Below are 70,137 nucleotides of genomic sequence, written 5' to 3' on the forward strand. Positions count from 1 at the left end.
ATCATCATTATTATTATTTCCTTGCACTGCCAGCAGGGGGTGCTAAATGCTGCGCTTCCATCTGCAGCAAGGCACATTAATAAAGCGTCACTCCTCTGAATGGGGGAGAAACAGGGTTCGCACCCAGCAGTCTGGGGGGCCAGGAAGTAGCTGTTAAGGGGGTGAGTTGCATTTCCCCCTGACCCTTTGGAGCTGCTGCACAGGAGTAAAATCATAGGAGCTCAGAGGTGGAAGGGAAAAGGGGGTTTAATAATAATACTTAATAATAAATCTACCCCACACAGACATGCTACTGTTTAAGAGCATCCCTGACATGTGGTGGACATCCTGCCTTTCCTTGGAAACCTCAAATGAAGGGAAGGCACACACACACGTACCCCGCAAGGTGGAGGTTTGTTCAGGACCCCCAGATCAGCCATTGGGGACCAGCAGCTGTCCCCGTTGCATCAGGGAGGGGGCAACAGAAGAAAACACAGGCCTCAAACATCTCTGCGCCTTAATGACCTGCAAAGCAGTGGGGGCTGGGGCAGTCGGGAGCCCAGATGTTCGGGTTGCACAAAGCGACCTCCATGTGTAAATACAGCTGACTGAGAAGCTGCCATCTGCTGTCAATCAGGCAAGATGGTGACGGAAGCTGTCAACATGCCATCATCTTCCTGACATCTGATGGGGCCAGTTGTAAATCCTGCCTGATTTCCAGGGATTCTGCCTCTAGCTTGGCTGAGACCTCGGAGGGGGAGGAGAGGGAGCCCGGACTCCTGGGTTCCTTCTTCCTCACACTCTCCCCTGGCACTGGCGGGGGGGGGGGGGTTGGCAAATCTCCTGGGTGCCTTCTATGCGGAAATGGCAGGGCCACTCAAGCCTGCATTGAAACCTCGCTTTCTGAGTGGGGAGGTTAGAGGGGGAACACTCTTCGCATGCTCAAAAGCACACCTGCGACTCAAAAGCACACTAAATGCAAATTCTGAGGCCAGGGTGAGGACTAACGTGTTCCAGGATCCTTTTTCAGAGAGAACTGTTCTTGTTTTTAACAGGAGGGCTACAGTGTCCAGAAAGTCCCAGATTCAATCCCCAAACCCTGACTTGAAGAGCTGCTGCCAGTCAGTGTAGACAACACTGAGTTGTCTTCACTGCCTTATGCTGAGAACAAAAGTCTCACTCGGCATAAGGCAGCTTCCTAGGTGCTTAGGTTAAAAAATGTAGCCATGGTAGCTGCAGTTTGAAGAGAAAGAGGGGCTTTTTAATTCTTCCCCTTAGGGAAGGTGGAGGACTCTCCTTAAACAGAGGTTGGACGGCCATCTGTCAGGGATTATTTAGTTGTGATTCTTGCAGTGCAGGGGGGTTGGGCTAGATGACCCTTGGGGGGTCTGTTCCAATGCTACACTTCTATGATACTGTAGTATTTTTTCTGCTGAAAATCACACACAGAGAGAGAGCTGCTTTTACAGACACGCAGAGGGAAATATCCAGATAAAAAAGACAGGCTCTCATGAGACCTAAAAGGGTCAGGTGAGCATCCTTCTGGGGCGGGGGGGGGGGGGGCGGGGGGGAGTCCTCAGAGCCAGGCTTGGCCTCTTCCCTCTCTCTCCTCCTGCCCCCTCCCTTCTGCCCTCAGGTAAGAGATGTCTGTGCAGCCCCAGCTGTGATCTCAGGAAGCCAATTTTAACCCAGTTGTCTGGGCTGCTTCCCTTCTGCACATTGCCATGGTATGTGTGCTTCCTTTCTGCAGTGCAATTTTTTTGGGTTGGGGGGATCTTCTGCATGTCTCAGCAAAACAAAAATAAAAAACATCCCCATTTGCCTCCTCCCCAAACAAAATAAACATGCATCCATCTTCCTGGGGGGGGGGGGGCGTCCCTCAGTCAGGAGTAGGCCAAAAGAAGAGAATAAAATAAAATAAAAAAGGGAGCAGGATTTATTATGTAAATAAATTTTCTATTTATTCTGGTGCTTTGCATAGAATTCCACCAGCATTAGGTATTCATGGAGACGGGGAAAAACTGCAGCAAGGGGGGGGGGGGGCAGTGCTGGGGAGGGTAATCTGTGACCAAACAGCAGCATTTAGAGAAATCTATCAGACTGCTTGGGGGGGGGTTTGATCCTTGAAAATGCAGTCATCAGCCCACCCAAAAATACTCTGAGGTGAGGGGGGAATTAAAAGCAGACAACCAGGAAGCCATTAGCATGCAAATCAACTCATAGTGAGGGGGTGTTCAGATCTGTCTCCAGCATGAAGTTGAATGGATGCTAGACTGTGGCACCACCAACCAATGTGAGGCAGTACGGTGAAGTGGTTGGAGCATTATTTATTATTGTTAAATTTGTTGCCTGCCCTTCACCAGGAGGTCCCAAGGCAGCTTACAACTATATGAAATTCCAAATTAAACACAGTTTAAACCAACTGCAGCCCCAGGAATGAAGTGGGTCCTGAAAACATACGTCTCAGGGGTCAAAGGCCGGGGTAAAGAAGGACAGCTTCAGCATTTGCTTGTATAGTGAAAGTGCCAGACACACTTCTGTGGGGAAGAAGAAGAAGAGTTTGGATTTGATATCCCGCTTTATCACTACCCGAAGGAGTCTCAAAGCAGCTAACATTCTCCTTTCCCTTCCTGTCCCACAACAAACACTCTGTGAGGTGAGTGGGGCTGAGAGACTTCAGAGAAGTGTTGACAAGCCCAAGGTCACCCAACAGCTGCATGTGGAGGAGCGGGGAAGTGAACCCGGTTCACCAGGTTACGAGTCCACCGCTCTTAACCACTACACCACACTGGGATAGGAGTCAGTTCTGGCCTATGGAAGACCTAAGTTCTAATCCCCACTAGGGCATAAAGCTCATGGTGACCTGCCTCACAGGGTTGTTGTGAAGATTAAAACATCGAGAAGGTGCAGGGCTCTACACAGTGGGGGGGGGGCAAGTGAAGGAGCTGCCAATTTCATTTTCTTGTTGCAAACCTCTTTGAGGTCTGCAATCAAGTGGTATATAAATTTTATCAAATGGAATGATATTTTTTTCCTGGGGCGGGAAGGGTTGCCAGGGCAAAGTGCCCCTTCGTAGTTTCCTTCATTCACTGCAGGGATAATTTTGTGACCTGAGCAGTCAGGTTCCCTCGCCATTTAAAACTTCATCATGCAGCGTCACCTGAGGCATTGGGGGAAATGAAAGCAGTGGCCAAGCGCCATGGGCCAGAAAATAAAAACATCCCTTCACAGGAGGGCCCGGAGGTGGCCTGCTGACGCAGTGGGGCCCTGGCAGCGGCCCACGAAGGTTGGGTGCCAGCCTCAGCCCTGGAGGAAGAGGCCAGAGTTAGAGATGCCACTGTCTCTACCTGAGAGTGCAGGGCTGGGACATAGCTGGAGCTGGGGTCTGCCATCTGTCACCCACCCACCCCTCAGCCTTCAGCCAGATCATAATTACATTTAAAGCCCACCTTTTTCTCCAAGGACCCTCCAGGTGGCATACATGGTTCTCCCCCTGCTCATTTAATTGCCAGAACAAGAACCCTGCGAGGTAGGCTAGGCTGAGAGGCAGTGACTGGCCCAGCCTCATGGCTGAGTGGCGATTCAAACCCTGCTCTCCCAGGTCATAGTCCAACACACTCACCCTTGGGCTTGAGCCCCAAGACTCCCGCTTACTCTCCCACCAGCTGACATGACCCTGAGCTTGGCAAAGGACGGTGCTCAGCCCCACAGCCAAGGTTCCGCAAGGCCCCTGGTGCACTGGGATAAGTGGCAAATGGCGTCCATGCCTTCGTCTGCGCCAGGCCTGTGGAATGATGCGGCTGAACGAGCACTTGGCCTAATAAAGAGTGTGAAATGCAGCTCCCTGGTCTTGGCGGCTGCTCCTTGGCAGAGGGGACGGCTCTGGGATGAAGGCGCTTGGAGCACGAGGAGGTGCCATTCTGCGATTGAGCAGCAGGGGCCAAGGCCGGGCGCCAGGACTCGTGAGGCGCCTGGCTGAGGATCAATGCTGAGCGGGATCTGAGGCGTGGTGGCGAGAGACAAAGGAAGGTAGGACCGGGTAGCACGCAGCTCGCAAGAATGGGTGCCCACAGAAAGACTCGGTGCCCAGCAGAGTGCCAATGTGGCATAATGGTTGGAGAGCTGGATTGGACTAAGAACAAGCCAGTGGCCCATCTCATGCCCTCCAACATCTTGTGTCACCAAGCCGGGATAAGCAACTTCCCACTGTGCTCCTACGCAAGTCACATAACCTGCACAAGATCATGGGGCCCCAAAAATGCACTTTTTCAGGGCTGTGTTCGCACAGCGCCCGAAGATGTGTGTTTTGGGGCACCGAGCAAGATTGTGTCCCCGAAAAAGCTCTTTTTTCAAGGGGAGAAGCAGTTTTTTCAGGGCAAGATCTTGGCATGAAATCACGCGAGATCACCCTTGTGGGTGGCAGGTTCTGTAATCAATCCAGATGGAAAGTGGCCTGTTGAGGAAGAGCAGGAATAATTCTGGACTGAGGGAAATGACATTTTTGTGCTACAAATGAGTCAGACCAAAAGCCCATCTGTCCCAAGACAGAATCATAGAATCACATACCCTCCAACATTTCTCTGATGAAAATAGGGACATCCCATTCTGTAATGATTATTTTATTTATTTATACCCCACACATCTTACTGGGTTGCCCCAGTCACTCTAGGCAGCTTCCAACATATATAAAAAAACGTAATAAACTATTAAACTTTTTTGTTTAAACTTCCCTATGAACTGCCTTCAGACAGCTTGAGGGTCAGATAACTCCATGCCTAAGGAAAAGTGGGACATTTCAGGATCAAATCAGAAATCGGGACGGCTTCTCTAAATCAGGGATGTCCCTGGAAAAAAGGGACCCTTGGAGGGTCTGGAATCATAGAACTGTAGAGTTGGAAGGGACCCTGAGTGCCATCTAGTCCAACCCCATGGTCCCCACTCTTCCCCCAACCCAGTGCTCTCCAGATGTTTTGGACTACAGCTGGCCAGGGCTGTTGGGAGTTGCGGTCCAAAACAGCTGGATGATGGTTGAGGAAGTAGGCTGTCTCCAGGGTGGCTTTTTTTACGGTGGTTCGAATCCCCGCTACGGGGTGAGCTTCCATTGCTCGGTCCCTGCTCCTGCCAACCTAGCAGTTCAAATGCACATCAAAGTGCAAGTAGATAAATAGGTACCGCTCCGGCGGGAAGGTAAACGGCGTTTCCGTGCACTGAAACGGCTTAGTCATGCTGGCCACATGACCCGGAAGCTGTACGCCGGCTCCCTCGGCCAATAAAGCGCGATGAGCACCGCAACCCCAGTCAGTCACGACTGGACCTAATGGTCAGGGGTCCCTTTACCTTTACCTTTGCAGACTCCAAAGGCCCTCAGCTTTCACTAAGAACCAAACCAAGTACGGTAAGTTTCTAGACCTCAGGACTGAGCAGGAAGCTTTTCAAGTAGGCCGTGTCTTCTGGAGACTCAGCTTTCGTGAGCTGTCAGAGCGTCTGAGTGCACCCCACCCCACTCCTTTGCAAATAACAATTCTCCAGGCAGCGATGTCTGTTTGCTTCTCTTGCCATGTAGTGATTGAATGTGATTCTTCAAGGGGGGGGGAGAGGCATCTGTGGGAGGTGGGGGGCTTGTTTGCAAAGGAGAGTTCAGAGACCTGGTAGAAAATTAACTGGTGACATGCTGTGTCGGGTGTGCCCCCCCCTCCCCGCCTCAAACGCCATCTTCTTCTTCCTTGTGCCTCAGTTTCCCCTTCAGCAGGAATGGGGCTTGAATCTGAAGGAAGGGAACCATTTGATCTTCTTCTGTTTCCATTGCAGAGGGATCCTCTTGGCTGGGGGAGCAATAATGTGTCTCAAGGCATTTTCGAGATTCCCCTTTGATGCCTGCTTCCCCACTCCCTCCCTTCCCCCTCTTGAGCTTCAGAAGTAAAAGATCTGCCAAGCTGTCAACAGTGTTTAAACAACACCCTCATGCAACAGATCCGAGGGGAGGTTTATAATTAAATGGCTGACAGGCACTCGGCAGCCTCCGTCATGAAGTTGGGGTGGGGGGAGGAAGGCAGGCATGGCAGAGGGGCTGTTCGTAATCCACCGCCATGGAGATGCCACAGCCATGCCCAATCCAAGAGCTGCCAGCCTGTACCTGTCGTGGCAGTTGGGCAAAAAGCATACACCTGCTACGCTACTTCAAGATCTATTCAGATGAGCAGCTGCAGCAGTGGCTGATTTTTCAGTGTGGCAGCAGTTTGTGGGAGCTCTGCATCGGGTCACTGCCAAACGACCTGTGTCAAAGGGAGGGGGACCAGCTCTGAGGCAGGACACCTGCTTAGAGTGCAGAAGGCCTCAAGCGCCATCCTGGAGGGCATCGTAAGGTTGGATAGTTGCAGGCGACAGGAAATGACCCTTCTCTCCACTGCAAAGGCACTGCCAATCGATCAGAGCCAGCCCTACCATTGGACCGAGTGGGGAAACTGCCTTAGGCCGCTGGTTCTGCACATCTTTAATGGACAACAGGTTGTTAGTGAGGGCAAGCTGAGGGATTTTCTGCTGCAGGTGCTAAACAATTGGACCCGCCCTGGGCGCTCTCGCTTGCTCGCTCGCTTAAGGACACATGGGGCTGCCTTATACCGAGTCAAGCCATTGCTCCTCCTAGCTCAGTATTGTCTACACTGACTGGCAGCAGCTCTCTGGGATTTCAGGCTCAGGGGCCTTTCCCAGGCCTGCCTGGAGATTCTGCCAGAGATTGAGCCTGGGACCTTCTGGGGGCATTTGCTGTTCCACCTCAGGCGGCAAAATGCCTTGGGCCGGACTAGACAAGAAGCCCACCAGGAGAGCCCGACTGCATCCAGATGAGGCATTTTTATTTATGTATTGTTTGTTTATTTATTCCCACCCGCAGAACCGGGGCTCGAGGTGGCTCAGAAAAATAAAAATACAATAGAAGATAAAACAGCTAAAAAACGCATTAAAATGTTATAGTTGAAAAGCGATCGAATTAAAGCAGCGTCAAAACATGTATCGGGGTCCCTTGCAACTCCCCAATTCTATGGTTCCATTGGGAGGGCGTTAGTGAGGGGAGGGGGCTGCCTCTCGGGTTTTCCTTCTTGCGCAGCCAAGAGAGAGTTGTGGGGAATTCAACTGAACCAAACGGCTTCTCTCTCACTGCAGCACTCCAGCATTTGACCCACTTTCTCTCTTGACGGGACTTGGATGCATTTTTACCTTCAGTCAGAACGGAAGTGGAAGTAGTTGAGGCCCTGACTTGGATCCTGGAGCCACTGAGGCTTTGACTGCATCTTTCTCTCCTGGTCTCCCAAGACGGCCCTCATCTTGCAAAGCCCCCCAGCCCCCCCCCCCTCTCCTTGAATAGGGGAGATTTCAGCTCAGAAGAACTTCCTGGGCTCTCCACAAAGGGCACTCTGAACCCGCTGCATAATCTTGCCTTGTGGGCTGAAGGACTGTCAGGCAGCGGCTTAGCCTCTCAGAACAGACCCTCCAAGCGCCCCTATTTTCCACGGACAGTCCTGGATTTACAGAAGCCGTCCTGGTTTCTCATTTGATCCCAGAAAAATAGGATGCCCCTATTTTCATCAGAGAAATGCTAGAGGGTGTGGAGTTATCCGACCACTGAGCCATCTGAAGGCAGCCTTGTATATGTTTTATTATGTTTTTATATACGTTGGAAGCTGCCCAGAGTGGCTGGGGCACCCCAGTCAGATTGGTGGGGTATAAATAGTAAAGTTGTTGTTGTTGTTGTTGTTGTTGTTGTTGTTGAATAGGTAAAGGTAAAGGTACCCCTGCCCGTACGGGCCAGTCTTGACAGACTCTAGGGTTGTGCGCCCATCTCACTCAAGAGGCCGGGGGCCAGCGCTGTCCGGAGACACTTCCGGGTCACGTGGCCAGCGTGACATCGCTGCTCTGGCGAGCCAGAGCCGCACACGGAAACGCCGTTTACCTTCCCGCTAGTAAGCGGTCCCTATTTATCTACTTGCACCCGGGGGTGCTTTCGAACTGCTAGGTTGGCAGGCGCTGGGACCGAACAACGGGAGCGCACCCCGCCGCGGGGATTCGAACCGCCGACCTTTCGATCGGCAAGCCCTAGGCGCTGAGGCTGTTACCCACAGCGCCACCCGCGTCCTGTTGTTGAATAGGATGTCCCTATTTTCATCAGAGAAATGTTGGAGGGCATGTCAAAAGCAGCTGTGGGGAGAAGCCTTGAAGTGGACAAAAAAAAGTCTAAGATTATCGCCTTACCTGCCAGTTCTTACCAGCAAATTCTGGACTTGGAAGAGGGGAGCCTCTGAAGCCAGAGGTACCATCAAGGCAGGACTTTCAGGCAAAGGTTGGGGATCAGAAGAATGAGCAGGAGGCCTCCCCAAACGCAGCAAGGGCAGCACAGCGCTGGGTTCACCACATTTTAAGGTCACTGAAGCAATACACAGGTCACTCTCTAAAGAGCTCCACCCACCCTGCACCCAGAGAGTAAGACCATCAAGTCTAGAGCCAGAACTTCAGGGGGTTGGGCTAGATGACCCTCGGGCCCCTTCCAACTCTATAGCTCTGATTCCCTCACCGCACCACTGCCTGAAGCCTTTTAGATCCACCTTGAAATGATGGGCTGGGTGAAATGGAAATGAAATAATATTTCACAGGCAGGTCTTGTTTCTTTGTAAAAGCATAGAATTGCCACCGCCCCCCTCATGTGGAAGCCTGGGAGCCTTAGGGGGTGGGGGGCTGGCTCAGAAGTCCCTCCCAAGATGATGATGATTACAATTTATTATCCACCCTTCAGCCCAAGGTCCTTATAGTTAAAGCACATCATCAGTATTAAAACACAATATAAAAAACAGTTTCAAGCAACTTACAAAAAGAAGCTGAGTCCTAAAAAATATATACACCTCAGGTGTCAGCACCCAGGATAAAGAGGTGGGTCTTCTGCATTTGCCAGAAATGGGAATAATGTGGGAATGAAGACACTGGTTTGTGGTGGCTGAGGGGACAAGCACTCACTTTGCATGTCAGTTTAGGGGGTGAAACTTAATTTTTGAAAATTTCTTCAGTGAGGAGTCTTAAAAATATGCTTTTGGATGCGAGGAATTCAAACCTGCCATTATTTTTGTGACTGGACAATGTTTAGCTTGGTAAGTCTACGTTTGATGAATAAGCACATAAAACTGCTTATACGGAAAACCAAATAATTTTAGTTTTAACTTCTGACAATGTTGGTCAATGCTAAATAATAAAAATGAAAAATAATATATAATCTATAACATAACTGCAAGTACTTGGCAATCATGTTTAATTATTTCCATGCAGTTTTTACCAACATCTTACCTACCAAATAAAACTGAATTACCGAACGGACCTCCGGAACGAATTAAGTTTGTAACTAGAGGTACCACTGTATATCAATTTAATCAAAATATATTTTGGATTCCCAAGTCATGTTACAGCTTTTTAGCAGCCCTCCTTTTTGGAATTTGAAAGTTGAAAAATTCAACACGCCACAATTCACTCCCAGGCAGCATCTCTAGAACAGGGAGCAGGTGATGGATAAGGAGTCGGCCTGAGACCCTGGAGAGGTGCTGTTGCCAGTCAGAGTAGACAGTACTGAGCTTAGGGAGAACAATGAGACTGGCCTGAACTAAGGCAGCTTCTAACACCGCTGCGGAGGAGGGGCCAGTGCTCAGCAGCAGAGCACCTGAAAGCACCTCCTGGTGGCAGATGTGGGGAAAGGCAGAGACCCTAGAGCAGGCTTTGCCAACCTGGTTCCGCTCAGAGGTTGTTGGACTACAACTCCCAGCAGCCCCAGCAAGGCTGGGGTTTAGCCCATAAACAGTTCCAGCAGCAGTCCTCTAGCGCCATCTGATGGGGAAGAAGCGCTTCTGGTGATGCAGGCACAACACCCCACAGTGTGCTTCACCGGAGCCTCTAAATCCCAAAGCGTTTTGCCTCTTCCATCCAAAGCAAGACATGTCCAGCAAGCAGTTTGGGGTCCACGGCGTCGTCAGAGCTGCAAGAAGCACATCCGGACAAGCTGCCCAGTGAAGCTGAGTGTTGATGCAGGAAGCTGCCTTATACTAAGAGTCCACCTGGCTCACTATTGTATTATGGGCTGGCAGCAGCTCTTCAGGAGATCCCCAGACCTACCTGGAGATGCCATTGAACCTGGGACCTTCTGCACGCAAAAGCAGACACTCTGCCACTGAGCTACCGCCCTGGACGGTCCGGGAATCAGCATGTTTTTACATGAGTGGAATGTGTGCTTTTATTTAAAATGCATCTCTGGGTTATTTGTGGAGCATAGGAATTCGTTCATTTCCCCCCTCCCCAAACATATAGTCCAGCCCACCACATGGTCTGAGGGACGGTGGACCGGCCCACGGCTGAAAAAGGTTGCTGACCCCTGGTTTAGACAAATTCGTGGAGGAGAAAGCTATCACTGGCTGCTGGTCAGGGCGGCTGTGTTCTGTTTGCAGTGATGGAGAAAGGATGCTTTTGAATGCCTTTTGCTGGGATTTTTAATTGGGGAGAGAGCACTCTCAGGTTCTGCTTGTGGACTTCTCATCAGCTTCTGGGTGGCCACTGCAAAAATAGGAGGCAGGACTTGGACGGTCCAGCAGGGCTCTTCTTCAGTTCTTTGCTTCATAAAGGTAAAGGTAAAGGTACCCCTGCCCGTACGGGCCAGTCTTGACAGACTCTAGGGTTGTGCGCTCATCTCACTCTATAGGCCGGGAGCCAGCGCTGTCCGGAGACACTTCCGGGTCACGTGGCCAGCGTGACATCGCTGCTCTGGCAAGCCAGAGCCGCACACGGAACGCCGTTTACCTTCCCGCTAGTAAGCGGTCCCTATTTATCTACTTGCACCCGGGGGTGCTTTCGAACTGCTAGGTTGGCAGGCACTGGGACCGAGCAACGGGTGCTCACCCCGCCGCGGGGATTCGAACCGCCAACCTTTCGATCGGCAAGCCCTAGGCGCTGAGGCTTTTAACCACAGCGCCACCCGCGTCCCTTCTTTGCTTCATAGTTGAGAGTAAAGGCGAGAGGTGGTTCTGCCTGGTACGGAGAAAGTGGAAAAGGGGGTGTTTTCTCCCTCAGTCAAAGAGACATTGATCGAATCTTGGAAGATTTGAAACAAAACAAGTCCTTGTTCACACAGCATACAGCTAAACTGTGGGATTCTTTCCAAAATGTTCTGATCCGAAAAAGATTTGCACAGCTGTTACAGAGAGATCATGGAGCAAATTTGTTTCCTGCTGCTCCAGATGCTACCAAGGGGTCCAAATTATGAAAAAAGGGATTGAGGTGAAACATATAGTAAGCGCTTCCTGGTGGTCTGAGCAGTTTGAACCATGGAATGAGTGGGACCTCCTCCATGAGAGACTTATAAGCCAAGGTTGGGCTGACAGTGGTGGTTTCCCCACATTGTTGGGGGCTTGAACTAGGTGATCTTTAGTGTCAGCACAGCTGCCCCGGTTGCTGATCTGTTACCGGGCAAAGTTCAAAATGTTACTACAGTGGTACCTCGGGTTAAGTACTTAATTCGTTCCAGAGGTCCGTACTTAACCTGAAACTGTTCTTAACCTGAAGCACCACCACTTTAGCTAATGGGGCCTCCTGCTGCTGCTGCGCCGCCAGAGCACAATTTCTGTTCTCATCCTGAAGCAAAGTTCTTAACCCGAAGCACTATTTCCGGGTTAGCGGAGTCTGTAACCTGAAGCGTATGTAACCTGAAGCGTATGTAACCCGAGGTACCACTGTATTAGTATACAAAGCCCCGAACAGCTTGGGATCAGTTTACTTGTGGGATGACCTTACTCCATATGTGCCCACTTGACCACCTAACATTCATTCAACACCTTCAAGAAAACAATATTTTAGTGTGGCAGCGCCTACACTTTGGAACTCCCTGCCTATGGACATCAGACAGGTGTCTTCACTGTACTCATTTTGATATCTGCTTAAAACACTACATCTAGGAGTCAACATGTAGTTTTACTTTATTGTACATTTTAATTATTGGGTTTGTTCCCCACCCCTTTTAAAATCTGGCTTTTATTGACAATTTTTACATCTGTTTTATTTTTTGCGAACTACCCTGAGGTTCTGTCTACAGTATATACTTTTTGTGAAATTAATGCTGGGCAGTACTCTGCACAGTGCTGGGGTAATACCGTATTGGCCTGAATATAAGCTGCACCTTTAAAATTGGAGGGGGGGGGGAAATACCGAAATATAAGCCGCTCCATTCCTCGCTGCTCCTGGCTGCATACTGGGCGAGGGGGAGTCGCACGTGCCGCTCTGCCGCGTTCCGGGCACTGGTTGCCCCACGCTCCTGGCTGCACACCGTAAGGTCACAAATATAAGCAGCACTTTAACTTTTCATGGTCGGAATTTGGGGGGGGAAGTGAGGCTTATATTCAGGCCAATATGGTACACTTCACAAGAGCAGCCACACAAAAACCTCAAACCAACTGCAGCCTTAAAAAAATTAATAATTTAAGGCTGCAATCTTATGCACACTTAAAATTGTAGGATTTTAGAGTAGGAAAGAACCCAGTGTTAACTGGTTCACCTCCTACAAGTACCAGTGAGTTTACTGCTGAGTAGAGAATTGCAGTGTAAGTTTGCTCCCAGCCTGAGAAACTAGGTGAGGGGCAGACTAAAGGCAAATTGCACACCAGGGGGTGTTTTTGGGTGGTTCCTGGGTGTTTTTCTTTTGCCCTCCAAATGATTGGTGCCTCCTGGCAAAGAAGAAATTTGTTGGGAGGTTTGTGTAGTGGGGAGGTGCTGTTCAAAATTGGATCTCCTGGGCTCTGGTAATCCTTCTCTGTTGTAAGCAGGTAGGCACAGACAGAGAGGCGAAGGTGAAATTATTTCCTTCTTTTCAAAGTCTGGCCTTGGAGCCGCATCAATAGGAGTAAAGGTTAATCTGGTTTAAGGACATTTTAAAAAACAAAAACGTGTTTAGCACAGAGATGCTTTCTCATTTCATTTTGAACGTCTGTCCGTTGTGCTTTCCAGGGCACCGCCAAAGGCCTGTGTAAACAGAAAAACTAATTTCTCACCCAGACACCCTCCTCACAGAAATCTTGAGAGATTGGCAAATGCCTGTGTGTAAGAGCCGAGGAAATGAAAGGCACCCCAAACACACACACACTCCTTGCTCTCTTGCAGGGAAGCTTTCCTTCAGTACTGAACAGTGCCCGAGGGAATCAGCAGCAACTCTCCAGTAGTAGTGGAAATGAAAGCAGAACCTTTTTTTTGAATCTTCATGCCCACAGTGAAGGCATCTGTGCCCCTGCATTCTTGTACCTAATACCCAAGACATGCGGCACAGCGATGCCATAAGGCCAAACTGAATGAGGTCACAGGGTTCCCAACTTTCAAAAGTTAAAAAAACAACAAAACACCTGACACAGGAGATTAAACTCATAACTGAGCAAACTATTGCTCAAACACCAGAACTAATGCTACTTTCACTCTTTGCCGTGGGAGGGGGCAAGAGACATTTGTGGTGTGAAATAGTACAAAACTTTGGCATAGGCAGGATTCAAGCCCAAGAGCCCTCTCCTGTTCTGCGGGTTCCAGAAACTGGTTGTTCAGAAGCATTGCTGCCTCCCACTGCAGAGGAGGCAGAACAGAGCCATCATGCCTAGTAGTGGCCATGAATTTGTCCAATCCTCTTTTGAAGCAATCCGAGTTGGTGGCCATTGCCGCTTCCTGTGGGGGTGAGTTCCAGAGGTTAACTATGCGCTGTGTGAAGAAACGCATACCTGTCCTGAATCTTCCAGCATTCAGCTTCACTGAATGCTCACAAGTTCTAGCGTTACGAGAAAAACCTTTCCCTGCCATGCATAATGTTATAAAACTTCTATTAACTCATCGTTTACTTGCCTTTTCTCTACACGGTGAAGTTCCAAACGCTGCAACCATGTAAGAGAATTGCTCCATCTCCCTTGATCATTTTGGGTGCCCTTTTTCTGAACCTTTTCCAACCCTACAACATTCACGGTGAGGCGACTCATATGTACTTGGTTTACATTTAGTCTGCATTTCCTCTGACTACAGGGAGTCCATGAAGTAAAAACAACCCGCTGTATCCATTAACAGTCCCCCTTGATGTGGAAGCACATTTGGAGTGGGGGGCAGTTTGTCACATGCGTACCTGTTCCAGCAGGTGTCCCCTATAATTGCACCCCTGTTTCCATGCACTCCTCACCTGAGCGCAACTGGGGTGTTTGGTTTCCAGCAGCTGAATTGATGTGAGTCTTGTCTGCTTTCACTGATTGCCGCACACCGAAGGCACCCTGGGATTTCCGAGCAGCCCATCTCTCAAGATCTCAGCCTGTGCGGGGGATTACCTCGGAGACTGTAATTGGGACCTTAAATACGAGCGTCCTACAGCTTGGCTCTCAGAATCAATCATACATGGAACAACAAAGGAAAATGCCAAAGAAAAATCTCTGCACTTAAAGAACACCTCACAGAGGACATCCAGCACATCGCATCGATTGCACCATCCACTGGGCTTCCACCCTACCTAGATAAAACCTCCGTCATCAAGGCATCAATAAACAAAGGACAGGCATGTTCCATTTGTGGTAGACTTCCACCCAGCATCTCCTAACTTTCACCTGGCAGTCGAAGAAAGCGATCAATTGTTACCTTTAGCAAGACACTCCATGGCTGGATCTACACTGAGCTGTTTAATGCTATTAGAACAGGGGTCCCCAAACTAAGGACCGCGGGCCAGATAAGGCCCGAGGGACTCGTTTATCCGACCCGTGGCAACCCCCGCTGCCCGCTGCTGCCACCCGCTCTTACCAGCCCTGCGCGGCTGCCCACTTCCGGGTCGGAGCAGCACTGGAAATAGCTTGTGCGCATGCGCAAGTGTTATTTGCGCATGTGCATTATTTCCGGTGCACATCCAGGTCGGAGGAGGCCCATGCGCACAAGCTATTTCCGGTGCTCCTCCGACCCAGAAGTGCGCCGGAAATATCATGTGCGCACGCGTATGGGCATGCACTCCTCCGGCCCGCCGCATGATTGCCGCTGCAGACACCAGCCTGAGGTGTGGTAAGTTTGCTGACCCCTGTATTAGAACAATATTAGATATATTGTTCTAAAACATCACAGGACATACAGTACTTGTATTTTTTTTTAAATCACTTCTTACCTCTGTTTTTTTCTATTGAAACGGCTGTCTCCCTACTGCTGGTTTCTGGCTGCTTCGCAGAGCCCTCTGGTGTCACATTTTAATAACATTCTGAACATTAAAAGCAGCTTGTCATATGTCCATCTATGTTACGAAAACCTTTAATTACCCTTAAAAACCAAATTTGCTGTCAGCAAGCCTCCTGCTACAGCATTTCACCATGCAAGCTATATCCAAAAAGTTGTATCCAATACATAGTTAAAACTACAACTGACATAAGCATGTTTTAGAAACCACACACCTGAAAATTTGACCAAAGGAGAGCAGAAACCAGTTGCTAAGCATCTCAGTTCTGAGAACCAGAGTCTTTCAAACTCATTGATCAGTGTTGTGGAGATGGCAACTGATCTTACAAGGTTAGCAGAGATTTCTGGATACACACACCTGTTAACACAGGTGCTCCCCAGTTTGCAGATGATACCCAGCTCTACCTCTCATTTAAATCTGAACCAGTGAAGGCAGTGAATGTCTGTGTGAATTTCTGGAGGTGGTTGGAGGATGGCTGGCTAACAGTTTGAGGTTGAATCTTGACAAGACAGAAATACTGCTTCTGAGGGATGGGGGGTGGGTGGGTCAGCACACCTTGTTGTTGGGAGCCAATTTTATCATGCCCATTAAAAAACACCATCTTTTAATTTGTACTAAGAAACAATTTTCGGAGATGTGTTGTTGTTTTCAAGTAGCAAAATAATTCCTAAATGAGTGTTATAGCACTGTAACACTACTTAAAAGTTATTTTGCAAAAACACAGCCCTGCTGCCTTTCCAGTCACCGCCATTTTAACACTGTGGATTTTCACTGCCTCATTAAATGCTTCTGATCTACACTTTCAGTACAAAAGCAAATGTTCACACTTTCCCCCTCTCCCCACATCATTTCAGGAGTGGTAATTGGGCAATCAAACTTAAAACAAGTGCATTACTGCTAATTAAATAATTGAATTTTCTAAAAAAAGGGTTGCTGAGGTTTTTTGTTTTTAACGGCTGCTGCTCAGGTAAACTGGATTGTCTCCTTCCTAGCCCTGCTAAGCTGCCTGAGTCAGAGTCAGGCCCTTGGTCCATCTAGCTCAGTACTGTCTGCACTGACTGGCAGCTGCTTTCTGGGATTTCATCAGGGTCTCTCTCAGCCCTGTCTGAAGATGATAGCAGGGTTTGAACCTGGAGGCTTCTGCATGCAAGGCAGAGATGCTCTGCCTCTGAGCCAACATGCCTCCTTATCATGTCCACCGGTAAGGAAGGAAGAAACATGGCAAGGATGTACCCCAAGAAAAAGTATGGAGTAGCCCCCAATAGTGTGGGAAATCAACTGCAATTCAACTTGTGAAATGATTTGTAGCTGTAGCTGTAGCTGCCCATCTGAATGTAGCCTTAAAAACTTATTTTCCTGTAAAGAAGATTGGCTTCTTTTCCACAGGCTTTTTGCTCTGCTCAGCACTTCCTAAGCTTTCAAATACCTCTGGTGATGCAGCAACAAGGTGCCTGGTGGGATTTGAGAATGATTTGAGGAGGTGCATTGTGTTCGAATTTATGGCATCGGACCTTTGCCCTCAGTCCAGTAGCCCTCATTGTCCTTCCGCTCCCACTGAGCTTCCTCCTGGTTTGAATAGGAAGCTGGAGGCGGCAGATAATCACTAGCTGCATCCACACCCTCCTTCCCACTCCGCATCCAGGTTTGGGAAGAGGGGCACACGTGGCGTCAGCCCAAACCCTTACCCATCCTGTGGTTTCCTATGAAATGCTGTCCAAAATCCTACAGAGCCACTGCCAGTCAATATAAACAGACCAAACAGAGGCAACCCCAGGCTACCTGACCACCAAGTCTTGTTGCCCACTATTGGTGAGATGGGTTGTTTTTCCATCTTAATTTAGAGTGGTTGTTTGTTTGTTTGTTTGTTTGTTTGTTTGTTCACATCTATCCAAATGTTATGGCAAAGCTGGGTCCTCTTTTCCAGTGATAAAGGAATTCCTGTGTTTTAGCAAGGCAGAATGGGCCACTCTGGGATATTTTATTTGTTTATTACATTGCATTTATATCCTGCCGGTTTCTCCAAGGAGCTCAAGGTGGCATACATGGTTCTCCTCTTCCTCAACAACAACCACCCTGCGAGGTAGGTTAGGCCGAGAGGCAGTGACTGGCCCAAGGTCAGCATCCAGTGAGCTTAGTGGCCGAGTGGGGATTTGAACCCTTGTCTCCCAAGTCCTAGTCTGAACCTCTACACCATACTGGATAAGGCTGCTGGCTACATGATTGCTGCCATCTTAAAAAAAAAAAAATCCAGGTAGGTAGAGCGCCCATTAATAACCTAGTGCTACAGATTTGAGGGGGCAGTGGGTTGGCAAGGTTGAGACTGAGCCCCCACCCTCGTGTGTTTTTCTCCCTGAAATGTACGGTACATAGAGTTGAAGGAGGAAGTGAGGAAGAGTGGCTCTCCTTCCCACTTCCCCTTTCAGCTCTATGTGCTTTTCAAGGTTCAAGAGTGGTGCTACAGGCTCCTACGTTGAGGGAGTTGAGGATGCTAAGCCAGGAGGAGACTGAGAGATGGTATGAGAACCATCTCGACTATCTAAAGGACTGTCCCATGGAAGATGGGGCAAGACTGTTTTATGCCGCTCCAGAGGGTAGGGTCCGAACCAATGGATTCAAAACGACAAGAAAGGAGATTCCATCTAAACATCGGGAAGAACTTTCTGACTGGAAGAGCCGTCCGAAAACGGGACAGACTCCCTCAGAAGGTGGTGGACTTTCCTTCCCTGGAGGTTTTTAAACAGAGGTTGGATGGCCTTCTTTAGCTGCGATTCGTGCATTGCGGGGGGGGGTGGACTAGATGCCCCTCGGGGGTCCCTTCCAACTCTACCATTCTATGACTCCGACTGCACCCACTTCCTCTCTCTCTGTTTTTCCAGAGGAGGGGGAATAGCAGTGAGCAGAGGGAGCGGTGCCCACAGCACTTGATAAAATGTGCCAGATGTGCCCAGGAGTCTAAACTGCTGTATGGTTTGCCCAGAGGTGGTCAATGTCTTTGAGCTTTCTTTGGGACCACGACCCACCCAGCCTGCTAGGTGCCACCTCTGCCCCGAGTCTCTGGGCTGCAAGATGCTGGTGCGAAAGCCCTGAATAAGTTGAGGAAGGGCAGCAATGCCAGCCCCTCCTGAGGATACAATGGGGGTTCAGCAGAAAAGCTTCAAGAGAGTCTCGTAGCTCAGGAAGGTGATGGCGTTGACTGGGAAAGCGCGGAGGCTGTTCAGGGCCAGCCCTTTTAGGAACACCCGCGGGCCCTCCTGCCGGGCACTGGAGAGGATGCAGTCCAGGACGCCCCGATACGCCACTCGCTTCACCCCGTCCATTTGCAAACGGGCCTTCACCACATCCATCGGGGTCGCCAAAGCCCAGGAAACCGTCCCGGCGCAGCCACCGGCAAGCAGAACCGTGGCAGAGCCTGCAAGGGGTGGGGTGGGGGGAGGCAGGCAAAGAGCACAGCATGGGTTGGGGGGCCTCTCTTGTGGAGGAGCAAGAAGGAGGGAGGGATAATGCCCCCTAAAACAGGGAGGGCAGCAGATGTCAGGCCGGAAGGATCTATTTTGTTTTGTATGAAAATCCCAAGATCCACTGTGTGGAGCCTGGCGGTCAAGATAACGGACTTGCAATGAAGGGATCTGGAGAGCCCAGCAGTTTGTGTGGAGTCCTGGAGCTGAACTGAGCTCACAGTCCTCACACACATAAGACAAACCTGCTAGCCCCTCTAGTCCACAGTGGGCCAAATACCCCTGAGAATCTAGGAATCTAGATAGACTCTGGACCTGGAGGTTCCATAAGAACATAAGAAAAGCCTGGATGCTGGGTCCATCTAGTCCAGCGTCCTGTTCTCAAAGCAGCCAGCCAGATGCCCCACTGGGAATGCCCCAAGCAGGACCTGGGCACAAGAGCCCTCTCCCTCCCTCCCTGAGGCTTCCAGCAACTGGTATTCAGAAGCATTTCTGCCTCCGACTGTGGAGGCAGAGTATAGCCATCCCAGCTAGTAGCCATCGATAGCCTCCCCTTCCTCCATGATTTCTTTCTAATCCTCCTATGAAGCCACCCAAGTTGGTAGCCATCACTGCCTCCTGTGGCAGGGAGTTCCGTAGTTCAGCTATGCACTGCGTGAAGACGTTGTCCCTTTCATCCCATCCTGAACTCTCCAACATTCAGCTTTGCTGGATGTTCCTGATTGTTATGAGAGAGGGAGGAAAAGTTTTCTCTCCCAGCTATCTCCATGCCATACATAATTTTATAATTTTCTATCATTGTTGGGGTATTGATGTTCCATTCCACCTTAAAGGAATAGACATGATTGTTGTATGTCACATGTCTGTTTACGTTCCAGCACAGTTTGCTGGGAACTTCCGTTTGTGTATAGCTTTTGGCTTAAGCTTCCTGCTCTTGGACATGAAAGAGAGCAGACATGTTTTCTTTGTCCTGAACTATGCTGAATAAACTGCTTGTAAATATACTTTACACATGCCTCTGCCACTTCTGTTGCATGTTATTCACTCTGCTGGTTAAGGCGTGTTCAAGTTTCTGAAGGCTTCTGAAGCTGTGAGTCGCTGTTTGATGCTGTTCCAAAGGACCGGAGTTTGCCCGGCTGCCGGCCGGTGGGCTGGAGCCAGCTGGGGGCCTGCGAATTGCCCCCGTTCCCTTGGACACATCCTAACAGTCATGGCGCCTTTTACTTGGCTTTTCTCCAGACTAAAACACACTCACAAACACTCCTTGTTCCCGCCCGCCCCCCCCCCCGACTCCAGCTTTCTTCGATATTCCAAAGGAACAGGTTCCCTGAGAGCCTGCCCTGTTGGCCACAGAGCCTTAGGGGATGTGCACAGGTGGCCCACCCGCCAGGTCCCCCTAGGGCTCTTTGTATCTCACCTGGCTCCTGTGTTTCTGCAGTCAACGCCCTGCAGAACACTGCATAAATCAGGAAGTACATGCCCATGGTGGGGGTGTCGCGAATCACCAGCGCCGTAACCCCACGGAACAGGCCACGGGGGCCTTCCTCCCGCAGTAAGCTGGCAGCGCAGTGCACTGGACCCCTGTACTGTGGCTGGGGGGCCCCCGGCCGGTCTCTGCGTCCGTACGGGTGGGTCTGGTTCTGCAGCCGGACTTTGACGAGATCCACGGGGGCCAGGACCACAGCCTGCATCAACACAGGGAATGGAGGGGGAGAGAACAATTTATTTACTGTCTATCACTACTTTTGTTATGTTTGCAATTATGTGTATTTTTTACATTTTGCCATGGCTTGAGCTACGGAAAGCTGGCATACAAATAAAATTATGAATGAATGAACGGGGGGTGGGGAGGAAATGGGCTGCAGTGGAACAGGAGGGGGGGGACCACTTTCCACAAAATTTAGTACAAGGCTGATCCAAGGCACACACTTCCACCCCCATCCATCCATCCCACGGGAAACTATGAAAGGCTCATTATCATGGTGTAGCAAGAAAACTGCTAGCACGTTTGCAAAGCTAAGCAGGGTCCAATAGGGCTTCAAATTGGATGGGAGACAACATGTTGAGATTCCTGCATTGCAGGGGGTTGGACTAGATGGCCCTTGGAGTCCCTTCCAACTCTACAATTCTAAGATCCTATTGTTATATGAATGTGTTGTTAAAATTCTTTGATTCCTATTAAAATTAAATATGTATAATGAGAAAAGGAAGCAAAATTAACCAACTGACAAAAATGGCATGTGGGTGTGTAAAAAAACAAAACTTACGGTAATACGCATTGTTGTGTGACACCGCAAGGTGCAAAATATTATTGAGGATCTACAGAGACAAGTTTCTTCAGAAGTTTGTCCTTTCTCTTTTGGATTTGGAAGTGCTTAAAGAGAATTGTATAAAAACAGCACTGCAGTGGCCTCTTTAACACCTCTGAAATTAGATAAGATCTATGGAGTCAGAAATAGTAACTGCTGATCCTGTGCCAAAAATGGAAGAGAGTTGGTAGCAGATGTGATACAGAGCTCAAGCATTTTGGGAAACGGTTCTCCAAACCCCAAGAACCCTTGTCTTTTTAATTCTGTTCCAGATTTAGTCTCCGATATGGTTTTGTAGCCCCAGATTGCCAGATGGATCCAGTTTATGCTTGTCACTGGACCTGTAAGCAGATACCTCAGCGAACAAGAATGTCTGGGGAAATTATGGGGTGCTATTTTATCTCTTATATTTATGACCTTCTCTAAAACTTTAAATGCACCTGAGCATGTCAGTTAGACATGGAGCCCAGTAGTCGTTTTGGGAAAGAACTCTTTGTCTTGGGTTATGACCAATTTGAAGAGTAAATTCCCACAAGGAGGTTAATATTCTGCCTATTGCACGACGTATTTTATCTTACAGAAAAGTGGCTTTTATGTGGACCATATGCTTCAGCTTTCATATGGCTTGATACATGCATCAAATAAAGTGTAAATAAAGTGTAAAATTAGAACGAAATAAAGAAAAAAAGATTAATTCCTAGAGGGGAGGGGCAGCCTCCAGAGAAGGAAATGGCTTGAGCAATTGATACAGCTCATAACCGACTGAACAGCATCGTAATGGGGAAATCGTGCGGCTGTTTCAAGAGCTGAACAGGGGAAAACATGGAAGGAGGATGTTTTAGAATCATAGGCCTGTAGAGCTGGAACCCTAAGGGGGCATTTAGTCCAGCCCCCTGCAATGCAGGAATCCCAGCTAAAGAATAGCTGACAGAAGACCATCCAACCTCTGTTTAAAAACCTCCAATGAAGGAGAGTCCTAATGTTAGTCGCACTCAAGAGTAGATCCTCTTAAATGAATGGGCATCACTAACACAGGTCCAGTGCTTTCCATGGGTCTACTAGTAGTAGAATTTAGCTGATATGCCCTACTTTCCTTTCCTTCTAATGCAAAGGTTGTCCAGTCCAAATCAGTTTCAAGGGCAAAGTTTCCAGGCACGGAGGTCTCCTGGTGGCAGCAGATTCCCCTCCATTATGGTGAGGTATGTTGCACTTGTATTCAAAATTATAGTAATTATAAAAAAAAAAACACCAAAAAAAATTATAGTAATTATTTCTCAATTTGCATCTATACCACCTTCCGATGGAGTCCGTTCCACTGTTGAACAGCTCTTGCTATCTGAAAGTTCTCCCTGATGTTTCGTAAGGTTCTCCTTTCTTGCAATTTGAACCCACCTTCTGCGTGATATTTCAAGATGGAAATAATATCTCCTCTCAATCTCCTCTTCTCCAGGCTAAAGATCTTCAGCTCCCTCCACCGTTCCTCATAAGGCTTGGTTTGCAAACCCTGGGTCATTTTTGCTGCACACCTTCCAGCTTGCCAATATCCTTCTTAAAACTGTGGTGCCCAGAACTGGACACAGGGCTGCAGGTGGGGTCTGACCGAGGCAGAACAGAGCAGTGCTATGACTTCTTTTGATCTGGACTTGGGCATGAAGTCATGCAGATCCCAAAACCATGCAAACTGAGCAGAGTCACAGACAAGTCAGCTGGGGCTACCTGCTCCTTACCTGCACCAGTCCTGAGAAGCATCCAGCCGCGTAGACATGGGTGTAGCTGGGGGGGTTGGTGCTGCGATCGCGGTGGTGGGTGCCGCACAGGTAGAGCAGGAAGTTGCTGTAGGCCCCAAACGCAACCGAGTTCACCATGGCCACGCTGAGCAGTGGGAAGCTCATGCCTTTGAAGAAGCCAAGGATCTGCAAGGGAGAAGCAGGCAGGTGAACCCTGCAAGGGGGTTGGTCTAGATGACGCTTAGGGTCCCTTCCAACCCCACAGCCCTATGCTTCTATGAGCTGGGGGTGGCCCCAGATGCTGGCTGTGGGGGGGGGGGCATGTATGCCACCTTGGAGAGAAAAAGGTGGGCTACAGATAAATAAACTGGGGATTTAGCCAGAGTAAAAAAAGGTAAAGGGACCATTAGGTCCAGTCGTGACCGACTCTGAGGTTGCGGCGCTCATCTCACTTTACTGGCCGAGGGAGCCGGCGTACAGCTTCCGGGTCATGTGGCCAGCATGACTAAGCCGCTTCTGGCGAACCAGAGCAGTGCACGGAAACACCGTTTACCTTCCCGCCCGAGTGGTACCTATTTATCTACTTGCACTTTGACGTGCTTTTGAACTGCTAGGTTGGCAGGAGCAGGGACTGAGAAACTGGAGCTCACCCCATGGCGGGGATTTGAACCGCCAGCCTTCTGATCAGCAAGTCCTAGGCTCTGTGGTTTAACCCACAGCGCCACCATCCCCAGAGAGCCAGAGAGCAGGTGGTAAAAAGCCCTGCACAGTGGTTCCTTCTGACTCCCCAATCAAATCTCTCCCCTTTTGGGTGAATTTATCAGCAAGGGCTGAGTAGCTTATGGCAACTGGGATCCAACTACCCCTGGTTGGAGGGGCTCTCACTGGAGGAGGAGGAGGTCAGCAGTCAGTCCCAGTTTCAGCCTTTGGTCAAAGGGAGTCAGGATACACTGTCAGGTTCTCTTCCAATTATCCAACACCCAGACCCTCCAGGTATCCCCATTTTCCAGTGACAGCCCCGGATTTACAAAAGCCCTCGCAGCTTCTGATTTCATACCGGAATGTCCCGCTTCTCCTTAGGGGTCGAACGTCTCATTTTTCATAGGAGAAGCATTGGGGGTTACAGTAGGACATCTCTATTTTCATCAGGGACATTTTCTAGGGTATGAACACCCTAAAGGAATCCTGCAACCAGCGGCGGAGGAAACCGCTCGGGCACCTGGGGCGGCACACCCAGGAGCAGGACCATTCCACGGGGCCTCCGGAGTCTGCCTGCTTCCCCCACTCAGCCGCCCTACAGCTGGTGGGGAGGCAGCAGACAGACCGTTTGGGCAATGCGGAGCCTGCGTGCGCCCAAGCCGCCACATGTCTCCTGGGAGAGATGTGTGGCTCGGGCGTGCTGCAGGCCCCACAGTGAGTGCTGCCCGGCATTTTGTCACCCCCCTCAGTGGTGACACCTGGGGCAGCCCGAACCCACCGCACCCCCCTTCCTCCGCAGCTGCCTGCAACTCATGGGGAGTAGCAATGTTTCGGGTACCTAGAGGTTGCACCTAATGTTAGTCGCACACAAGACTAGACCTACATAAATGAATGGGCATCACTAACACAGGTGCAGTGATTTCCATGGGTCTGCTAGTAGTGGAATTTAGCTGAGTACAATCACAAATGCCCTACTTTCTTTTCCTTCTAATGCAAAGGTCGTCCAGTCCAAATCAGTTTCAAGGGCAAAGTTTCCAGGCACGGAGGTCTCCTGATGGCAGCAGATTCCCCTCCTTTATGGTGAGATATGCTACACTTGTATTGAAAATTATAGCAATTATTTCTCAATCTGCATCTATACATATCAATTAGCAGCTGCAAATTTTGTGAAAGCCTGTGTCCTCTCTTGTCTTTCTCTTCCGGTGATGCCTTGCCTTCCACCTCTCTTCTGGCAAAGTCACCCCTCTCAAGCGATCTGTGGGGCAGGCCCCTGTGATGATGTCAACTCTCCCAAAAAATTAGATACTTAGGTAGGGATCAGGAATGGGGCTGTAGAGTCAAGAGGCAGCACTAGAACTGCAAAGAAACAGACCAGTTTAGGAATTTATTTCTGGGGGGGGTGGAGATTATTCCCAAATTGGGCATTTGGGGAAAATATTGAATATTAATATTAAAAAGCAAAATATTTATATGTACTTCTCTATAAAAATAGCCATATGCCTCTGTGCCATAAAAATATATCAAAGCAGTTTACAGCAATACAAACATAAAACCATACAAGAAAAAAGCATTAAAATTTAAAAAGAGACATCAAATAACCATGGTAGAAGAATGTGTTCTTAATTGCCTGGATAGGCCTGGAGGAATAGAAATGTTTTCAGCACACATTTAAAAGTTGGCATGGAAGGCGCCTGCTAAATCTCTAGTGGCAGAGAGTTCCACAGAACTGGGCAGATCATATTTCCTTCTTCGGAATAAGTGATTTTTTTTGGGTTAAAATTGCATTCTAAAATTATGCTGTTACAAAAGACCTTGGTCTAAATCTATCGGTTTAAGATTAGGCTGGGTTTTAAAAGGAGGTGAAAGCTTAGAGGTGAAGTCTGCACTGCACACACAACAGAAAGAGGCTCACCGTTTCCTCATGGTATGTCCTGACCACACAGTCCAAAACGTTCCGGTATCTGGCCTGTGTCTGCAACCGCACCTGGAACGGAAGAACAGCCCCCAACTCAGGGCCAAATTAGCAGCCCCAGAGTCTCTGGGAATGTCTGCTACCTGAAACCCTGGGCAGCCACTGCTGCCAGTCAGTGCAGGCAATAATAATAATAAATTTTATTTATACCTCGCCCTCCCCGGCCAGAGATGGGCTCAGGGTGGCTAACATCAGTAAAATTACAGTAAAAAAATAATGGGGGGGGGGCAATTTAAAATACAGATTAAAATGCAATTTAAAAAAGCAGCCTCATTTTAAAAGTAGCCCATAAAGTACTGAACTAGAGGAACCAATGGCAACTCTGGAAAGCTCTTTCCCATCCACTGGTAACTGGAGAGGCTGAGTCTGGGACCTTGTCTATGCGACACGTGGACGACTAAGCCAGGGTCCCACAACCCCAGTGAATACGCCAGTTTCTGCTTCCCCACAAAACTCCACTGGCCACCAATCCCACTGGGGAGAAAAGAACTTTGTTGGGGATGAGGTTCGCTGCCGCAACCCAGCATTTTGCTCTGTCCAGAGCCTCGTGTGGATTCAGTGCCCGTTGCATGCTATGCAACAGTTGCAGCTAGCACAGAGCCTCAAAAGCAGCTGACCTCTTTGGGCATGCACCTCCCCAACACTTCTGGCTACCATCTCTCCCCCCCCCCCCATCTGAGACCCATCTCTTTCAGGCCTCCCCCAGGGCTGGAAGTCTTCCCCACCCCACCCCTGCCTTAAGCATTTCCAACCCCCTCCCCCCCAAAGAAATCACCTTCACCGTGTCGACTGGGTGCCCCAGAACCAGCCCTGCTGCCCCTGTAGCAAAATAAAAATTAAAAAGGGGGAATTAGTGGGGTCTCTGTTAGGGTAAAGAGGCACTAGGCTGGCTTGGGGGGAGAGAGGGGCAGGGTTGACGTGTTGCTTCTGAAAAAAGCGTCTCTGAGCAGCCACGGAAAGCTACCGGTAAGTCACTCTCAGTTTCCCTTGTCTGCAAACCAGAAATGAAAAACGGCCTGCTCCAAAGGGTTCTTGTGAGGAAACAAGGGCTGGGTTGTGAGAAGCTGGGAGCATCAAAAGACAACTTCTCTTGTCCTTCTCCAACCCGATCCTATTTTCTTTCACTTAAAGGTAAAGGGACCCCTGACCATTAGGTCCAGTTGTGACCGATTCTGGGGTTGCGGCGCTCATCTCGCTTTATTGGCCGAGGGAGCCGGCGTACAGCTTCCGCGTCATGTGGCCAGCATGACTAAGCCGCTTCTGGCGAACCAGAGCAGCGCACAGAAACGCCGTTTACCTTCCTGCTGGAGTGGTACCTATTTATCTACTTGCACTTCGTGCTCTCTAACTGCTAGGTTGGCAGGATTTCTTTCACCCAAGTCATTGCATCTTTACCCCACTCTTTTTCTAAGTGAGTTTAGGGCAACATGTGAATATGGGGGGGGGGGGTTCCCCCTCTTTTTTATCCTCCTAGCAACTCTGTGAGGCATCTCAGGCTGAGAGGGGGACTGGATCAAGGCCAGCCGGGGAGCGTTGTGGGGTTGGATCGATGCTGCCTCTCCTGGGTCCTTCATCTGATATTCGAGCCACTTCTGCAACAGCTCCGTCGGTTAAAGTGTGGCGCTGATAACGCCAAGGTCACAGGTTTGATTCCCATATGGGCCACCTGCATATTCCGGCATTGCAGCAGGTTAGACTAGATGAGAACCCTTCCAACCCTATAACTATGATTCTATTCTTCTACACACACACACACACACACACACACACCCCACCCCGCTAGATCATACGGTTTCCCATGCTGGAATAGGGATGTGGACCTACAACAAAGCCCCCCACCTGTGCGTGTGTGTATAAAGGGAAGAAGGAGTTCAGATCTTACCAGAAAGCCATCCTGCAGCAAATTCTGCACCGGACATCGGAAAAGCTTCTGGAAGTCTGGGTGCATCGCAGAGGGATGGGGGGGGGGCAAAATCTGGTCAAAGGGAATGCTCTGGTTGAGTTGCCTTAATCTTTAACCAAATGCACACCACAGGGACACATGCTCTCCCACCCTCCCACCCACTTGAGATGGACCATTAACCATGCAATCTGGGCTGAACTGGCCAGGGTGCTGTGCTGGGACCCAGAGGCATGGCTCCTGCAACAGCCCCACAGCAGCAAGAGAAGACGGGAGGACAACCTCTTCACACTCTTTCGGTCACCCCACCCCAAGAAGGATATCGTAGAGCTGGGGGGTGGGGGGAGATCAGAAAATGGCAGCCCAAACCATCAAGGGGATGGAGCCATTCCCCTACGAGATAAGGCTGCAGCATTTGGGACTCTCTTGTTTGGGGAAAAGGCAAGCAGGAGACGGTTTTGTAAGTTTGTAAAATGATTCACAGCATGTAGAAAAGGGGGCAGGGAAAAGGTTTTCTCCCTTTCTCATAACACTGGAGCTTGCGGGCATCCAATGAATTTTGGGAGGTTCGGGGACAGATAAAATAGAACCTTCCTTCACACAGAGCGCAGTTAATCTGTGGAACTCACTCCCACAAGACGGCCACTTCAAAAGAGGATGGGACAAATTCATGGAGGAGGAGAGGGCTCCTAGCCACTATGGCTATGCTCTGCCTCTGCAGTTGGAGACAGAAATACAGTGGTACCTCAGGTTTCATACGCTTCAGGTTACAGACTCCGCTAACCCAGAAATAGTACCTCAGGTTAAGAACTTTGCTTCAGGGTGAGAACAGAAATCGTGCTCCGGCGGCGCAGCGGCAGCAGGAGGCCCCATTAGCTAAAGTGGTGCTTCAGGTTAAGAACAGTTTCAGGTTAAGAACGGACCTCCGGAACAAATTAAGTGGTACTTAACCCGAGGTACCACTGTACTTCCAAATACCAGTTGCTGGAAACTGCTGTTTTGCAGCCTAACTACCTTACAGGATTGCTGCATTATTATTTTTTAAATCATTTTTGGGGAGGGGAATCTCTATGGAGGAAGGGTGGGATAAAAACTGAAGTGTAAGAGTTAAGAATCCTGACGAATAAACCAGTTGCCTTATTAACTCTTGCGTGTTACTCAGTAGGTTTCTCACTAGCTCTTAGCTCGAGGACATAAGAAGAGCCTGCTGGATCAGGGCCAATGACCCAGGAATCCTGTTCTCACAGTGGCCAAATAAATGCCTGTGGGGAAACCTGCAAGCACAAGAGCCCCCCCCCCCCCGCATTCTCCAGGAATCGTTATTCTTTTCCGTCTACACCTTCTGTCCTTTGACTCACCTGGGCGCTGGGATCCTGTCCCCGCCCCGCCCCGCCCCCCCGCAGTTGCTGCTCTCAGCTCCAAAGGCCGGATCCCCCTTGCAGAGGCTGAAAACCCGCCCCCCACCCCAGCAAAGAAAGAATCCCTTGTCTCCTTGCGGCTTCTCTTCCTTCCAGGGATTAAATATTCACTGCTGTTAACCTTTAGACCGGGATCGGATCTGACTCGCTAAGTTTGCCACTCTTTTCGCTGGATGCTTCCAGTCTTCCAAGCACCATCATAACGAGGAACACACCTTTGCCCCCAGATCGACGACAGATCTGATCTGGCGCGCTTGACTTACATTCAGTAAATTGAGCTTTTGAGAAAAGGCCACGCTGTGTTAATTTTACAGGCAGTAAAAACGTCTGAAAGTTTTCCCGGTAGCCGAGAGAAGTTGAATTGAAATACTTTTCTTTTTTTTTTTAAGGAAAAATAAAAATTAATTGTGCACTCAGTGTGTTTTGAAGGTCAGTTCAATCCAATCATGAGGATAGGAACGGAAAATAAAACTGCAGACATAGAGATGTGATTATACAAATCTCTGGTGTGACCCAAATTTTGAATCCTGTGTCCAGTCCTGGTCACCTCGCCTCAAAAAGGATATTGTAGAGTTGGAAAAGGTCCAGGAAAGGGAAACCAAAGTGATCAAGGGGATGGAATAACCCCCATGAAGAAAGGATGCAGCGTTTGGGCATTTTTAGTTCCGAGACAAGGCGAGTAAAGAGATAGAAGTTTATAATACAGTGGTACCTCGGGTTAAGTACTTAATTCGTTCCGGAGGTCCGTTCTTAACCTGAAACTGTTCTTAACCTGAAGCACCACTTTAGCTAATGGAACCTCCTGCTGCCGCCGTGCCGCCGGAGCACGATTTCTGTTCTCATCCTGAAGCAAAGTTCTTAACCTGAAGCGCTATTTCTGGGTTAGCAGAGTCTGTAACCTGAAGCGGATGTAACCTGAAGCATATGTAACCCGAGGTACCACTGTATCATGCATGGGCTGCGGAAAATGGATACTGTGTACAGAGAAGTTTTGCCTCGTCTCTCATAACACTGGAATTCGTGAGAATCCAACGAAGCTGAATGTTGGAAGGATCAGGACGGATAAAAGAAATGACTTTATTTATTCAGCACATAGCTGAACTCACTCCCGCATGAGGCAGTGATGGCCACCAACTTAGATGGCTTTAAAAGAGGACTGGACAAATTCACGGAGTGGCTATGCTGGAAATCACAGGAGGGGATAGTGTTCGAATCCTGCTTGCCCACGTGCTCCATTCTAGGGAAGAGCCTTATGGAATATCTGAAACAGGGGATACACACGCGCGCAAAATCGGAAGTGTTTCTCGCTTCACACGTTCAATCGCAAACGGGCGGGGGTGTGTGGAAGCCAAGGAACGAAAAAATCATTTGAACTCGACGGGCAGAGACTCTTAAAGAGAGGGCAAATGCTGCTGCAGTCGGAGCCCCGTCTTGGAAAGCTCTTCTCTCCAGGCGGCGCTCAAGCGGCTGCCCGTTCCCCAGTTACCTACCGTAATCCCCCGATTACAAGCGCGTCACAAATCACTCGAGCCAGCCTCCCGCCGTGACGTCCCCACAATTGGGGGTGGGGAAACCCCGCTGCGCGCGCTTGCGCGTGCGCTGTTTCTCTCTCCTCCTACCCGCCCGGTGAAATTCCTGGGCTGGCAGGAGCAGCCAATAGGCGAGCTCGGAAGGAGTGACGCCAGACGCAACGGGGGTGGGGCCCCTGTTAGAACTGCAGAACTTTCCTCCTTGCAACGAAAGCAGGAAGGAAAAGGAGGACACAGGTGAGACTGGCGGCCAGGTAGGCTGCGCGCTCCCTCCGCCCCGGCTGCCGCCTCCTAGGGACTTTCTCCCGCCCTCCGCTCTGAGTGCGCCCCCTCCCCATCTCACTTGGCCCCCACCCACCTGGGCAAGGCTCCAGCACCCCCTCCCCGGCTCACCTGGGTAGCGCAGCGCCTAGCCACGCCCCTCCGCCCTCTGGGTCCAGCGGAGCTAGGCGGGGAATTTCCTAGGACCCTGCCCCGAGAGGAGTGCAATCTCACTTGCTGGAGACGGGAGAAAGTTGGTCGGGATGGGGAAACAAAGGGTTAGGACGCGGAGGTGGGTGCAAAGCCCTTCCAATTGCGGCTGGGGACGGGGAGGAGGGAAAGTGTTTAGCAGTAGCACAAGAAAAAACGGGGGGGGGGGAGACGTGCAGCCTTCTGACCTCCCCCTTGTACAGGTAGCAGGGCCGCAGGACATCAAAACCTGCGCTGCATCCACAGTTGGGGAGGGGCGGTGTCTTTTTAACTGCGCCAATTCCTGCCTGAAAAACGCTGGAGAGCCGCTGCTGCCTGTCAGTGCAAATAGCTTTGAGCTAGATGGGCCAGTATAAGGCACAGGTGAGTGGGTGGAGCTGGAAATTTCCCCCACCTGGAACCCTAGAAGCCAGTCAGTGTAGCATAGCAACTGCGAACTTGCTGGCTGGTTTACTAGACACGGTATAAGGCACCTTCAACCCACTACAAGTCAACTTCCTCTCTTCAAGTATATCCTGTAGCTGGGATTTGAACCCGCACCCAATTCCTCACATTTCAGGTGTGCACCTGCTTTGTCTCTGCAGATGGAGGGGGACCGGCTCGGCGTACCCCAAAGCACAGAGGACCACTCCCAGCGGAGCAGCATCTCTTCCGCAGGACCCCGGAGTGAGTGAGAAGGGGGAGAGGCAGAAGAAAGGGCCTGGAAAGGGGGGGGTGGGCACCACAGGGGGGTTCTTGAACCTCATACACCAGATGTTGGAAGAGAACAGGCCTGAGCAGGGTTGGGGTTCGTGGTTCTGGGATAAGCCCTCAAGATCTTCAAGGTCCTGCCTTTGGCTTGACAGGCCACATTGTTCCATGGGTGGTGGGAAGTAGGGCATGTTGAATTCTTCAGCTTTCAAATTCCAAAAATGAGGTGACCTAAAAAGTTGTAACACGACTTATAATAATAATAATTTATTATTTGTACCCCGCCCATCTGGCTGGGTTTCCCCAGCCACTCTGGGCGGCTTCCAACAGATTAAAATACAATACCCTATTAAACATTAAATGCCTTCAGATGTCTTCTAAAAGTCTGGTAGTTGTTTCTCTCTTTGACATCTGGTGGGAGAGCGTTCCACAGGGCAGGTGCCACTACCAAGAAGTCCCTCTGCGTGGTTCCCTGTAACTTGGCTTCTCGCAGTGAGGGAACCGCCAGAAGGCCCTTGGAGCTGGACCTCAGTGTCCGGGCTGAACGATGGGGGTGGAGATGCTCCTTCAGGTATACTGGACCGAGGCTGTTTAGGGCTTTAAAGGTCAGCACCAACACTTTGACTTGGGAATTCAAAAGATATTTTGGTTAAAGTAATATAATTTAGTTTTGCTTGGTAGTTACAATGTGTGTAAAATTGCATGGAAATCATTAAAAATGATTGGCAAGTACTTGCCAGTATTGTTTATTATTTTTTATTATTTAGCATTACCTGACATTTTAAAAGACAGCTATTTGAAACATTCAAATAATAATTAAAATTGGCAATAAGCTAAAAACATTACATGTCAAGCTTCTACATACCTGGGTAGGTTTGCCTAAAAAAAATAAAAATGGAGACAGTAATGCTTCTGTAAAGCAGTTGCTGAAAACCACAGGAGGGGAGGGGGGCTTTTGCGTTCAAGTCCTGCTTCCCGGTTTCCCATTAGGGCACCTGGTTTGCCGCTGTAAGAAGCGGATGCTGTACTACATGGGCTCCCTATGGCCTGATCCAGCAGGCTCTCCTCATTTACTTAAAATGTTCTCAGCAGGTGCCGAAAAGAATACAATGATGTCATTCAGCAGGGAGTTCCAAAGTTCAGGTGCTGCCACACTAAAATATCTTTTAACAAATACAGAGCAGGTGTTATGTGACAAATCAAAGCGGCCAAGTGTGGTAAAGCAGTCTGGTTTAGATGCCTGACTGTGTCTGGTTTCTTCATCTGAAAATTGAAGGAGATTGTTGGTTTTGGGGGCACGCAAAATGGGGTGGGAGTTTAGCGGGAATCTGGATCTCCTGTGACCTCTTCTCAGTTGCAAGAAATGTGTTCATGTCCCAATCCTCCTCCTTCTCTTGTCCCAGACCTGGACGTCCTGGTGTACCTGATCGATGACACGGTGGTCCGGCTAACAGTGGACAACCTGCCGTCAATCACGGCCCACGAGCTCCATCGGATTGTCTTGGAAAGCCTGAGGTTGCCTGAGGGGGCCCTGGAGCTATTTTCTCTGTGGCTGGTCTCTCCGTTTCTTGGTAAGGCTCTGAGGCTCCTTTCTAAATGGGCCCTTAACTCCGTCGCTGCTCCTAGCACCCCTGGAGAATCTGTTGTTATGCCAGCTAGTGGTGAGGGGTGCCTGAGCATGTGCAAAGTGCCTTCCTCTCGCACCCACCTTCTCATGTTCCTTAACCCCAGAAGAAGGTGCACCTGAGCATGTGCAGAGTGCCTTTCCCATGGGTGATCTGCTGATTCCTGGCACTTCACAAACTGATTGTGGGATGTAAGCCGCAAATCTGCTTTTGAGAGCTCATGCAGCAACCTGAGTGGATGACTAAGGTGTGAGTCAAGCAAGTCCCAGGTTTGAAAGTTGCTTGTGGCAGGAGCCCCTGAGGTTGCTTTGAGCAATCTGCCGTTCTCTCCGCCTAAGCCCACATCTGGACTTAGGTGATACACTTGCTGACCTAACTTCAGCAATGTGGCAACCCTTGATGCAAATTTTTCTTTGGAACTTCCCTCCAAAAACCCGGCACACCCTTTCCCTTGTTTCAAATGCATTGCTGTGTAAAATGTGTTGCTAGCGTAATGAGCACCATACAAATCAAATTCCAGGTCCTGCTTTGGGGCTCCCTGTTGGGGCATCTGGTTGTCCACTGTGAGAACACTGTGAGAACTAGTCTAGCTGGACTAGATGGGCCCCCTTCAGCCTGATCTAGCTGCAGAAGGGCTCTTCTCATGTTCGATTATTTTTCTAAAAAAAAATAGCCCTCCTGTTCCTAGAATCATAGAATTGCAGAGTTGGAAGGGATCCCAAAGGGTCATCCAGTCCAACCCCCAGTGTTAGAAATTAGCCAGGCACCAGGCTCATTCTTGCAACAGGTGCGGGTCCAATTGTGACCAAATGGAGCTCTCTAGATGCCAGGTTGGCGACTGGGAAAGCAAAATGTCACTTGGAGAAAGATCTAAAATATTTTCCTTGGTGCTTGCATTTGTTTTATTTTGGATTGTTTTATGTTTTAATGTGTTGCAACTGCTTTGAGATTCATTGTTTAAAATATAAAGCGGTATAGAAATGAAAAGAAAATCATCATCATCATCATAAGCTCCACCAAGGGGGAAATGGCACCTGAACATTCCATTGTGGTAACCATTTGGTGATTAGGTTATATAGCTGAGTTTCTGCAGTGTAGGAGTCACAGCTAACTGCATCAGTGCCTCAAAATAGTTTACAAAATAAAAACACACAATATACAAAATTTAGAACTCAGCTTAAGCAACAGAGATGAAAACATATGAGCAGCATATACAGTGCAAAAGGCTTGCTGGAATGTTCAGTTGTTTTAGCCAGGTGTCTTAAACTTAGCAGGGATGGTGCCTGCTTGATTTCTAGTGGCAGGGAGTTCCATAGAATTGGGCCCAACACACTGAGACAAAATAGGAAGCACACGAAACACTTGTGGGTAATGGAATGTGGAATGGGCTGATGACACTGTGTTTCCTCTTGTTATCAAGTGAGCTTTGCCAGCTCTGGGAGCGATCCAGCGCTGCGCTTGCAAATGATCTCAGTGATCTGAGATGGAAGGGTCCAAGTGGTCTCTGAGGCACCCTGAACAAAAGTTGTTCAGGGCTTTGGAAATTAATGCTTTAGCCTTTAGCCTTCCCTTTGGCTGGAGAGGTCAGTCTCTGGGGAGCCTGCTGAGAGCCCTCACTATCTGCCATCTTTCTCTCTCTCTCTCTCGGCAGAACTGCAGCTGAAGCCCAAACACCAGCCCTACAAGGTCTGCCGCCAGTGGCAGGACCTCCTCTTCCGCTTCACCAGCTGCTCCAAGGATGAGATCTTCGAAGGTGTGGATGTGAGCAAAGTTCCCTCCTCTGGCCCTCCTAGCTATTGGCCTCCTCCTACCTTTCTTCTGCAACTAGGCAGAGAGTTTGGGGGCCTGCTGGTTGCAGCCTCCCTTTCTAGAGGGGAAGGGATGCCTAGTGGGAAAGCCAGCACCAATCCGCACAGTAGTTCTGGAGGCTCTTGGGGATGTGGGATGGGGTCCCTTCTGTGGCTGCCTGCCTGGCAATGCCATGGGTGGGTATGGCTTCCCCTGGAAGCAGCCTGCACTGCAGGGTTCTTGCAACTCACAGCTTTCTGGGCCTGCAGGAGAGGCTGTTTTGCTTTTGACGTGCCCCATATAGCCGCGTTCTTGAGCTACGACTGGTCCCCTGCTTCTTTTTATTAGACAAATTCGTGGAGGGCAGGATTATGCTCTGCCTTCTACGGCTGGAGGCAGCAGTGCTTTTGAATCCCAGGTTTCTAGAAACCATGGGAGGGGGAGAGTTGCTGCTGTTGCCACTGGCCTCATCCAGCAGGACAGTTCTTAGGTTCTCTTTCTCCTCATCAGATGAGCCGTCACTGCAATTCCGAAGGAACATCTTTTTCCCAAAGAGGAAGGAGGCCCAGGTGAGTTCTCCCAATGGTATCCTCTAAATTGCATAGTTTTCTTTACTCTCTAGGTAGTGCCATTGATCTGCACAGTATGACAGATTCATGAAGGAGAGGTCTGTTGACTCTGCTATGGCCTCTGCAGTTGGAAGCGGCAGTGCTTCTGAATGTCAGCATCTAGGCATCAAAAGGCCAGCTGGCTCAGCCCCAGCTGGAACGTCTCCCTCTCAGCCTTGCCGCTGCGAAGATTCATCGACCTCTGCTCCGACATACATCAGCTTGCAGACTTGAGCACACTTTACTCAGCAGTGTATACTGTGCAACAGCAGAGGCTTAAGGCTGTAGATACACACTAAACTACGCATTTATTAAACATAAATCAGGACAAAGAAACATGTCATCTCTCCTTGCCGTCTTCTCGGAGAGAGAGAGAAAACAACAGCTATACAGAGCGGAAGTTCCGCTTACGCCAGCAATCTATGCTGGAATGTAAACAGACACACGACACACAATAATCCCACGTCTGCAGCAAAAGGGTGGAATGGAATCCTCAACACTGAATACCAGTTGCTAGAAACCCCAGGAGGGGAGAGTGTTGCTCAATGTTCTTGAGTCCTTGAGGATTTCCCCTTTGAGGCATTTGCTTGGCCACCGTGAGAACAGGATGTTGGACCAGATGGGCCTCATCCAGCAGCCTCTTCTTACATTCTCTGCCCCTTCCCCTGTTTGGCTTTTGAATCTGCTTGCTGTCTGTGTGCCCATCCTCATTTCTCATCTCCTTGTCCCAAGATCCAGGATGAAGATGTCCTGCGGCTCCTGTACGAAGAAGCCAAGTACAACATCCTGGAAGGGCGGTACCCTTGTGACCTGGCGGACTGCGAGGTGCTGGGAGCCCTGGTTTGCCGGGTGAACCTGGGGCGCTACGATCCAGAGCAGCACACAGCCAGTTTCTTGAAGTAAGTGGACACAGCTGTGGGGTGCTCAGCCCTTAATGGGGGGGGCATTGGGTGCCTGTGCAAGGTGGGGCTGGGGAAGGCAAATAAGAGGGGCTCTGAAGGCTCTTGAGGCATCAAAAATGGCCCAGATATAAAAGGAGGTGGTAATATTTGCAAATGCTAAAACGTTGTATGTGCATGAATTGGCAAGTGGAAAGCTGATAGTTAAGGATGATAAGTTTTAAAACAACAATAAAAAACTATTGTAATAGAAGGTTAATTGTAAGGAATGGAATGTGAACAACTAGAAAAAACACAGCAGCAACTAGAGGAAATTTTGGGCACATCAAGAATTGGAAAACAATTTTTTGGGGGGTGGAGTATTAAATTTGTCTTAATTTGTGGCTGATCTGGTGGAATTTGGAGAATCAATAAAAATGTTTTGGCGAGAAAAGGGAGGAGGTGGCAATCACCAGTGATCTGGTGTGGAGGGAAGAGGAAAGGGGTGGGGAGAATTTCCAACCACAGCAATGGAATCCTAGAGTTAGATGGAACCAAATGCAAGTTGAAGGAAGACAGCTCACGCCCTGTCCCCAAGTGGAGGGAGATCAAGCCGGGGGGCTGGGAGTAGGTGAAAGGGGGCCAGTGAAGGATCCAAGACCCCAAAAGACTGCAAGCACAACATATGTTGAGAGCACATTCAATGCACATTCCCCCCTCCCCCCCCAAAGAGGAGAAGAATGGGAACTGTAGTTTGCCCCCCTCAGAGCTTCAGTTCTCAGCATGCTTAACAAACTACAATTCCCAGGACTCTTTGGGGGGAGTCATGTGGCTTAAATGTATGTTGTGCATGCAGTCACACTTTTCTGAGAAGAAGAGGTCGGTCGTCAACTTTAGTGAGCTAGCCCTAGTGGCCTTGACAACTTCCAGGTGAAACTATTCCACTATATAATCTTCATTACGCAAGTTGCAATTGAGAACAAAATAATAATTAAAAGTTTAATCCATTTTTAATTAAAATCCCTAATTATACTTGTCTAAAAAAGATCTGTTGTCTGCTTAGAAGTCCCCTCTGCTGACTTGCTCTGATCCTTTCCAGGTTTTTCACTCTGTTCTGTAGGTCCCAAAAGGGTAAAAATCTAATTAAGAAGCCGGTGATTTCTTGATCAGAACAGGCTGTTAATTCAAAAGAAACGTGTCTCAAGAATTTTTGCCTCCGGCCCATCATTTAAGGGACATTTTCATTGCCTAATGAATTGTGTCCCCCGTTGGCTGATTCAAACACAAATCCTTTGGGAGGCAGGAACCTCTTTTTGTCTGTCGCCTAACATGACCAAAAATCTTAGCATGTATGTCTGAAGAAAATGTGACTTTCTCCAGCACCTTTTGAAGTAGCTGCTTGATTGTAATTTCATAGCGAAGCTATGTGGACCATCCTTGTTGCCCTGGCAGCCTAGAACAGGGTCAGCTGGTGAAGTGCCCTCCGTTCCCCGTGGACTGCAACTTCCTTAGTGGGTCATGCAAACTGCTATTGTGGACAATGCTTTTTATAGGCAGCCCTGTATCAAAAAAGGGTTTTAATGCTTGATGTTTTGTTATGTTTTTATATGTGTTGGAATCAGCCTAGAGTGGCTTGGGCAAGCCAGCCAGAATTAATTAATTAATTATTATATGGGGTGGGGGGGCACTGGAAATGAGTTTATAGAACCACTGGTTTAGAGTGGCCCCTCATGAGGAAAACCCTGTAGGGCTGTAACCTGCACCCCACAGAGCTTTGTGGGGGGCAGAGGGAGCTGTACCCTTACCCTGTGCTGAATGAGCTTTTTCCTCCCCCCTCAGAGAGAGGCTGGACTCTTTCCTGCCTTCCCACCTTTGCCGAAGAGGCCACAGACTCCTCTCGGCCCTGTGGAAGCGAGGCAGTGCCCACTCGCCTGCGGACGAACAGGGCCTGCTGCGAGCTTTCCGGGAGTTGCCTGAAGAGGAGGAGGCCTGCGAGGACCGGGCTGCCCTGCGCAAGCTTTACCACTCCTACCTGCAGAAGTGCCACGAACTGCCTCATTACGGGTGAGTCCGGTGGCTTGGTGGTTGTGGGGATGGGAGTGGGGATGCAGAATGGGCAAACCAGCATGGCAAACCACAGGGTGGTTTCTGTCAGGGTGCCCTGGCCTTGCTGGCTGCCATGTTCATGGGCTGTCTGCGCGCTCTCTGCCTCCTGAACAGCATCCTGTTCTTGCAGAAGCCAAATACCCCTAAGAACCAATGAATCCAGATAGACTGCCTTTGGACCTGGAGGTTCCACAAGGGCATAAGAAGAGCCTAGCTGCTGGATCATGTCAAGGGAGGCCTGTCTAGTCTAGCATCCCATTCCCACAGTGGCTAACCCAGATGTCCCAGTGGGAAGTTCTTGAGCAAACAGGACCTTATGACATACGCCCTCCTGTCTGCGCTTGAGATTTCCCACTTGCAATTCTCTCCTTGTGTTTCTTTCCCTGCCTTCCAGGTGTGCCTTTTTCTATGGGGAAATTGACAAGCCCGCCCAGGGCCTGCTGCATCGGGGAGGGCGCAAGGCGGTAGTGGTTGCCATCAGCCTGGAGGGCGTCTCCATCATCGACAGCAAGGAGAAGGTAAACTCAAAAGATTCCTGCATTGCAGTAGGTTAGGCTAGATGACCCTTGAGAGGGTCTCTTCCAGCTCTACGATTCTGTGAACTTTACAGTTCTATGATTCTAGGGGTGAGTGAGCCCTCCTCCCACTGGGGCCTGCACTCTTTCTCTCAGGACCTGGGCTAAGCCCTCTGCAGGTCTCCAGGCCCCAGAGCCCCTTCTGGCCTCGTGGCCTGGGCTGTTTTGCAGAATTTGCAGTATGGAGAAGGGGTGAGGGACTTGTCGGCAGAGGAAGAAGTGGTGTCTTGGGGCCCTTCCCTTCCCTTTCTTTTCTTATTTATTTATTAACCAAAAAAAGGGGGAGGGCACATGAAAAGAAATAAAGCAACAATTTGGAGATCTAAACCATGAAGCATCACAGCCTGGAAGGTCAAAAGCACAAAGGTCCAACACTTCCCTCCCAAAGGAATCATATAGTATTAACTCATACAAAAGCTCCTTTACAAGAAACAGAAGACTTGGGCTCTTTGTTTTTTGAGTATTCTCCATCCTGTGAGTTCCATCATCATTGAAATAAAAGGTTCTGCTTAAAGGAGCCAGATGTTTGTATGTGCTGGTATCACTGAGCAGATGTGTGGTGCCTCAATATTTGTATAAGGAATAAAATACTTTAGATACTTTCAGTTTAAAGAGATAACCTTTTCAATAAGCGATGTGTGGTGGGGGTCTTTTTCCACTTCTGAAAGAGTCCAGGTGCCCAGTCTTGGGGCAACGTATGAGCCAATAATAATACTAATTAATGCTAATTTTATTTTTTTATACCCCACCCATCTGGCTGGGTTTCCCCAAGCACTCTGGGCGCCTTACAGCATATCTAAAAAGATAATGAAAACATCAAGCATTAAAAAAAACCTCCCAATACAGGGCTGCCTTCAGATGTCTTCTAAAAGTTGTGTAATTGTTTATCTATTTGACATCTGAAGGGAGGGTGTTCCACAGGGACACATACACACATTCTTGCACCCCTTGCACACTAACCCTCTTTTCTGTTCACCCACCCCCTGTTTCCCGGCAGCACATCTTGCTTGGCCTGGCCTTCCAGGAGCTGTCCTGGGACCACACTTTCCCCAACGAGGAAGAGCACATCCTTTGGCTGGAGTTTGATGGGGAGAACGAGGGCACGCCCGTCAACAAACTCCTGAAGGTCTACTCCAAGCAGGTAAGAACCTAAGAAGGGTCTGCAGGATCAGGCCAGTGGCTCACATCCTCTTCTCACTGTGGCCAATCAGATGCCTTTTCTGGGAAACCTGCAAGCGGAATTCGAACACAAGACCCCTCTCCCCTCCTGTGCTTCCCAGCAGCTGGTTTTCAGTAGCATTGCTGTGCTCATGCGTGCATGAATAACTGGCAAGCACCAAACCCTTATTTGGAAGAGCAACACTTTTTAAAATATTCTTAGCTTTTAACACAACGAAACAAAATAAATGACGTGCTGGCTGTCCAGCAATGATCCTCCACAAAATGTCTGGCCGAAGAAACAATTCTCACTTTGCATGGAGAACTCAGCCCATCTCTTCCGGGCTAAGAGATGCCTCGTCTTGGGGCCCAGCTTGTAAGAATATAAGGTGCCCCAAGACTGTCATAAGAAAAGCAGCTGTGTTTTTAAATGTATTGGGTGGTGCTGTGGGTTAAACCACAGAGCCTAGGACTTGCCTATCAGAAGGTCGGCGGTTCGAATCCCCGTGAGCTCCCGTTGCTCAGTCCCTGCTCCTGCCAACCTAGCAGTTCAAAAGCACATCAAAGTGCAAGTAGATAAATAGGTACCATTCCAGCAGGAAGGTAAACAGCGTTTCTGTGCACTGCTCTGGTTTGCCAGAAGCGGCTTAGTCATGCTGACCACCCGGAAGCTGTACGCCGGCTCCCTCGGCCAATAAAGCGAGATGAGCGCCGCAACCCCAGAATCGGTCACAACTGGACCTAATGGTCAGGGGTCCCTTTACCTTTACCTTTTTTACTTCTGCCTTTCCTCCAAGGAGTTCAAGGTGGCATAGCCCCCACCTTGTCCTCCTCACAACAACCCCGCGAGGAAGATAAAGCCAAGAGGAAATATAAATAATAATGTAATATTACTAACTTCAAAGGACGCGGGTGGCGCTGTGGGTAAAACCTCAGTGCCTAGGACTTGCCGATCGTATGGTCGGCGGTTCGAATCCCCGCGGCGGGGTGAGCTCCCGTCTTTCGGTCCCAGCTCCTGCCCACCTAAGTGCAAGTAGATAAATAGGGACCGCTTACTAGCGGGAAGGTAAACGGCGTTTCCGTGTGCGGCTCTGGCTCGCCAGATGCAGCTTTGTCATGCTGGCCACGTGACCCGGAAGTGTCTTCGGACAGCGCTGGATCCCGGCCTCTTAAGTGAGATGAGCGCACAACCCTAGAGTCAGACACGACTGGCCCGTACGGGCAGGGGTACCTTTACTTTACTAACTTCAAATAGTGACTGGCCTAAGGTCATCCAGTGAGCTTCATGTGAGCTTTGCGGGTAGGACTGCTTGTTTTAATTGTGCACAGAGCTATGCACGTTGATGGCACTATATAATTCAATGCTAACAATAATGACCAAGTGGGGATTTGAACTCAGGTCTCCCAGGCCCTAGCCCAGCACTCTTAACCGCTGCAGTTAGCTGCTGCTCCTTCCTTCCCTCCAGGCTGAACTTATGAGCGGCCTGATAGAGTATTGCATTGAGCTGAACACGGCTGCCGAGGGGGGAACTCTGGACCCCAGCGCTGCATCCTCCTCCTCTGCGTCCCAGAGCCCCCCAACTGACAGGCGGCACCCCAAGCTCCAGCGGCAGAACAGCGTCCTCTGCAGCCGGATCCAGCATCTTTCAACCATAGACTATGTTGAGGAAGGTAAGTTGGCAAAAGCGAGGAGCCGGGGGGGGGGGGTGCCAGTTGCAGAAGTTTGTGTGGTTGATAGGGTGGGAGGCAATGCAGCCTATGCTAGGGGTGGGGGGATGTTAAGTTATTTTTTTGTGAGGTCTTTTGGCTTCCCAGAGGTAGATTGTGGTTGACCACTGTGGGAAACAGCTGCAGAGAGAGCCTGTGGCCTTCCAGGTACAGACGTACCTTGGTTGTCAAACACCCTGGAACTCAGACATTTTGGCGCCCGAACGCTGCAAACCTGGAAGTGATTGCTCCTGTTTGCAAATGTTCTTTTGGAACACAAATGTCCGACGGGGCTTCCACGGCTTCTGATTGGCTGCAGGAGCTCCCTGCAGCCAATCAGAAGCCATAATTTGGTTTTGGAAGTCGAACAGACTTCTGGAATGGATTCCATTTGACTTCCAAGGTACAACTGTACTACGTTATTTTGATGCCGTCTTTTGACTCCCCCAAAAAGCCCCCTCCCCAGGTGTCTGACAAATATATCTCAGGGGGCAGACGTTGCAGAACCACAGCTTCCAGCATCCCTCACCAATTGCCCCACTGACTGGGGGTGCTGGGAGTTGGAGCCCAACAACAGCGTTATGAAAAGGATCAAAAAAAACGAAACTGGCGAATATCACAATGCTTACACACAAGCCTCTGTTGTGTCCCTTTTGGAGCTCTGTGTGGAGTTCCAGTTGCCTCGTCACGAAGAGCTGAGAGGGAAAGGGGCGACAAAATTGATTGAACAGCTGGAGCAGCTGCCGTTGCAATTTTCTTTTGTTGCATTTATTGTTGTCGTTTAGTCATGTCCAACTCTTCGTGACCCCCTGGACCAGGGCACGCCAGGCACTCCTATCTTTCATGGCCTCCCACAGTTTGGTCAAACTTATGTTCGTAGCTTCGAGAACACTGTCCAGCCATCTCGTCCTCTGTCGTCCCCTTCTCCTTGTGCCCTCAATCTTTCCCATTTATAGCTTTTATAGCCCACCTTATTCTGCAAGAAGCTCAAGGTGGCACAGAGGGTTCTCCCCTCCTCATCTAATCCCCACCACAAGCCAGTAAGGTAGGCTAAACTGAGAGAGGCAGGGACACCCTGTAAGCTGTATGGCCAAGTGGAGATTTGAGTTCTGGACTCCCAGGTCCTAGTTTGACACACTAGGCACTACACCACAGGGGCTCAGGTGGACAGCGCTTGGGGCCCTTTAGCTTAGAAAAAAAAGTCAGGTGGGAACATGATAGAAGGTAAAGGTAAAGGTACCCCTGCCCGTACGGGCCAGTCTTGACAGACTCTGGGGTTGTGCGCCCATCTCACTCAAGAGGCCGGGGGCCAGCGCTGTCACGTGGCCAGTGTGACAAAGCTGCATCTGGCGAGCCAGTGCAGCACACGGAAACGCCGTTTACCTTCCTGCCAGTAAGTGGTCCCTGTTTATCTACTTGCACCCGGGGGTGCTTTCGAACTGCTAGGTTGGCAGGCGCTGGGACCGAGCAGCGGGAGCGCACCCCGCCACGGGGATTTGAACTGCCGACCTTTCGATCGGCAAGCTCTAGGCGCTGAGGCTTTTACCCACAGCGCCACCCGCATCCCTCGGGAACATGATAAGAGGTGTTTAAAACCATGCATGATATGGAAGAGGTGACTAGAGAGGGTTTTTCTTCTTCTTTCTCATTCTAGTAGAGTACTGTGAAAAGTAAGGGAGGGGTAGGAGACTTTGCCTGGACCCAGCACTTCTACACAAAGTTCATAGTTTGTAACGCAATATGGCATGGAAATAAAAAAAAAAAAACCAAAGTGCATTGTTAAACTATGGAACTCACTCCCACAAGAAGCAGCGACGGCCCACCAACTTGGATGGCTTTAAACGGGGATGAGGCTAATTTATGGTGCTGTAGACAGCCTCCAGGACCAGAAGCCCCCACCCCACCCCACCCCTAGGTGCCAGTGGCTTGGAATTGCAAAGAGCAGGAGAGGGGGGGCCTGTTGGACTCATGCCCTGCTTCTTGGGCTTCCCAGGGTGCTGAGCTAGGTGTACCAGTTCCCCACCCCTGATCTATTCAATTGTCAGATTAAACCCCTGATTTGATGACTGTTGGCCGTACCAGAGAAACAGAGCCTCCAAGCATAGGGACAGTCTACCTCGGATTGCTGAGTCCTTGGGATAAGGAACACTGAAGAGGGTTGTCGCCTCACTGCTCTGCTTGAGGAAAACGTGATGCTGGACTAGAGGGACATATATATATATTTTTAACAATCCCCCCCCCCCCGGCAAGGTTCCTCTTGGGGTAGGAACCATTGTTATCTCTGCACTGCTGGACCTGGACTGGACTGCCTTGCTGTTGTTGAACAGTTTCTGCTTCTCTCCCCAGGGAAAGAAATCAAGAGGGTGAAACCCCGCCGGACTACCTCATTCTTTGGCCGCCAGTTGTCCAACGCCCCCACCTCCTACTCGGCTGTCCGGGGGGCAGAGAATCTGGAGCAGGGCTGACTGCCTTCAGCGGGTAGCATTATTGGGACCAATCGACTTGGGGGGCAGCTGAGCTGTCGGCATTCTAACCACCTTCTGGGATTGAAGCCAAACTCTCCCCCCTCCAAAATCCCACACCCACAATACATCTCAAGTAACTTTTCTCCCCATTTCTGAGTTTGTTCTCAGTGTGCAGCCGAGGATCCAGGCAGCTGTCTGTCCTCTGATGGCTGAGTCCTGCCTCCTGCTCTGCTTTTTCTCCAAATTTGGTTCTGCCGCGCATATGAGGTTCAGGGCAAGGAGGAAGAACATTGGGGTCCACTGTCAGAGGGAAAGCTGAGCTCTAATCTTGCATCAGATACCTGCTTGCCTTGACCTGCCTCTTATTCCAGCAGTTGCATCTTCAGAAACACTCTTTTTTTGCAGACAAGATACTTGTTTCATTCATTTATTTCAAGCCCCACTACATTTCTCCTGTTCCTTACAGAGAGCCTGGTGACTGGGGAGCTATAGGGGGAAAGCATTTGAAGGAAGCAGGGCTGGGAGACACCGTTTCAGATGCAAGTCAGAGCATGTTTATTTGCAGAAGAGTTTGTCTGCCTGAGATGCAGCTCTGGTGAGTGAGCTCTGTAGTAGCTGCACCTCCCCACACCCAGCTACAGCCCCCAATGTTGGCATTCTGAAGGGGTTTTTTGTCTGCACATCTGAACAACTTCTTCATTCATCGTAAATGCCCCACTCCCAAAAAATAGGTTCCAATTCCCTTGAAGTAGCCTGAACATAGCCATATGTTGGTACTGCTGCAAGGAAGGATTTATGCAACACGAGGGCTCCACACATTTTATTTCTTTTTGCCTTTTGCAGAAAATTTAATTTCACTCCAGAATTGTAACAGGGAATGTTATTAAGCATTGTACCTTAGCAGGCTGGGAATATTCAAAACAAAGGTGTGCTCTGAGAGATGTGAACTCTAGGGGAGAAATGTGCCATATTTCCATTTTATATTTGGGTGTTTAGAAAGGCACAATTGCATTTTCAGATAGGGCACAGCTGGATCGTGATGTGTGTACACATAACCCATCGACACATCTGGAAGCCTCCCAGAATTGGGCAAGAAATGAGTGGTGTTTAGTGCATCTATTAACTTTAAACATACGTACCCCGTTTGAGGTTGTACATTCACTTCTGCACTTGGGAGAAAAAAACTATGTTGAACTGCTGCAAGCAACTTTGAACCCAAAGAACTTTTTTGTGGCAAAGGGTGGATGTCATTACATCTAGAAAAGCCCTAGCTTTGCCAGTTCAGGGACTGGGAAACTTGTGGCCCTGCAGATGTTGAGCCAGTGGTCAGTGCTGATGGGAGCTGGTGTTGCACAGATCTCCTCACCATTTTCCTTCTCCCTAAGCCTGCAGAGCATCCGTGAGGGATGTCTTTGCAGCTGTGATTGCTCCCCCCTCTGCCAGCATCTCTCTCCATGCTGTGCCTCTTAAGGCCACTGCTGCGCTTTGTAACTTGCTCGTAGGGACCTGGGCATTGACCTAGCCACAGAAGGCACGGTAGGAGAAACCTCATCTTGCAAGCAAAGTTTGGGGAAAGTGCCTTTTTTTTAACTTCCAAAGAAATACTATGCAACGTGTTTTACACTAATCTTTATTTTCAGTGTGTGTTAACTCACTAACTTTGTATAAAGGATCATTTGTTTGTTGCAATAAAAATGGTGGATCTGAGTATGCGCTGTATTGTTTTAAAACATCACATTTTTATTATTCTGAGCATGTCCAAAGTATCAGGGGATAGGCTGAACATCCTCTGTTCCTGCTAAAACTGCAGCATTGCAGTGCTTGCATCAAACATATCACAATAAAAGATGCTCTGGCCTTTTTCTCTCTATGGGCTGGGGTGGGGAGGGGAGGGAAACTACTCCAAGAGAGGGCAGGAGCGAGGCTTCAGTTGCTCCTACTGGGCGTGCTCAGCATGCTCCCAAACGCTTGGCCAGGAATGTCATTTGTATAATTTACTGCTCATGTTCCAACCCCGCCAGGGGCCGCCACTGCTCCGCATTCCCAACAGCTGCACATTCCTATCCTCCATGTTCTTCCTAGAAGTTGTACGCCCTCTAAAATAACTCTCCAGCCCAGGCTATTCTCAGGGTCCCCACATTTTTCTTGCCTTCTCCTTTCTTGCCCTACATGGGGCTCACGTCGTCTGCCTGGCATTCAAGCAAAGGTTTATATTTAAGCATTTAGTGCCAGGCCTACTTTAAACCTAGGAAGCTCCTTGTATTTCCTTTTCGTAACCATTTTCCTAATACTGAGGCCAGAGGAAGTGGGGGGCAACTGAACAGGGGGCAAGGCTCAAGTGTCTGTATTGTGTGTGTGCATTTGAGCACAGGCATCCCTGATGAGGGTGAAGGGATTCGAACGAAGACTTTCCCCTCTTCTGCTCCACCACAGTTTCTTACGCTTACAGTTGTCTCCCACATTCCTCTCCCAAGGAACTCAAGGTGGCACACATTGCTCTCCCTCCTCATTTAATTCCCGCAACCGTAACCCTGCGATGTAGGTTAGACTGGCCCAAGTGAGTTTCATAGCTGAGTGAGGATTTGAACCTTAGTCTCTCCCAGCTCCTAGTCTGGCATCCTAACCACTAATATCCTCAGCAGCAGCATTATTATTATTAACTACAATTACTATTACATTAAACATATTTTATTGGTTTTTCCAAATACAACAGTCACAAGTATTGGTCTCGTTTCCAATAAATCGTAAGAAAATACATTGCAAGTAGGTTGGATAGTCATGGATGTGTTAGTTGAAATTCCTGCATTGCAGGGAGTTGGACTAAATGACCCCTAGGGTAATATGATTCTAGGTATAAAATGATGGGGGAGTATAAAATTAGGGGGAAAGAGCTCTGTTTAGTTCACTCCGTCTAAGAAATCTGTTTTTGTTATTATTAGATACACTTCAGCACCTTTGAAATCATTCCTAGTCAGCGCATAAGTTAATTACTGGCTTTAGGTGTTGTTTGCCCTGCTGGTCGGCTGCTTGGGAAGAGGCAATGGAAAATCTCAGGCTGGCCTTTGCTCAGCCCCCTTGCCACACCCCGCTGTGTTTGCAATGCAGAGCTTAGATGTTGACCTTGCGCAGAGGCAGGGGTGTGTCTGTGTGTGTGTGTGTGTTGGTTAGCAGAGGAGATGTGACGGACAAATGACAACTGCCTTATGTTTGGCAAGAATTCTCATAAAGGCCACAGTGTGCACAGGACACATTCTGGAGAAATGAGCGATGCAGTGATTTTAGAGGCAGGAACAGGCTCAAATCTCCACTCAGCCCTGGAGCTCTGCCTCCACGGTTGGTGGCAGTGATGCTTCTGAATACCAGCCGCTGGAAACTGCAGGAGGGGGGAGGGATCTTGCGCTGGAATTCTGCTTGCGGGTTTCCCAGAAGAGGCATCTGGTTGGCCACTGTGCAAAGAGGATGTTGGACTAGGTGGGCCATTGGTCTGGTCCAGCAGGCTTTTCTCATGTACTTACATTCTTATGAGACCTTTGGCCCAAACACTCTCAGCCTAGCCTGCCTCACAGGGTTGCTATGAGCTCAAACCCACGCCCCAACAATTGCAGCTCTTTCGGTGATGCTGGACCAGTCTCTCTCTCTCTCTGCCCCCCCAACCTACCTCACAGGATTGTTGTGAGGATGAAAGGGAGGAGCCTAGTACACTGCCCTGATCAGCCAATAAATGGTGGCACCTGCACCATAGGGTATATTTTATGGCATTAACCATTCCAAGTGAAAATCTTTTCCACAGCAAAAATATACTTGTTATCTAATCTTGTTATTTATACTGTATATAAATATTCTGTCTTCTTTTTAAAAAGAACGTTTTTCTCAACCTTGATTTATTTCTACGATAAAATTAAAAGTGGAACATGGACCGAATAAGTTTTTTTCATTCTTGATTTTAGGGAACTTTTTAAAGTGAATCAAACATAGTGGTCGTCAAGGTATATTTGAATGTTGGTTACAATCCGGATGGTTATGGGAGCTACTTCTTAAAGCAGCGTGGGGATTTCATATAGCACTGTATCATCAAACATAAAATATATTTTTCAGACTGCTAATAGATCACTGTCAATAAATCGAGGGCAGTTGCTGCAGTGGCAAGTGAGAATCTCCTAATTGAAAAAACAGAGCTCTGGTCTCAAATGGGTTGCTGTTATATTTAATGACTCCAGCAGGCTTGGATAGCTTTCCAAAAACAACTTAAAATGCTGGTGCTTACTTTGAAAGGCTTGGGAAATACCTGAGGGGGGCCCTATTCCCAATATCAGCCTGCCTGTGTCTTTTTAGATGTTCTATAGAGTCCCTTCTCCAAATATCCTCTTAAGCAGAAGTATGCTTAATAAATAGGCATTTCCTGTGGTGGCACCCCAGCTTTGCCCCACCCCAAAGAAGCACCTTCCTATCTGCCCAGACATGTTTCTAGCCTGACTCCTTAATTCACCATATTTTTGCTTGTTGGTTTTCACATTCTATTTTTATGCTGCAAGTTATTTTGTTAACACCTTTGTACACCACCTTGAAATCTTTTGCTGACAGCTGGCTAATAAATGCTTTCAAGACATAAATAAGCTGTGTGGGGTATATTTAGCCCATGGCCTGCTTCATGAATCATAAATGCACTTGTGACATCCCTCTATGTCTCAGAATCTTCTTGTTCTATTTGGGTGTCTGAGATTCATTGAGCTATAGAGAAGGAAATGGCCCAGGAGGCGGGTGAGAGTTGGCAGAATCATTTTGCATAAGCCATGGATTGGGAGTGGGTGGGCAGTGCTGTGGTTTTCACCAATACAAACACAGGAAGTTAGTCAGACCATTGGTTCAACTAGCTAAGTATTACCTACACTGACTGGCAGCTGCTCTCTAGAATTTCAGACAGGGTTCTCTTCCAGTCCTACCTGCAGATGCCAGGGATTGAACTTGAGGCCTTCTGCATGCAAAGCCAATGCTCTCCCACTGAACCATAGCCTTTCCCCTTGGCAAAAGTACTACTTGTGTCTGAAAGGTCAACCTTCAAAGGTCTTGCAATAACTCTGCTTCTGATAATAATAAAATGACTGGGCAAGGAGCTACTTGCAAGCTATTAAAATAGCAAATTGTTTCATGCTATGTCTGACTTCACCCAAATGCCGTGGAAGAGAATTGTGCCAATTGTGTAATAGCTCTGCCCTTCGAATATTCAGGGTGTACAATATACACCGTTTGTGTGGAAAAGATACCGAAATATTCCCTTCCACATCTTGCTGGGCCCTTCTACAAATTACCGTCAGACTTGAGTTTCAGCCACTGTTGATCTGCAATGGGAACTCTTAGCATTGCAGAAACTATTTCTCATTTACCACGTCATCATCTATCATTGCTCTTGACAGCTGTGTGACAGCCATAAAGTCAGCAGGTGAAGCTTTTCCTAGCATGGGGATTAAGGAATGTTGAAGGCTGCACCCGTACAACTTCCTCCTATTAAAAGCGCAGGAGCCCTTCAGGGGGAAGAGAAAGTGGGTGAAAGGGAAGAATGTAGGAACATCCCTCTTGGTTTCGATTCCTGCCATTCTAGGAATTAGGGACTCAGTCGGCAGCTGCCCACACTCACAAACATGTTTCGCTGGCCAGAGAACACCTTATTAAATAGCACCTTATCAAATACAGAGGTTCCTCACTGGTGAGGCAGGTACACTGTGCATGCTCCTAGCACTGGTCTCCTCTGCTCAAGTTTGTAAGAGGAGGTTGCCAGTTTGCATGGAGGAGTTGGTGGTGCAAAGAGTTAAGTCCCTTTGGTTGGAAAACTGCCTGCTCCTTTTCTTCCTTCATAAGCCAATGCTTTCATACCTTTAAGAAACAAGAACACCGTTCAAGAAAATAGGAAAAATATGTAATATAATTAATAATTAATCCCTTGAAAGAGGGATGAAAGAGTAATCCCTTTCATTAGCATTATTGAGGAGTGAATAGCCAGATGTGTCATAAATACCGGTAATTGGTTTTGTTATTGTTAGTGGCAACACGAATGGAAAATTCCAGGCACGGAAAATTCCAGGCACGGAAAATTCAGGTATGATTAAATGTAAAGAAAGGTAAAGAAACTGAAGGTACATTCTTTCACCTTTGGTGGACGTGCCCAAGGATCAAGGCTTTCTGGGAGATGATTTATAATTAAATGAAAAAGGTATTTAAATATACCTTTCTGAAGAAACCAGAGGCCTTCCTCCTGGGCATTGTTGGCCAATTCGTGTTAAAGAAGGATAGAACTTTCTTTATGTATGCTACGACAGCAGCAAGAATACTTATTGCAAAGTACTGGAAGACACAAGATCTACCTACTCGGGAAGAATGGCAGATGAAGCTGATGGACTACATGGAGTTGGCGGAAATGACCGGCAGAATTCGAGACCAGGGAGAAGAGTTGGTGGAAGAAGACTGGGAAAAAAAATAAAGTATATTTGGAGAAGCATTGTAAAATTAATGAATGTTAGAAGGTTGTTGGAAAGAAATTAATTGGCTCTAGTAGAAATGTTATTAAGAATTAAGTAAGAATAGATTGACTATGGGTAAAGGCGTAAAATTTGAAGTTAAACTGTGTTAAGATGAATTATGGAACTAGATTAGAGAAAGAGGGAAAGAACTTGCTGACAACTAACAGAACTGGAATACAAAGAGGGAGGTGTGAGGAAGTCAAGGAAATAAGTAAATGAAGGTTAAGGTTATGAAAATAGGGGTCTTTTCTTTTCTTTTTAATGTTTTTGTTTTTAAAATGTTTTTCTTTTTTCTTTAGTACTTTTTCTTTTTTCCTTTTTATTGTAATTTTTTATTGCTTGTTTTTCTCCTTTCTGTATTTGTTAAACTTGAATAAATATAAAATAAAAAAAAAGGAAAATTCCAGGCACTGGTGAACAGCCACAAGATTGTCAATCAACTCCTGGTATGTTGAAGTGCGGTCAGTGGCTTAGCTGAAAAACTAACCTGCCAAGTAAAAGTGGCCAGAAACAATAATCCACCATCTTTTTATATGTTTTTGGCATCTATTCATTTCCTTTATGTGCCGTGAAGAATGGATGAGAAAGCCACCCAAACGCATTGGAACTTATACAGAGATTTGCTTTTCTAAAGATATCCTCCAAATCTACATCTCATTAAAGACACTGAAATGCTTGCATTGGCAAAATGCAAACACCTGCTTTTGTCTGTTAAATACACTGTTACATACATACATGTTTTGTTTTGGTTATATTCCTGTCTAGCTAGCTAGCTAGCTAAATCAAGCACACAAGAAGAAAGAGCCAAATCGCAAGTTACATTGTGTTTTATTTTGTAAACTTTGCATCTCCTCACAACTTGGTTTTCTTCCTGCTTGTCTTCTGAGGTTGGTGTCGTTGGCTGCTATTAGCTCATTTGGCTGCAGCAAATAGTCTTTGCGTGGGGAGGGATGATGCTCTGCTTCTGTCTTCCTGCAGACACTGCTGTGCTGAATCATCAGGATGACAAGAGTGGACAGCCCTCCATTACCTCCCTGATGACACTCTCACAAGGATGTCTCAGTGGGAAGTGCCTCATTTGGACACTCTGCCTCTCTGCTAATGATGGCCCAGAGCCTCACCTCTCCACATGTGTCCTCCTGGCTTATGGGGAGAGGAAGCAGATGTCAGATCCCAAGCTGTTCCTCTCCCTCATACCCGCCCCAGGAGGCATTTCCTGCAAGCACAGGCCCATGGCTCAAATAAGCATTGGCTAATTTATATGAAGGTAGACACATTTAGTTTTATGGCCATTTAGTTTTATTTTAATTAAAGAAAAACTCAGCAGTGGCTCTTGCTCCCAAGACTTACTCTGAGCTTTTTCTCTACTCTTAATTTCTTGTATGAATCACTTTCCATAAAATTTAGCAGTAAAAGCCACTATTCTAGAAGCATATATAGAAATGCAATTTGTAATCCAGAAATTGGGATAAAAATATCCCCACCATGGGGTGTGCCAACAGGGTAGGGCTTGGTGGGCCAAGCTAGTCCACACTATATGTTTAAAGCAGTGTCATACCACTTTTTAAAAAGCATGCTTCCCCCCTCCCAAATAATCCTGGGTAGTGCAGTTTGTTCAGGGTGCTGAGAGTTGTTAGGAGGCCCCTAAATCGCTCACAGATCTACAATTCCCAGAGTGTTTTAACATTCAATCCTCCTTCCCAGGGAACTCTGGGAATTGTAGCTCTGATCATAGAACCATGTACACTGCCTTGAGCTCCCTGGGAGCAAGATAGGGATTAAGGTGGAATTAATAGTGATAATAATTGTTGCATAAATTGATGCTGAGATTACAAGGCTCACAGCTACTATGGAGGTGGTCAGTGGAGGTGTAGTGGTTAAGAGTGCTGGACTAGGACCCATGCGACTAGGGTTCAAATCCCCCCTCAGCCATGAAGTTCCCTGGGTGACCTTGGCTCAGGCACAGTCTCTGAGTCTAACCTACCTCACAAGGTTTTTGTGAGGGGAGAGCACTATGTATGCCACCTTCAGCTTTATGGAGGGAAGGCGGGATTATAAATGTAATAAATTGAACAAAAATACCCCTTCAGCCACAGACGGGCAACCTGCAGCCTGGAGCACCTCATGTGACCAGCTGCTTTCTTTCATTTGGCCCAGAGAGGAAAAGAGGAAATAAATCAATAGTAGCTGAAGGGGAGAGAGGATGGGTGTTTGTGTGAATGGGCATGTCTGCATGAGAGAGATAATATGAAAGGGTGATGAATGAAGGGGTGATGAATGAAGGGGCAGAAGAGAGAGAAAAGGGGTGTCTCACTTGCTTTTTGCTTTGCCCCCCACCCATCATCACCCTCTGCCTCTTTCTCCAAAGGGAGTATGGCCTTGACTCCCCAAAAAGCTGGCCACCACTGCCTTAAACATGTCTATCTGCAAGACTGAAAATATGAATATTCTTCCTCCTCAAAGTAAAGATCTGTTGGTAAACTTGAATTGCCTGTGTCATCTAACAAAACAGGCTCTCTTCCTGTCCCTGGGCAGGCATCTGACTCACTGCCGCAAGAGCAAGTTTACCTCCTGAGGAAGAGGAGGAACCATTTTAGGCACAGTGACTCATCTTTCAAGCACTTCGCTGCTGGAAGTGCCTTCCTCTTCCTCCTTTGGCATGAGATTGAGAAGGGTCCTGTTCCTCCTCCTCTTGCATTGACTTCTTTGTCACGCCTGTTGACAACCACAGTCCCTCAGCCTTGGGCTGCTGCCTTCTTGAAACAGCAATGCAATCCAACCACTAGATGTCACCTTCCTTAGTCCCTTTGCAAACAGCCTGTGCAGGCAGCATTACTGAAAAGTATGCCTGCATTTTGAGCCCTGCCTCCATAGTCTGCGTGGTAGAAAAGGGTTTTATTTTTCTTCCTTTATGTTGTCCTTGGTTATTTCTCCTCGGCCCGTTTGCTATCAATCTCTTCTAATTTTTATTTTTATTTTTTATTTTTTGCATTTGTTAGTGGGAGATTAAACTGAGGGGCTAGAGAGTGGGTTCTTGCTGCTGGTTTCCTCTCTTTTCCAAGGCTGTCATTGCCCACAACCAGGATGGTGGTTTGCCATGCCACAAAGAATTCTGAACATGCCTCCAGTCCCTTTGCAACACATACAGCCAGATGGGAGAGGACTATTCTGGAGCTCATGGATGCACATGGGATTACAAAGGTCTTATCTGATACTCAAAGGGTCCTGGAGCCTTGATGAAATTAGCCTTGAAAGATGGCCAGACTTACTTGCAGTGCAGGTGGCAATTTTTGTGGAGGTGGGGTGGAGTTCCAGTGCTGCAATATGATTGCAGTGAAAGGGCAATTTGCAGCGGTGTCAAAGCTGTGATAAGAGAAAATCTTTTTTTCAAGTCTTGTTGTTGGTCAGAGGACAGGACAATGAGTGCATGTTTGTGTGGCTGTGCTGCAAGCATGTGTGTGTTTGTGGTGTGTGTGCCCACAACATTTCCCCTCCCATTTGCAAACATGTGGCATCCATGGATTGAAGCAATACCCATGTATGTTTATAAAAGCTAGCATGTGGCATATTCAGGACAAGCAAACTGCTTGCGGCATCAGCTTTCGCAGACAACCCATGTGCCACCATAAAGGCGTCACAAAGCTCCTTTGGTGAAAGAGATGAGCTCGGCTCCCCACCTGGAAGCTCTGCATGAAGAGGCCTTTCTAGAAGTGAAAAAAGGCAAGAAGTTGCATAACTTCCTGCTATGCGCAGATCCCCCTGGCAGCCAGCACCATGACACACCATCGCCAAGAATAAAATGGGGGAGGAAAGTACATTTATTGGCCTTGCAACAGAGTGCTGGCCAATCCTGGCAGCAGCTGGTTGGCATGGCAACATGCACATCCAATCCAAAGAGGAGTGAGTCAGGGGGAAAAACACGAAAAGAGAACAAAAGAGTGGCATCCACCCCCCTCCCAGCTCTGCTCTAGGAAAATTCCACTGAGCTCTGGAGGAAGAAAGTGGTGGAGGGGGGAGGCCATGTCATTCTCCCTGCCCTTCCAAAGGGAGCTTTGTGCTGACTGCAATAAGGAAGAAGCAGGATGGGGCCAAGAGAAGCTCCAAATAAGGTTGCATAACTTGATGCAACTGCTCTGTTGAAGGCAGGCAGCCATTCAGCTTGGGCCTTGCAAAGCCAACACCCCCATTCTGGCTCAGAGAACAGAAACAACAACAACACTCTTGTCAGGTTTTGGTTTTCAGTTAGAGCAGCCTGAAACAATGCTCCCTGCCCTCCACAAAAAATGTCGCTACAGACATTTGCAGTTGCCACCATTTTGGAAACATAGAAACAAATAAAGTTGCCTTGTCCTGAGTCAGACCATTGGTCCATCGAAAGCAGTACTGTCTACCCTGACTGGCAAAGGCTCTCCAGGTTTCAGGCAGGAATTTCATAAATCCATGAAATAAATCAATGAAAGGTTACTTAACTAAGGTTAGGTTTATTAACATATTTTTATTTTATTTTATTTGTATCACTTCCAAACAATTGATTCAGGAAAATATTGTTCCTTTTTAATACAGTATAATTGTTCCTTTTTAATATACAGTGGTACCTCGGGTTACATACACTTCAGGTTACAGACTCCACTAACCCAGAAATAGTAACTCAGGTTAAGAACTTTGCTTCAGGATGAAAACAGAAATTGTGCTCCAGCGGCACGGCAGCAGCAGGAGGCCCCATTAGCTAAAGTGGTGCTTCAGGTTAAGAACAGTTTCAGGTTAAGAACGGACCTCCAGAACGAATTAAGTACTTAACCTGAGGTACCACTGTATTTGCTCCAATTGATATCATAGGTACGGTAACTGTGTAAAGTTTACTCAGTTACAGAAGTATCCATAGCAAAAGGCAATTGTTGCTAGGTTAGAAATCCCGGGTCTTAGGAAGAGTTGCAACGTGAAATCCAGGTCCCTCCAGCTCTGTATTCAAAAGACTCAAGCTAAAGATCCCACATGTTACTTTTGAGATGTGTTATTGTTATAGCTCAATTGGGGTAGGAAACTGGCATAAGGCACAACTTGAATCAGGAAGGACGACAGTGGGCCAGGGGGCTGGAGAGGGTCCCTTCGTGAAGACAAGTTGATGCACATCCAAGTGTTTCAATCTTTTCTGTCCTTACCAGAAGCAAAGGCTGGGCCCAAGTTCACGAGTCTTTGGGTCATGTTGAGAGTACCCCCTCACACACACTCATTTTCTTTTTATTCAAAATTACAAACCACTACTCTCCTGAATTATTAAGGAACTCCGCTGAGTATGCAGAAACCATTGCCCATTTTTGTGTCGGCCTCTTTTGTTTCCAAACTGTCAGGCACTGAATCGTGCGTTTGGTATCAGAATGCATAACTGTAGTTTCCTTCCTTATAAAATAATAGAAGTTGTTAAAAAACAACAACCCAGAACACAACATATTAGTTGTTTTGGTTTTGGTTTTTAAACCTAGCAGAGAACTTCCAGCCTAAAGGTTAAAAAAAAACTACTAAGGCGGCAGATGACACAGCCCTTTTGTTTCATTTGCTGCTGCAATGCAGTGAAAATGATCCAACAAGCCTACAGTAAAAACGGAAAACCCTTCCATGAAGGCAAGTAAAAAAAATATTGAGTATTTTATACAAAAAGCCTCAGAGTTAGGCCTCAGAGCCCACTTTGCAGGCAGAGGGCTTCAGGCTCAATCCCTGGCCCTTTCCGGTTAAAAGGATCAGCTCTGCCTAAAACCCTGGAGAACTGATACCAGTCAAGAGGAGCACTGAGCTAGATGGGCTATACCTTGACCTGGTGGAAGGCAGCTCTCATATGTTTTATTTGATCCTTCTTACTCGAGAGGCAGTATAGGGCAATGGTTAGTGTGTTGAAACAGGAGAGCCCCAGATTCAAATCTCCACTCAGTTTTATGAAACACCGCAGCAAAATTCACCTCAGCCTTCCAATGCTACTTTCCAGGACAGTTGGGGTGGGTGTGGGTGTGTCTAGGTTCCCTTTGAATCAACAACAGTGCCTTATATTGCTAGTTCTGCCCTCTTCCTATGTGTTTGGGTGTTGATCTTAAAACTTGTTTTGGTGACTGCATATTGCATGTACCTGGATATTAATGTGGTTACTACCTTTCGTCCAATTAGTTCAATATGCCAGGTAGGTGTGGTATCCCCATCATCTGCTTTTTACTTAAAACTACCTCTCAGGGTTGTTGTAGACCAAAAGGTGACTAGTCACCTACAGAGTTTCATAGCGGAGTGCAGATTTTGAACCCAGCCTAGCCCAATGCTTTAACCACTATTTTCACATTGCCTCTGTTCTTCTCTTTGAGGTAGTCAATGTGTATATTGCACAGGATGGGTGATGGAATATTTTCCCGTTGGTGTGGGATTTTGTAGGACCAGAGGGAGACGTCCGGTTCAAAACTACCCTGAGGTAGTTTAGGCAGAGAAAGGATAAAGCTGAGGAAGTGGGATATAAACGAATAAGAAATGCACCCCACTAACTACTGTTCCTGACTGAATGATAATCCCTTTCTTTCCTTAACAAACAAATCCCCCAATCTCAGTGTCACTTTTGCAAGTTTGGAAAACCAAAAATGGGAAAAGACGGGAGGGGGAGGGGGAAGAAGGGCGCCTCAGCCTCGCACACGCGCAGTGAGTCACTGCGGCACACAGCAGACGTCACGTAGACCGCCTGAAACCGGTTTGAACCAGATCGAGCCGGCCTGCGAAACTCCCCCTCCCATCGACAGTAAGAGCGGAGGTTGCTGCGACACAGCCGGACGGTGTTTTTCCACCGCCTCGTTGCCTCACGTTTGGTATCCCTCCGCGCTGCGTGTGTCCCGGCCCCGCCCCCACTCCTCTGAATTCGCCTCATCGAAGTTGAATGTCAACACGGCGGCCATTTTGAGGGCGTGATAACGTTGCTCGTCGTTATTTTTCGTTTGTTTTCTTGCTCCTCGTCGACACTGATACTGAATCCTCATTACAGCAATATGGAGCCCAAACAACCATGTCGGCTCTTCCCTGGTTTGATGCCCTCAGCCCACCTTTTACACCCTCCTCTTAGTGAACTGAGGTTTAAAATCATTCTATAAATCTGTAACAGCAGCTGAGAGATAAAACCTGTTGGTGTGGCCACACCCATTAAGCACGTTTATTAGGAGCAAAGCAAGGTGTATGCGGTTCTTCCCTTTTTATGTCTTTGTTTTGACTTTTATAATCTCACCTCCAAGCCTATTTCATCCTCACAACAACCCTGTGAGGTAGGTGAGGCTGAGAGTGACTGGCGCCAAGGATCACACACAGAGCTTCATGGCTAAAGCATGTATATGAACCCTGGTCTCCCAGGACTTGGCTGATGACACTCTAACCACACCACACCACGCTGACTTTTAAATTTACATTAAAAAGAGAAAAAATGCTTCTTCCCCCTCTCCATTTTCCTCACAGCAACCCTGTGAGGTAGATTAAAACTTGACATTATGGACTTCCTCATGGCCAAATGCAGATTTGAACCAGGTCTCCCTGACACTCTAACCACAAAGCCTCTCCATTTTATGCACAGTTATGCTCAGATCGGCCCTTAGCCCAACCCAACAGGCTCTTCTGTTGTCCTTATTTGCCATGGGCCTCTGCCCCATAGAAGGCAGCTGCACTTACAGCCAAGTAAACACACTTAGGATTCATGAGGCGTCAAATGCCAAGAGGAGGAGGAGACTTTTAAAGTCTGCCCTCCATATGCTGTGCATACAATGGAAAATTCTCTGGTGGTGGAGGCCTATATATGTGGGTATCCTGCCTTTCCTGTATCTTAATACTCATTTATTATATATATTTATAAAATCACATTACATCTTTGTGTTAGGCACTTTAGTGATGCAGTGGTTGTGACCACCAGTCTAAGACTCAGGGAGACCTGGGTTCAAATCACCACTCCACAAAACCGATATTGCCTCTTGGCCCAGCTCCATAGGGTTGTTTTGGGTCTCAAAACATGGATGTGGCCATGCAGCCTGGCTTGTGCTCTTGAAACAAAAGAAACAAAGGCTAGATAGACAAAACCCAGCAAAGCTAGGTTGTGAAAACTAATTCAAAAAGGTTAATATAGGCTTGCAAACTTGTTGCAGAGAGGAAGTCAGTTTGGCATTTTGTAGCTAGGTTAGGGATGAATGCAGAAAGGCAATGGGACTGCTTCTCACTCCAGTATACAATTACTGTACGTACATGGGAACAGGCCAACTTGGGCAACCCTAGTTTCTTAATTTACAGAATCACCTGGGTTGAGCTGGCACTGACAGGAAGGCCACCTTAACAAAAGGATGAAGAAAGGAGCAGTAAGAAGTGTAATTAATTATTTCTGGAAAGTATTAATTTTGCAAGGAAATGCTAATTTAACACCACAGCTTTGCAGAGAACACACATTTAAAACGAGCACATTATATCCATTCTGTTTAATGGTGCCAGGAACTATGTTTTGTGCTTATTATGACTGTTGGCCAGCGGAAGGAGCAGCCAACACATGTGAGTGAGACTGTCCCTGGCTATAAATAGAGGTCTCCGCCCCTCTCTTGTCAGAGGTGTAGGGAGCGCCAGGCAGATAGGACTTATTCTGGTGATTGGGAGGAGAAGAGAAAATGGGTTTAAAAAGGATAATAATAACATAGATGAGTTGCTTTTTAAACTATAACTAATATTTTTCATAGTAAAATGAGAATTTTATGCTACTAAAATATTAACTATAGTTTATATTTTTTATTAAAAAGATTGGAGTTAATAAGGCATCTGATCCTAAAAATCATTAGGACAGGCAATAATTTAATTAGAAAAAGAAATTGGAAAGCAAACAGAAGACTGAAGAAGAACTAAACCTTTAAAAAACAGGGGAAACGGTTAATTGTTGGCAGATTATGGGGCTTTTAAAAGTCCCAAAAGAAAAGGCAGGTAAACAAAACTTAACTGAAAACTAAGAAAAATATAAAGATGAAGATTTTAAAGAAAATCAAGAAAAAGAAAATATTTGAAGATAGAAATAAAAGAAGATAGAGGGGGGAGCTATATTTACATTTCAAACTAATTGAGGACTAGTTTTGAATGTAAAAGTAGATGGCTCTGAAGTCTGCTTCAAGCAGAGTGCAAAATGAAGAGAAGATGGCAGGCTTTTGTTTTAAAAGGCAACTAGAAAGAGGCCTTTCCATCTGAAGAAAGGGTTAGGCTTTTGTTGCTGAAGGTAGAAAAACCAAGACTGGGAAGACTTGGAAGAGAGGAAGGAGCCATAGAAGATAGAAGGGTAGAAGGCAACTTAGAAGAGGATCCAGGAAGAGAGAAAAGGGAGGGAAGGAAAAGGAGCAAAATCTGTAACAACTGTGTCTGAAAAGGATAGCAAAGAGGAAGGAGGAGATGAAAAGGACAGAGATTTGTAATTGTTTGCAGCCATTTTGTGGCGGCTTCTCCTCAAGGACTTTGTGAAAGATGTTCTTTTTCAAAGGGATGCAGTGGGAAGGATTTCCTTAAAATATAAGGTGTCAAGGACTAAAATAAGCATCTGATACACCAGCCTTAAAATGGGTTGGCATCTGACACCTAATTCTGAAGTTAGGAAGAGTCATTCCAGCAGCCAGTGCAAATTGGTGAAGCTAGAAAAGATACCGAAAGCATTGAGAAAAAAAGCAAGAAAACTCCTGAGGGAAGAGCCTTACTTAGCTTTAGATCAAGAATGAAGGAGCAAATATGCGGTGAAGACGGTGAACTTCTCGGTAGTTGGTAACCTAATGGGAAGGCTCTGTAATCTTAGTTTTCCTTGTCAAGGGCTGTTTTGTGGGTGCGGGGAGCAGGGGTGTTGGTGTTGTAGGTTTCTCTCTTTGCAGGCATAATTGCGCCCGTTGTCTGTTGCCGAGAAGCTATTGCTGAGAAGCTAACAGGCAGTCTGCACGTGCTTCGTTTCCGTCCCACCGGTTCCTGAGGTTAGCGTTTTTTCCATCCAGCCCTGAGAATGGTTAGCTAGCATCTGCAACCCTCCCCAGAATGAGCGAGTCGAGAACCTGGTGGACAGACAGAACACTGCAGGTAGCAGCAGCAAAAGCACCCACAGAAAAAGGGGTGAGAGAAACCAGCCTGTTGGACTCCGGTTGCGGGCCTCCCGTCGAGGGAGGAGGGTAGGCACCCCAATCTTGTTTAGTTTTTGTCCCTTCAGGTGTGTTTGTGAATGTAGATCTAGAGGATTCCCAATGTTCCAGTCTTGATAATTAACTTAAAGCAAAAAAAGGAAGGAAGCCTGTTGAGAATGATTCCAGTGTGGGGGAAAACAGGAGCCTTTTTGAGGAACATCCTGCTGATGGCAGCGCTTAGAAAAAAAGGTGGCCACCTCTTGGCACCTGGGAAGGAGCAGCAGCCACTGGAGAGGAGCTTTTGCTTAGAGCAATGTCCAGTCGAGGATCCTGCCGGGGTCAAATTGCATGTTTTCTCTTTGGAAAGTGCTAAGTATACAACCTTCTTGACAATCAATCATGCTAGCCTTGATGGGGGGAGTGGGGAATGGACTGGGGAGAGGGATAAACACCCGCTTCATTCTAGCCTCTTTGCAGGTACTGTAGCGTCCCCAGGTGGCTTGGTTTAGAACTGTAGTCCTGCAGTATTGTGGCAAGGTCACCACCCCAGAGGCTGGAGCTCTCTTTGCCTAGGAAGAAAGGACAGTGCTTAAAGTTGGCGTTTGTGCTGGAGCCCTGGTCGTTCAGCCACTCCTTTCGGAAGAGCTGGGAACTTGAAAGCTAAGTTTTCCTTAGGGGGCTAAAAAGCAGAGAATTCTCCAGCGTCCGTGTGTAATGTGGAAGGGGCTGTCTGGTTGGATGGGGGCGGGTTGGGTTTTAGGGAGGGCATGGGGGATGATAACTTGTTCTCGGATTCTTTTCCCAGGATAATCGTAACGTTAGGCCTGGAAAAAAAATAAGATTATTAAGCTTCTAGACTGGCAAGTACTTCTCGAAATATTCAGAAAAGACTTTCCTTCCATGTAACGGCCAATACTCATGGAAAGGTCTCTGTGAATCCCTTGGGTCCAAAATGAACAGAGCTGCTTCTCTTGCATTCCCTCTAAAGGGCCGGAGAAGAAAACAACTTTCAGATATGGAGGGTCTTGCGGGGGAGACCTGCTTAGCTAAGAGTTGGCAGGGGTGGGGTTGAACTCTTCATGCCTTTAGTGGTTTGTGGTTTTCTTTTGGCATTTTTTGCAGGTGCTTAATATGTCTTAATGCCACTGTAGAGGCTTCAGGGAGAAAGGAGGAGCTTAATGATCCTGTGTGGGATTCCTTCTGATGGTAGCTTGTATAATTTTTCCAAGTAAGATTCTGCTTTTGATTGCTTTGTCTTGTGTATGAGTTCCAAGTCTAGGAATTATTTGCATTGATGAACATTCTTGCGTAATGAATTCTGTAACATACTGAAAACAATTCAACGTTAACAATGACAAGACTTAAACAGCTCATGTAAGCAGATTAATGATTAAGTCCTACCATTAAAACGGAAAAAAAAGATTGTCTAATGCTCATAGTTCGATATGTGTCTTTGTCTTCTACGGGCAGTGGGGGGGGGGCTTGGTAGGGAAACATTTCTTGTCTAGCCCTTTTTCAGATCCGTCTTCAGAATACTAGCCTCAAGGAGCCTGAGAAATACAATGCCTCATAAGCAGAGGGAGCAGCTTCTTGGTGGAGGATAAGTAAAGGCAGAACCATCCTATGCTATTACTCCTTTGATTGATGGAAAAAGTCCCAGATGTTAAACAAGTGAAAGTCCAGTGCCAACCAAGGGGGGAAAACCCACAAGGTCATAAGCAATGAAGCAGGCAGATTGGAAGTGTGTGGATTGAGTGTGAAATGCCATGATGATATTCTGTGAAATTCCCAAAATCAATGCATTGAGGAGGAGGAGGAGTTGGCATTAAAGCAGTGAGAGAGAGCCCATTTCTTCAGTGTGGGAGCAAAATTGAAAAAGAATCTTCAGGGGAGCGGCAAATAAGCTTTCTACCAAAGTGTGATGCCCATTATTTGATACGCAATATTGCTAAGTCTTAATGGAATTGGAAGAGAGAATAATGCGATGTTGAAATATTCCTAAATCTAAATGGAAACGAAGAGAGAATAATGCAAAGCCACGCTAGTGTTGGATCAAACGTGTGTTGGAGAGGAGAGGAGGCGCCTTGTGCTGTTGTCCTTCTTTACCTCAGACAGGTGCTCAGCACTCCTAAGGAGAGGAAATGTGCTTCGTTCCATCGGGGAGCTGTATAAGCGAGCAGGCATCTGTTACAGATAAGTTTTACCTATTCTGCCAGAATTGCATGTCAGAAAGGTGGGTGGCTTCATCTTTCCAAGTTGTGGTAGGTGCCGGAGTCATTTGGATCAGCCCTACTTACTGGCTGCTTGCTAACCACGCTTCTTGCTGGGTTGCCTATGGCCCCCAGTTGCCCTCAAAGGGGGAGCTACAGCTCTACTAATCTGATGATCATGCTTTCTGTTATTTCCTGGGTGTCTGGGCCTCGCCTTGCCCACTTGATAGGAGCAGACCACTGTAGGTGGCGCATCCCTGCCCTTTAGAGGGTGTATTCAATGCCAGTCCAATCACAGAAGCATGCAGCAGAGAGCAAAGTAATGGTAGCATTCAAAGCACTTGTGCAAGACCTCCTAGAGGTGGCACATTAATACACTTGCAATAAAATGACTAAAGTACTCCAAGAATAGGAAGTTGTCGTCTTTGTTCTTAAATAAACCATGCTGCTGTTGATGTTGCTGTTGTTTGTGAATCGCTCTCGAGTTGTTTGGTGGGGGTAGGGGGGCATTCTTGTTGTTCTTTCAGACTCTTTCTCCGTGAACACCCCCGTCTTTATTGGACAAGCACAGAAATTGAACGGAAGACTGGTTCTCTAAATCAGGCAGGAAATCTTTGCAGCCTATTTTTCCTCCTTTCCCCATTCCACTGAGGCAGATGGTAGATCCAGGCACTTGGCATACAGAGGTCTTGTAACTAAGGAATGTGATCTGACCAAGGGAGGAGTTCTAAAATGCTTAAAACTAGACCAGTGGGGGAAAACACTTAGCGGTTTGGGGTAAGTAAATGCCTAAGTTCACATCTTGCAGCTGAAGAAGCTGTGTTCTTCCCAGAACTTGAGCCGTGGCAATTTTACCAGGCAAAAATCCAGACACAGGAGGAGGACAGAATTAGTACAAGTGTGTACGTCTGTGTACTTTAAACCGAAGATTAACACTTGTTGGTCTTGCCTAGCATTGCCTATGTAGAAACTTGCATGCCCCTTTGATATGCTTGCCATCCATCTCCTGTAGTGCTAGCGCTGTCATCTCTTTCCAGTTAACAACATGCAGGGCTGGGCTGAGGGGGGTGATATGGGGGCAACTGTTTCAGTGTCTTGTTTCAGAGGCTTCATCTCATAATGCCTAGACCCTAACGCACCATTTGTGAAGCTGCTCAGGATGATGACTCTCTCCTGTTGCCACATTCTCTGTGCGCATGTGAAGGCCTTTGCAGTGAGTTGACTGATGCTCTTGTACACTTAACAGCTGTTCTGACTTGATCACCTTGGGGGTGGCGGGAGGGGCTCACATTGTCCCAGCTCTTCTTTTTTGCAGACTTCACAGAGAAGCGTGTCTGAAGCAGATCTGTTCAGGTGGCAAGTAATAAATGATGGCAGTGTGCTTGATCTGCTTGCGTAGAGAATATGAATCTGCCTCCTTTCCCTTGTGTGGAGTAGTGATTGTTGAAGGAGAAATAAATCGCTGAGTGACAAAATGCCTGTGGTTTGAAAGGAGCTCTTGAATCCGATGTCCAGTAAAAACCCTGCCATGTAAACGCTCTGTATGACTGAGAGACACGTGCATTTTGACTGTGCTGCTTTAGGTAACCTGCTGTTTTGTTCTTCTTTGGCTGCTGGGGGAGGGGGCGAGGGTACTGAAGCCTTTAAGTCTCTTCCAGATGCATCTTCACATCTCACAGACACCAGAAATAAAACCCTTCCAACCCAACAAACCATCAAGAAGCGAACATCACATTCCACCAGTTAGTGGTCGTATTTTCTGTGCAATGCTTTTGTGTGGGTCTCTCCTTTTTCAGTTTCCTCACAGTTTTGAGCAACAGCACACAACACCCCAATAAAGCCAGCTCTCCTCGAGGAGCCACAGAAGTCATGGCAGTAAGAAACAGTTGTGGTCAAAGCACTTTTGTATGGGATGAGTGGGAGGGGGCTGGTGACAAACCAGTGTCTCTAGATTGCTTTTCACAGACCAGTAGAAGGAACTGCCAGACACAAGAATTCACACTTCAATGGACAAAAGAACAGGTGAACCACATTTTCTCTCTTTTCACAGCAGGAATCATGAAGCCACTATGTTAAGGGACTGGGAAGTTTTTAATGCATCTTCCCCTTCTGCCTCTGTAGGTTCAGTAGGTTCAGCTTCATGCTGAAACACCAATCACAATGGGAGTAAATACTGTATGTAAATTCCATCCTTAACGGATGCTTGAGGCAATGGTGGGTTGAGACCCAATAAGTTTTAACAGCCGAAAGGGGGATCCCCACTGAAAGAGGAGCTTCATGCTCCGAAGCCTCTCCAGACACCTTGTAATGCATAGTTGGAGTGGAGGCAGAACTAATGGCAAAGAATTGAAGAACCTCCTGAGAAGACTGGCTTGCCCAGTGTCATTGGCAGGATGGGGCCCTTTGTGATAACTCTGCAATGGGCTGGCAGAATTGCCACCAGACTATAAGGTGTCTGTGGCCATGGTGGTGCTAACACTGAATCATGGCCATCTTGTGAGTTTTTTAAGTCATTGACTTGACAAGTGCTTTAAGAGATTTTGTGGGGGGTGGGATTATGCCGCAACCCGCTTTTCTGCTAAGAATCTTCCAGGAACAGCTATTGCGCACATAACTCAGCCAACACAAAGCGTTGACTCCATACTAAAGCTTGGATCCTCTCCAGTACTTCTGTTCTCAAGGTAATCCGTTAAAATACCAATTTCAAAACCAGAGCTAGCAAACTGCTTGTTTGGCCAGTAACTTCTCATGCCAAAGCTAACATCGCAGTTGAAGGAAGGTAACTACTGAAACCCTTGACGTTATCCGAGAGCAAAATACTGATGATATGACAGGCACAGACTCTGAACAAGTAAACATCTAAATGCTGTATGATAAAAGCAGTAACCAGCGGTTGTACGTGTTGTGATTGTGGGACATAATGGGTGGGTACCATGTGCTTGGCTAGGCAGCAGATTTCCAGTTGTGATCCAGAGTGGCATTGGGGAGGGTGTTGCAACTCTTGTGCTAAGACTCTTTCAGGTCGCAATAAGGGAGTAGTCAGAAGCGGAAACTTTATGAAGCAGATTCCTTCAAATCTCCAAATCTCTCTTAAGGTTTTTCTTTTCCTGAGAGAACAATCTTGTGTTTTCTCAGGTTTTGCTTTTCACCTTGCTGCATTACAAAAAAAAAAAGCAAAAGACACTGGTGGTCGGCACTCCTGGTTTCCAGGATGGGGTTCAAGTCCCTGCGGTGTCCTTGCTTGCTTCCAATGCAACTCTTATATGTTTCATCTCTTTCTTTTCCTTCACTGCCTTAATTGCATTCCATCCTCTAAAGCCTAAATGTTGTATGATTTTACTGAGGTTTGATCAGTGATAACTAGGATTTGAAACCTAACAACCGATGCAGCTTGGCTTTTGCTGTGAAGCTGCTTCCCTAATTCCCTAATGTATTGGTAGGCTGTATTATGTGGACCGTTCTCAACCTAACTTTCCATCCACTGGTAAGATGAAGACTGATTCTGTTTAAGAATATTCCACATGCATTTGGTCTATTTGAATTCTAGATGCTACTGGGAGCATCTGGTAGGGGGAGTGGCAATTTTTCTGTAGAGGTAACAGCAAAGTTTCCTTAAATGGGAAATTTATGCAGAGATTGGTATGCAGTTCTAACCTGTGCTTTTCTTTAAGAAAAAGTGTCGGTACTCGCCATGAAGTTGTTATATGCCACAGTTTTAAACAGTACTTCTCTAGAAAAAGGAGGTGCCAGTACAATATACCCTTGAGTACCCCCAGAAAAAAGCACTGGTTCTAACAGTGCCTGAATAATAGTTTACCAGTCCCCCACAATATTCTTGCGGAGAAACTGGTAACGTGGGCTAGAAAATGTTACTGTTAGGTGGTTTTGTAGCTGGGTTGACTGAGCATACCCAAAGTGTGCTCACCAAATGGTTCCTTGTTATCCTGGAAGAAAATGACAAGTAGGGTGCTGCAGGGTTCTTTTGTGGGCTGATGTTCAACATCTTTATAAATGACTTGGATGAAGCAATAGAGGGGATGCCTATCAAATTTGAAGATGACACCAAAGTAGGGGTAGCTAATATCTCAGAAGATAAGAGAAAATTGAATCCTGATTCATAACAGATTGAGCAACAGGACCAAAACTTAACATAAACAATTTCAACTGAAATAATTTCAGTAATTACAAAATTTTAGGGTTCTATAATTAGGCTGGAATACAGTATAGGATACAACTAGCTTGACAAGGGAGTACACATGAAAAGGATCTGTGTCTTAATAGACCACGTGCTTAACATGAGTCAACAGTGTGATGTAGCAACAAAAAGCTAATGCAGTTATTGACTGCATCAACAAACGTGTCTAGATCAAGGGATTCTATTCTACCTTAGTCAGACCCTACCTGGAGTCTTGTGTCCAGTTCTGGATACCACAGTTTAAGATCAATATTGGCAAGCTGGAACATGTGCAGAGAAGGGTGACCAAGATCTTGAAACCAAACCTTATGGGAGTTGGGGATGTTTAGCTTGCAGAGAGGATAAGGTGGCATAAGGTTATTGAGGAATAGCCATGAACATAGGCTTCCAGAGTAACTGCTAACTCATTTATCCTAACAGGCCAGCATGGGTGTTCCAGCTGCAAATGACAAATGAGTGGCCTTACAGCAGACAAAATGAATGCTAGAGTTGGAAGCGACCCTGAGGATCATCTAGTCCAACTCGCACCCCCCATGCAGGAATATGCAGCTGTCCCATACAGGGATCAAACTTCCAACCTTATCATTATTAGTACTATGCTCTAACCAACTGTGCTATGCAGACCTGTTAATGTCTTTGCATTGTTTGGTGTGGGAGGAAAATTTAGTGTCTTTGGTTGCTTTGGTTACAGTGGGCCAGATGAAAATTGGGGGTTGGTGTCCAAGTATCTGCTTCAGGCTGTCCTTTAGTTTTCACCACACATTTGAAATGTGCCTTGTGTGTGCGTGCCTGTGACATAATGTGTGTTACCGCTTTGAAATAAAATTGAAATAAATTCTTAAAATCGTCTTGTCATTTTTGTGATGAAATGCATCACCTAGTGTTATACAACAAATTTTCCTTTTAATTAATTGATTCATGTGTTCTGTTCAGTCCTATGTTCTGTTTGGGACTCCAAATAGTTCCAGCTCCATATCCCCATGATTTAGAAGAGCCTTGGCCAGCATGGTTCCCTCTAGAAATTGTACTGTTTAGATTTCATGTTTTGGAGTGGGATAGAGTATTCACACATTACCAACAAAAATGCTAATTGTTCTTCCCACATCACCATCCCAAACCTCCCTACCTTCCTTTGCTGGGAAGAGTCCAACAGCCAGACCAAAAAGTCTTGAGATCAAACCCATAATCAACTCTTAATAAGTACAGAAAATGTGAAGGAGACTAAGTAGCATAAACCCTTTTAGGCCATGGGTTCCTGAACTCTAGCTCATTCAGGTGCTCTGTGGCATGTTTGAAGTTGTGAGATTGAAGATGCGGGGGAGGGAGGGGAGAGCACATCCATCGCAGTAAATGCATTAATTTTAAAATAGCTTTTATTTCATTTTGTTGTAGTAAGAGTTTGGCTTCTATGGCATTTGAACAGTAATGCAATAAAATAAGATTTAGAAGAAATAAAAAGAGACAATGGAAATAGTTTAAAACCATGCAGATCTGGCACACCACAACTGCAACAGGCAAGCAAATATTTACATGGTTGGCCAAGACCCCCAGCAATTTTCAAGCAGTCTGTGAGGGAAAAGATTGGGAAGCACTGATTTAGGCCCACCAGATGTGAGGTGTGAGAGGGTGGGGCAACTGTTGGCCCCTACCCACACCTTTTATAGGCTGTTTGCCAACCATGCCCTATCTATTGCTTGTGAGTAGTCCTAAACCAAGTTAAATCTATCCCATAAATCTTTTATATTTTAAATGTGTTTATTAATGCTTAGGTCAACATAACCATATAACCACCAAAGAACATCACAACATTTTAGTCATAACCTACAAAAATAGAATTTATAATGTCCTAAATGTGTGTATTGGCTCAGTTCAATAAATGTCTTTTTCTGAGGTGGGAAACATTTAGGGCATCTGAAAAATATTCAGGCAGTGCAAGCACATTCTGTGGGTTTTTGTGTGTGGTTTTTATAGTAATACATTTTTTTCTTTTGATTTTTTTCTTTTTTCTTTAATTTGTTAACTGTCATTCATCTGAAGATCACTGGGTGGTTCACAACATAAAAATATAACATGAAAACACAAAATGCATACTAAAACAAAAATGGAAGCAAAACAAACCAATAACCCTGTTCTCAAAGCCATATTTAGAAGGCCATAGAATGCTGATCAGCCCAAGGCCTGGTGGAAGAGAAACATTTTCACCTGGTGCCTAACTTTTTGGTTTTTTGAAAAATAAGTCATTCGGACCCCATGAAGCAAGTGAGTAATAAAACTAAACCAATTAACTGACATCAATTGCTTCCAACATTCTGGGATCCTGCTTGGGTTATTGGATACCAGCTGTCTGCATGCATGCTTAGCATCTGAGTAAGGAGTCCGTATCTGCAGTCCTGCTGGCAACCAGCCATCCCATCCACTGACCATATTTGGGCCAGTCCCCACAGCTACAACACTCAGTAGAACAGCGCAGGCAAGTCAGCAGCATCCCAGAGAGCACATGTGAATAAGCAAGATTATGCTGGGAATGCTTGCATGAACAGCCAGCTACCTTGCATGCTGGCCTGTACTTACTTCATGCCCCAATTCCTGCCCCCCATGCTGTCCAGAGGGGTCAGTCTTTTTTATTTATTTACTCGAGCAGCTTCAAGGGCTCCAATCTAACATGATTGTGATTATTTTATTGAATTTATATCCCACTTTCTCTGTGGAGCTCTAAGTGGCTTATATGGTTCTCCCCCTCATTTAATCCCAACAACCCTGTGAGGTAGGTTAAGAAGTTAAACACAGATCTCCAGAGAAGGCTCTGCT

The 70,137-nt window shown here is 47.5% G+C and overlaps 2 protein-coding genes and 1 long non-coding RNA gene across 10 annotated transcripts; 2 read left to right on the forward strand and 1 right to left on the reverse strand.

The window, feature by feature from the left end:
- Positions 1-17,186: 17,186 nt before the first annotated feature.
- SLC25A45 (solute carrier family 25 member 45) lies at positions 17,187-30,231 on the reverse strand. Of its 5 annotated transcripts, none has more exons than XM_028709666.2 (7): positions 30,185-30,231; positions 27,259-27,351; positions 26,152-26,195; positions 25,317-25,388; positions 22,706-22,891; positions 20,087-20,354; positions 17,187-18,623 (listed from the first exon to the last, which is right to left on the reverse strand). In XM_028709666.2, exons 2-7 carry the CDS (start codon positions 27,293-27,295, stop codon positions 18,355-18,357), a joined length of 876 nt encoding a protein of 291 aa, XP_028565499.2. In that variant the 5' UTR covers positions 27,296-27,351; positions 30,185-30,231; the 3' UTR covers positions 17,187-18,354. The 5 variants fall into 5 exon arrangements, with proteins under 5 accessions (XP_028565499.2, XP_028565498.2, XP_028565501.2 ...); XM_028709665.2 differs by lacking the exon at positions 30,185-30,231 and adding an exon at positions 28,635-28,653; XM_028709668.2 differs by lacking the exon at positions 26,152-26,195 and having other exon boundaries at positions 30,185-30,220.
- FRMD8 (FERM domain containing 8) lies at positions 24,277-46,001 on the forward strand. Of its 4 annotated transcripts, none has more exons than XM_028709659.2 (11): positions 24,277-24,484; positions 31,279-31,360; positions 32,788-32,955; positions 34,661-34,762; positions 35,308-35,366; positions 36,138-36,304; positions 38,123-38,347; positions 38,784-38,907; positions 39,962-40,105; positions 41,589-41,793; positions 44,176-46,001. In XM_028709659.2, exons 1-11 carry the CDS (start codon positions 24,371-24,373, stop codon positions 44,292-44,294), a joined length of 1,509 nt encoding a protein of 502 aa, XP_028565492.2. In that variant the 5' UTR covers positions 24,277-24,370; the 3' UTR covers positions 44,295-46,001. The 4 variants fall into 4 exon arrangements, with proteins under 4 accessions (XP_028565492.2, XP_028565493.2, XP_028565494.2 ...); XM_028709660.2 differs by lacking the exon at positions 24,277-24,484 and adding an exon at positions 30,322-30,460; XM_028709661.2 differs by lacking the exon at positions 24,277-24,484 and adding an exon at positions 30,396-30,460 and having other exon boundaries at positions 31,254-31,360.
- On the forward strand, positions 41,828-44,053 carry LOC144325908 (uncharacterized). Its single transcript, XR_013391065.1, has 2 exons — positions 41,828-43,053; positions 43,415-44,053. It is a non-coding gene; the product is annotated as an uncharacterized LOC144325908 (long non-coding RNA).
- Positions 46,002-70,137: the final 24,136 nt, after the last annotated feature.

This window comes from Podarcis muralis, chromosome 16 (assembly GCF_964188315.1).
Source record: "Podarcis muralis chromosome 16, rPodMur119.hap1.1, whole genome shotgun sequence".
NCBI classification, from domain to species: domain Eukaryota; kingdom Metazoa; phylum Chordata; class Lepidosauria; order Squamata; family Lacertidae; genus Podarcis; species Podarcis muralis.

Excerpts from the sequence above, each read along its gene's own strand:
- FRMD8 (XM_028709659.2), top strand. The coding sequence starts at position 24,371 with ATGCCCTACTTTCTTTTCCTTCTAATGCAAAGGTCGTCCAGTCCAAAT. Across the intron at positions 24,485-31,278 it reads GCAGATTCCCCTCCTTTATG|ATGGAGGGGGACCGGCTCGG; the intron begins GTGAGATATGCT and ends TTGTCTCTGCAG. Across the intron at positions 36,305-38,122 it reads CACACAGCCAGTTTCTTGAA|AGAGAGGCTGGACTCTTTCC; the intron begins GTAAGTGGACAC and ends CTCCCCCCTCAG.
- SLC25A45 (XM_028709666.2), bottom strand. The coding sequence starts at position 27,295 with ATGTCCGGTGCAGAATTTGCTGCAGGATGGCTTTCTG. Across the intron at positions 26,196-27,258 it reads TGCTGCAGGATGGCTTTCTG|GGGCAGCAGGGCTGGTTCTG; the intron begins GTAAGATCTGAA and ends ATTTTGCTACAG. Across the intron at positions 22,892-25,316 it reads GGACATACCATGAGGAAACG|ATCCTTGGCTTCTTCAAAGG; the intron begins GTGAGCCTCTTT and ends TCTCCCTTGCAG.